General features: G+C 45.0%; 1 protein-coding gene across 1 annotated transcript; it reads left to right on the top strand.

Annotated features, from left to right (window-relative positions):
* Nucleotides 1-16,321: 16,321 nt before the first annotated feature.
* On the top strand, nucleotides 16,322-45,046 carry NALF2 (NALCN channel auxiliary factor 2). The gene is made up of 3 exons (XM_066250050.1): nucleotides 16,322-18,055; nucleotides 42,291-42,462; nucleotides 42,875-45,046. Exons 1-3 carry the CDS (start codon nucleotides 17,195-17,197, stop codon nucleotides 43,258-43,260), a joined length of 1,419 nt encoding a protein of 472 aa, XP_066106147.1. The 5' UTR covers nucleotides 16,322-17,194; the 3' UTR covers nucleotides 43,261-45,046.
* The last annotated feature ends 27,043 nt before the right edge of the window (nucleotides 45,047-72,089 follow it).

Here is a 72,089-nt window from a genome sequence, read left to right on the forward strand (position 1 = left end):
AGTGAGAGAGCTTTGGAAGTTGAAGAACCTCTAGCCCATGGCATCCTTCAATGTAGGAAAGGTAAAGGCCCTTCCAAATATGGACTAGTAGAGAACTTCTTGGGGGGGGTGGGTGGAAATAAATGAGGTGATCTCTGTGAGGCTAGGATCCTAGAGTAGTTTCATCAGTGTTTTTCCCACTTTCCATCTCAGAGAGTATCTGAAATCTCTTTGTTGAAGCCACCCTCTCACTATGTATCAAACCCTAGAATCACAAAAACTTGGTTGTCAAAAACTTTAGAATCATCTATTTCTCTTGTGGCTATTTAACCACAAACAGTCATTCAACTTCTGCTTAGATACCTGTTTGATAATATCTTCACTGAGGAGAATTCACTGCTTGTGGGAGCAACTATGAGAAAGACCCTCTGATTCTACATTTTGTAGTTCATATTTTTAAAAATTAAAACAATCTAATGCTAACAAATCTGTTAAAGTAATACCACACCCCTTTGATGGAGTGGAGATAGTCTCACTTGAAGTGTCCATTTGCCCACTTACTCATTTATTCATTTAACAAATACCGTGCATCTATATGTTAGGCACTATACTTGCTGCTCAAAGAACAGGAAGAAACAAAAACAGACATGGCTCCTGTTCTTATGAAGTTTGCAGTGTAGTGGTTAAGACGGTAATAAACAAAAAAATCACACAAGGGTGAAATGCAACTGAGATAAGTCCTATAAAGAAAGGAAGATGGCTGACTGACCAGGCAGTGGCACAGTGGGTAGAGCGCCGGACTGGGATGCACAAGACCCAGGTTTGAAACCCCAAGGTCGCCGGCTTGAGCACAGGCTCATCTGGCCTGAGCGCAGGCTCACCAGCTTGAGTGCGGGATCACTGGTTTGAGGGTGAGATCATAGATATGACCCCATGGTCGCTGACTTGAGCACAAGGTTGCTGGCTTAAGCAAGGGGTCACTCGCTCTTCTGTAGCCCCCCCCCCCCGTGAAGGCACATTTGAGTAAGTAATCAATGAATAACTAAGGAGTCGCAACAAAGAACTGATGCTTCTCATCTCTCTTCCTTCCTGTCTGTCTGTCCCTATCTGTCCCTTTCTCTGTCTCTCTCTTTGTCTCTGTCAAAAAATAATTAAAAAAGAACCTGACCTAGCCGGAAGGGACTGGTCTAGAAAACCCTCCCTGAGGAAGTGATGTTGAGAATGAGATCTGAGTACTAAGTAAGATTAGCCATGCAAAATGGATGGAGGTGGGAAGGGCAGAGAGTGTTTTAGAAGAAAAGAATGCATGTACAAAGGCCCTGTGGCCACAAAAGAATAGTAGATTTTGCATTGGAAGAAGATCTGTGTGGATGGAACATAAAGCATGAAGAAGAAACTGATGTAAGCTGAAACTGGGGATGTAAGTTTGAACAAGGCCTTATAGAACCTTGAAGGCCACATTAACAATTCTTTCTTCTATGTGTTGTAGGATATTATTGGAGGTTTTTTTTAATAGAAGATAACACAACTGTGGACAAGGCCCACCGGGGATGAGGACGATGGAGACGCAGAGACCCAACTCCAGAGACCAGGTTCAGTGACGCAGATCTACTTCATTAAGGAAGTAAGCTAGCTTATATACATGGGTTCAGCCAATAGAATGTTACAGCAAGGCAAATGGCCAAAAAAGGTTAGGAGTCTACCTGGTTGGCGCTGAGTCATTTTGTATAGCAGATGAGCTCCGTCCGGGGTGTGCCGGGGAGTGTTTATCCTTGCTGGAGTGTTCTCACAGCATAGCATCAGCCACAGCTGCCAGGTAAATGCTCTGCACTCTACCTACACACAACCATATACAATTTTGAAAACCACTCTAGATGCTGTATAGAAAATGAGTTGGAGAGAAACTGGTGTACATGGGTAGAGACCAATCTATTGTAGATCAAATAAAAAGTGATGGTGATGTAGACCTGGGTGGTGGCTAACAGTGCCATTGGAAAATGTGAATGGAGTAAGAAACTTTTAAGAAGTAAAACAGATAGAACTTAATGATAATTAGATATGAGAGAAAGGGAAAGTGTTGCCAGATGACTCCTATGTTTCTTTTTCTTTTTTTTTCTTTAGCTGTCAAAATACAGACTACTTTTGAAAAAATTAATTTTAATGGGGTGACATTGATAAATCAGGGTACATATGTTCAGAGAAAGTATCTCTAGGTTATTTTGACATTTGATTATGCTGCATTCCCATCACCCAAAGTCCAATTGTCTTCCATCACCTTCTAACTGGTTTTATTTGTGCCCCTCCCCTCCCCCAACCCCCTCCCTCTCCTCAACCCCCCCCATAACCACCATGCTCTTGTCCATGTCTCTGAGTCTCATTTTTATGTCCCACCTATGTATGGAATCATGGAATCATATAGTTCTTAGTTTTTTCTGATTTACTTATTTTGCTCAGTATAATGTTATCAAGGTCCATCCATGTTGTTGTAAATGATCCGATGTCATCATTTCTTATGTCTGAGTAGTATTCCATAGTATATATGTACCAAGGCTTTTTAATCCACTCGTCCACTGACAGACACTTGGGCTGTTTCCAGATCTTCACTATTGTGAACAATGCTTCCATAAACATGGGGGCTCATTTCTTCTTTTCAAACAGTGCTATGGTGTTCGGGGGGTATATTCCTAAAAGTGGTATAGCTGGGTCAAAAGGCAGTTTGATTTTTAATTTCTTGAGGAATCTCCATACTGTTTTCCACAGTGGCTGCACCAGTCTGCATTCCCACAAGCAGTGTAGGAGGGTTCCTTTTTCTCCAAATCCTTGCCAGCACTTATTCTGTGTTGTTTTGTTGATGAGCGCCATTCTGACTGGTGTGAGGTGATATCTCATTGTGGTTTTAATTTGCATTTCTCTAATGATTAGTGATGTTGAGCATTTTTTCATATGCCTATTGGCCATCTGTGTGTCCTCTTTAAAGAAGTGTCTATTCATTTCTTGTGCCCATTTTTGATTGGATTGTTTGTCTTCCTGGTATTGAGTTTTACAAGTTCTTTATAAATTTTGGTTACAGACCCCTTATCAGATGTATTGTCAAATATGTTCTCCCATTGTGTAGTTTGTCTTTTAATTCTGTTCATATTGTCTTTAGCTGTGCAGAAGCTTTTTAGTTTGATATAGTCCCATTTGTTTATCCTGTCTTTTATTTTACTTGCCTGTGGAGACAAATAGGCAAATATATTGCTCCGAGAAATGTCGGAGAGCTTACTGCCTATGTTTTCTTCCAAGATGCTTATGGTTTCACGGCTTACATTTAAGTGTTTTATCCATTTTGAGTTTATTTTTGTGAGTGGTGTAAGTTGGTGATCTAATTTCATTTTTTGCAGGTAGCTGTCCAACTATCCCAACACCATTTATTAAACAGGCTGTCTTTACTCCATTGTATGCTCTTACCTCCTTTGTCAAATATCAGTTGTCCATTAGAGCTGTGAATTATTTCTGGGTTCTCTGTTCTGTTCCATTGATCTATATGCATGTTCTTATGACAGTACCAGGCTGTTTTGAGTACAATGGCCTTGTAGTATAACTTGATATCTGGAAGTGTGATACCTTCCACTTTATTCTTCCTTTTCAAGATTGCTGAGGCTATTTGTGTTCTCTTTTGGTTCCATATAAAGTTTTGGAATATGTGTTCTATATCTTTGAAGTAAGTCATAGGTATTTTAATCAGTATTGCATTGAATGTATAAGTTGCTTTGGGTAATATAGACATTTTAATGATGTTTATTCTTCCTAACTATGAGCACGGTATATGCTTCCACTTGTTTGTATTTTCCTTGATTTCTTTTATCAACGTTTTATAATTTTCCAACTACAAGTCTTAATCGCCCTGGTTAAATTTTATCCTAGGTACTTTATATTTTTGGTTGTAATGGTAAAGAGTATTGCTTCCTAATTACTCTTTTTGACAGTTCATTGTTAGTGTATAAAAATGCTTCTGATTTCTGAGTATTAATTCTATATCCTGCTACCTTGCTGAATTCATTCATCAGGTCTAGTAGTTTTTTGACTGAGACTTTAGGGTTTTCTATATACAATATCATATCATCTGCAAATAATGATAGTTTTACTTCTGTTCCAATTTGGATGCCTTTTATTTCTTTTTCTTGTCTGATTGCTGTGGCTAGGACTTACAGAACTATGTTGAATAAGAGTGGTGAAAGGGGGCACCCCTGCCTTGTTCCTGATCTTAAGGGGATTGCTTTTAATTTTTGCCATTGAGTATGATGTTGGCTGTGAGTTTGTCATAGATAGCCTTTATCGTGTTGAGGTATGTTCCCTGTATTCCCACTTTGCTGAGAGTTTTGATCATGAATGGGTGCTGGATTTTATCAAATGCTTTTTCTGCATCTATTGAAATTATCATGTGGTTTTTCTCCTTTCTTTTGTTTAGGTGATGAGTCACATTGATTGATATGCGAATATTGTACCAGCCTTGCCTGCCAAGAATAAATCCCACTTGATCATGGTGTGTGATTTTTTTCATATATTGCTGGATCTGGTTTGCTAATATATTTTTGAGGATTTTAGCATCTAAATTCATCAGGGATATTGGCCTATAATTTTCTTTCTTTGTGTTGTCTTTGCCTGGTTTTGGAGTCAGAATTATACTAACCTCATAAAAGGAGCTTAGAATTCTTCCTTCCTCTTGGATTTTTTGAAATAGCTTGAGAAGGATAGGAGTTAGTTCTTCTTTGAATATTTGGAATAATTCACATGTGAAGCCTTCAGGCCCAGGACTTTTCTTTTTTGGGAGTATTTTTTATAACTATTTCAATCTCATTTGTTCTAATAGGTCTGTTTAGGTTTTTTGATTCTTCCAGATTAATTTTTGGAAGATTATATGTTTCAAGGAATTTGTCCATTTCATCTAGTTTGTCTAGTTTTTTGGCGTATAGTTCTTCATAGTATTTTCTTACGATATTTTGTATTTCCATTGTGTCAGTTGTTATTTCTCCACTCTCATTTCTAATTTTATTTATTTGAGTCCTCTCTTTTTTTTTTTTTTTTTTTTTGAAGAGTCTGGTTAAAGGTTCACCGATCTTGTTTACCTTTTCAAAGAACCAGCTTCCGGTTTCATTGATCCTCTGTATTATTTCCTTAGCCTCTATGTCATTTATTTCCACTCTGATCTTTATTATTTCCTTCCTTCTACTAGGTCTGGGCCTTACTTGCTGTTCTTTTTCTAGTTCTTTTAGATGCAGGGTCAAGTTGTTTAGTTGAGCTTTTACTAGCTTCTTGAGGGATGCCTGTAATGCTATGAACTTACCTTTCAGGAATGCTTTTCCTTTGTCCCATAAATTTTGAATTGATGTATATTCATTATTGTTTGTTTCTTGGAATTATTTAATTTCTTCTTTTTTCTCATTGTTAACCCATTAATTATTTAGTAACATGCTGTTTAGTTTTCAAGTGTTTGGGTATTTTTCAGTTTTCCTGTTGTGATTGATTTCTAGTTTTATGCTACTGTGATCAGAGAAATTGGTCGATATGATTTCAATCTTCTTAAATTTGTTGAGACTGCTTTTGTGCCCTAACATGTGGTCTATCCTAGAGAATGTATGATGAACACTTGAAAAGAATGTATATTCTGTTGCTTTCAGGTGAAAGGTTCTGAAGATATCTAGTAAATCGAATTGATCTAATATGTCCTTTAAGTCTGCTATTTCTTTGTTAATTTTCTTTCTTGAGGATCTATCTAGTGACGTTAGTGGGGTATTGAAATCCCCTACTATTATGGCATTGCTGTTGATCTTGCCCTTTAAATCCATCAAAGTCTGCTTTATATATTTAGATGCTCCTATTTTAGGTGCATAGATATTTATAATGGTTATATCTTCTTGTGGGATTGCTCCCTTTATCATTATGTAGTGACCTTCTTTATCTCTTACTACAGTTGTTATTTTAAAGTCCACTTTGTCTGATATAAGTATTGCTACCCCAGCTTTTTTCTCATTTCCATTTGCATGAAATAGTTTTTTTTATCCTTTCATCATCAGTCTATGTGCATCTTCTATTTTAAGGTGTGTCTCTTGTAGACAGCATATGTATGGTCCTATTTCCTTATCCATGCAGCTACCCTATATCTTTTGATCAGATCATTTAATCCATTTACATTTAACGTTATTATTTATCTTGTCCTCTAACTTGCTGATTTGATTCTCAGCTTTATCCATCCTGCTTTTAATTCCTTCCATTGTGTTCTTCATTTCTGATATTGTATCTGTCATTTCTGAGTGATTCATTTTTATTATTTCAATGTCCTTTTTTATATTTGCTATTTCTTTGTTTAGGTGTTCGTAATGACCATCTAGTGTTCTTCCAATATCTTTGAGAATCCTAACAATCATTTTAAACTCTGCATCTGGGAATTTGGTTATATCTGACTCATTCAGGTCCTTTTCTGGGGATTTCTCTTGATTCATTTGTGTTGTATTTCTCTACCTTCTCATTTTGCCTTTGTAAAAGAAGGTTTTGGCCACTGGACTCCACTGGGTATGGCCTCTGTGTTCCCTAGGTGTGGTCTGTCTGCAGGCCTGCCACCATCTCTGCTGTTGCTGCCTATTGAGTTCGGGTATGGGCTTTGCTGGTGCCTGCCCACTGGTGCTGTTGCTGTGGTTTCTGCCTCTTCTTCATGGGAGTGGCTGTGATTACGTGCTCAGGTGTACAAACCTTGGTGGCCTTGGCCTTTGCTCTGCCCCCGTGGGTGGCGTTATTCTCCGCCCTGAGGGCAGGGGTGAGCACCTTTACTCAGCTGCGGGTCTCTGCCTGATTCTGGGCTTTCGCCCTGCCCTTGCAGGAGGAGCTCGCTCGTGGAACGGCTGCAAGCCTTGGCTCCACAGGCAAGGCAGGACAGTGTGCCCATGCTCAGTAGTGGGACTCCGCCTGTTCTGGGCTTTTGGCTCCACATCTACGGGAGGAGCTGGCTCCCAAGTTAGGCCACAAGCCTCGGTTCAGCAGGCAGGGCAGGGTTGTGCTTCTGCACCCTTGCTGAAGGGCAGATCTCTGCCCCTTCCAGGGCTCCTGCCCTTCCCCCGCAGGCTGGATTGCAGGAAGCCCATAGCTGGGCTTGACCACTTTTGCATGTCCCTTCCTCCCCAGCCAGGCAAGACTGAGGTCACACCTGGGCCTTAGTGCTGGCCAGCTGGCTTCCGCCCTTGCTGACAGAACTGCACTTCTGCATCCCGCCACCTGCCCTCAGGCGGGCCTTCAGCCATGTGGGTGGGGGCGCTGCAGCTCAGACCCTAACACTCACTACTGTAGTCCCAATAGCTCCCTCCTTCTAAGTGACTCTGCTCTGAGTGCCAAGGGAGAGCTTGTTTGGCTGGTGTCCTTCTTCCCTTTGCTGGTATTGCTGTTTCCAGGGGAACTATTCACTTAAGATTTGGGAGTGACTTGTCCCAGAGGTTAGGGTGGCTGTCTCTCAAAATGTTTCTCCCTGTGCCTCCTAGATTACACTCTTTTCCTGCTACTCTGGTCCTCTCCTCTCTCCCTTTCTTCCAAAGCCCCAGGTGAGTGGTTGTGAGAGAGGTTTTCTACGTGGTTCCTTTAAGAGGAATGCTTGGTCTGAGAAATCAGTCTCTTTCTCACAAACAGTATCCTGTCTTGTTTCCAGCTAAACACTGTCCATACACCTCTTCTAGGCTCTGGGGCTACAGGCTGGGGCTTTGTTCCTGGGACTCAGGACCCTCTCCTCTCTGTTAAACTTAGTTACCACCACGTGAATCTCTCTCAGCTGCCGTTCGCTCTGGGGAGCCGGGGAGCCCTTTCCGCATTTCTGCTTTTCCTACCAGTCTCAGTGTGCCTTCTTCAGTGTTCCTTGGTTGAAGAGTCCTCTTATTTTAGTCCAAAGTTGGTTTTTCCAGATGATGGTTCTTAAAATTAAGTTGTAATCCACTTTGGTTCTGGGAGGTGGAAGTTGGTATGTCTGCCTACTCCATCGCCATCTTTTTTCCTCAATACAGACTACTTTTAAAGAACCTGAAGACAAGAACAGTAACTGAATTACACATATAGTTATAGTGAGTATATACAGGTGGACATTAAATGATGGATATTTCTGAAAAACGACTATGGAAATGGTCACTAAGTTTACACTGGCTTGTGTACTGATCTCACTCCTATGTTTCTGAATTGCATAACTGGACAGTTGAGGTTGCCATTCACTGAAAAAGAGGAACCTAGTACAGAATCACATATCAAAGAGGAGACCATAGGTTTGTTCTTGGATATGTTGAATTTGAATCATGTTTCAGTCATCTCAGTATAGATATAAACATGAGATCCATATCATGGGCATGGATGAGACTTCCTAGTGAGAGAGTATAAAGTGAGAGGATAAGGCAACTTTGAGGAACTCCAACATTTAAAAAGTAGTTAAAGGAAAATGAGCCCCAAAAGAAACCAAGGTAGTCTCAGAGAGGTCAGAGAAAAACAAAAGCAAGAAGCTAACAGAAGAAAGTGTCTCAATAAAAAGGTAGTAGTCAATCATGTCAAATGCTATAGAGAAGTCAAGTAAATTAAGAATTAAAAGCATATTTTAGATTTAATGTCATGAAGTTCATTGGTGACCTGAGTGAGAGCACTTTCAGGGTAGTAATGAGGCAGAAGTGTGATTAGAGTTGGGTGAGGAGTAAATATAGATAACTTTTTTGAGAATTTTATTTGGAAGGGAGGAAGAATGAATGATAACTGGAGGGGCTTGTGAAGTTGAGGGGACATTATATTAAGATGGAAGAGACTGTTTTACCTGCTATTGAGAAGGGTCCAGTTGATAGAAAGAGGTTGAATACATAGGAGAAAAAAAGGATCATTGATAATGTGAAAAGATGGGAAAGGATAAACTACAAAACACCAGTGGAAGAAATGGTCCTCTGAGAAAAACAAACACATCCTGCTCTGTTACACCATGAAAGTCCTACAAAGCGATGAGGTAATTTGGGAAGCAGAGGCCTTGCCTGATGCTTTAATCTTCCCAGTGAAGTAAATGATGAGGTTATTGGTTATGAGAGAAAGTGAGAGGGGTGGACACAGAGACTTGAGATTTAAGAAAAAAGAGAAGATTTGAAATAGTCATCCTGGAAAGCGAGAGGTTCTAAAACAATTTAGTACCTAAGTATAATTGTGAAGCCATGTTGAGGGCTCAATTGACATTAGTGATTTACAGTGGAGCAGATTGAGTTTGGACAATGTGAGTTGGCTGAGTTCACCTCAGCTGTTGGTGGAAAAGATGAAGATGCTGAGGAACCAGGAGGTTCAAGTGATAACTGAGTCACCAACATGGACACTGACATCCCCTAGGATGATGGCAGAACTTACAGTGTGTATGTGTGTGTGTGTGTGGGGGGGGGAAGCCAGTAAGACAGAAACCAAAGTCTTCATTGAGAAAGAGAGTATATTCATTTCCTAGAATGCTATAACAAATTACCAAAAACTAGGTTGCTTAAAGCAACAAAAATGTATTCTTTAACAGTTCTGGAGGTCAGAAGTCCTAAATCAAGGTGTTGAAAGGATTAGTTCATTCTAAAGGCTCTGAGGGAGATCTATTTCATGCATCTCTACTAGTTTCTGATGGTTGCTAACAATCCTTGGCATTGTTAGTCTTGGCTCGTAGACCCATTGCTCCAATCTATGTCTTTGTCATCCCATGAACATCTTCCTTCTGGTGTATGTCTCTGGTTCCAAATTTCTCTCTTTTTGTAAGGACACCACTCAGGAGCCTACCTTAATCCAATATGACCTCATCCTAACTTGATTGCATCTCTGAAGACCCTATTTTCAAATAAGTCATCTTCACAGGTACTGGGGACTAGGACTTCAACATATCTTTTTGGGAGACACAATTCAACTCATTACAGAGGATACGACTAGGAGGTCTGCACTTGACAACAATAAGGAGTGAATGTTGTGTCAAAATAATGTAAGCCTCAAGAAAGCTTTAGGTTTTACAACAGGGAGAAAAACAAATTATCTGAAAGTAATGAGGAGCAAAGAAAACCCCTACCCCATCTCCTGACCCTATGATACTGGGGGAGACAAGCAGCCTCACATAAGAAGGCAGCAGAAGAAATAGCCATCTGAGTAGAACTAGCTTTCTGTTGGGTAAAAGAGGTTGATAGTGCTGATAAGATGGTTGACAGGGCTCTGGTGGGAGGCTTGGGGAGGGATGGATTGGGCCAAGAAAAAGAAAACACAGACCAGCATGAGCATCAATGTAAGGGTAGAAGTGAGACTTAAAATTAGGAAGTGTATAACAACTTTGGGAGATGTGGGGCAGAGTGGATTTAGTCCTAGTGTCTTTGAGAAGTTATCAGTCTTTGGGCCTGTGGCCTGAAAATAGCTCTCTCTGCCAGGGTTGGTGGCAGCTGCGGGGGATGCGGGCTCTGCACACTATTAGCTGTAGAAGAATAGTGGCTCCAGTGAGGTCACCTTTGTACCTTTGTGACTAGGATGAGGTCACTGTGTCAATTACTGAAGGATGAGGCTGGATTCTTCATGCTAGAAATTAGAAGTGAGAAGGAAAGTCTAAGATGGGCTAAAATATGGACATTTATTTCTCTTGGTTTTAACTGAGAAGGTATTGAAGTATCTGAGAGGAATCTGCTAGGTTGCAGGTCTTAAAATGGGGCCCTTTATCTCTTGCCCAAGGTGTGCCAATTCAGCCACCACAGTCAATCAAGAAAGCTGTAAATTCTTTCTGGTATAAATCTGGGCAGTTATACAGAATCACTGACATCTTCTGAGTGGAGGTAAAGTGAGCATGAATTCTTTTATTCAAATTCTTCCTCTTGTATTCAAATCTTCTATGACCTTAGACAAGTGACTTAACCTGTCTGTCCCTTACTTTGTTCATCTGGAAAATAGAGACAATAATAGTTCCTACCTCAAAGAATTTTTGTCATGGAGAATTAAGTGTTGTAATGTATGTAAATGCTTAGAACAGTTCGTGATACATAAGTAACAACTATGTAAGTGATTGTTTTTACTGTTATTAATTTACTCTCCCATCCTTCCACTTAATCACTTGATACTACCCTACTGAAGTCCCCTGGGCTCTGAACTCTATTTTGATTAACTACTGCTGATCCTTCCCCTGTGGGGGCTCTTCCCTGGGTCAGTTTACTTCTAGGTCAAATAAGCCCAGGTCCTTCAACTCTTCTTCATATAATGTGGCTGCTTGTGTACCATCCTAGTGACTCATGTTTGAATACTTTGCACTCTGTCATTGTATCCCTGTTTACATGGACCACAGTGCTCTCTGGGTGGGATGTGACAAGTGTAGAGAAGGGCAAACCATCTTTTCCCTTGTTCTGATTCTATACTTCTATTAATGCAGCCTACAACCTAATTACCTCTTTTGGCAGCATCATCACTCTGTTGGCTCATATTGACTTTACAATCAAGTCAAGGTCTTTTTTTTAACTGTGCCATTGTTAAACCAGACAGGTCTCTTCTATCCTGTGCTAGAAGAACAACCCAGCTAGTTGCTGGGAGAAAGTTTGTTCAGCAGTCAAAGGCCAGTATCTGAGGGGTTTAGTAAGAAAGGAAAGGTAGTGTAGGCAAGCAGTTGGTAGTTGGGGTTCATGGCAGATGCTATCAGTTGCTTGCCCAATAAGAATCTCCCTCTTCTTTATGACTTTCAGAATCCCAACTTTGTTCAGAGCTATAATGTGCCCAGCTAAAAGCACTAGATTTCCCAGCTTCTTTTGATTCTAAGAGTGTCCATGTGACACAATTCTAATCAGAGAGATATAGGGGCATGACATTGGAGAGAGCAATTCATTCTGAATAAAAAGGCAAAACCTCTCTAGAAGGTCCTTTGTTCTAGCCTTCTTGCCCTTTCTTCCTATCTATAATGCAGCATGAGTCTTGGAGCTGCAGCAGCTGTCTTGTGACCATGAGACAAAAGGCAAATAGATAAAAACTTGCCCTAAGGGGAGTGGAGATGAAAAGCGAGGGTCTCGATGGCATTGTTGAACTGCATTATCAGCTCTGGACCATGCCAGGGAATTTTTGTTGCATAAGACAAATAAATCCCTATCTATTTAAGCCACTATTGTCTATTTATTATCTGTGGCTAAAAGTATACCTAACTGAAATAGAATTACATAGGCAAACTGGGGATCCAATTGAAACATAAACATGACTACAGAATCTAGACATTAAGAAATACGAGTGAGCAGCTGGCATCAGAGGAGTCTATCACTAGACCATCAGGCCTCAGGCACTGGGTGGGGCTCAGGGACAGGACTCTGTCTAGATGGTAGACTAAAGAGTATGACTAAGCCTAGGCATTGACAAGGGACTGGCTGGTGGTCAGGCAGGGTCTCTGATGGGAGGATTTAGACAGAGGACATAAGACAGATGGGCAGGGATCAGAACTGAGCACAATATGGTAGAGGTTCAATAAAAAAGAGGTCAAACTTGGACTGGTGGCAAAAGAACTACTTGATGCTGAGTTCCAATGTGTGTGTGTGTGTGGGGGGGAGTATTTCAATCCTTCTTGTTTTAGGACCGGTGTATTTTGCAGGTGGGGAAAAATTATGCCAACAATGGAGGAGGGGAACAGAGAATGGACCCAGGCACAGCCCAACAAGCTTCAACTCAAGCTGTGCTTTAGCCATCTTGACACTCTTTTTACAGGTTTTTAGATTTACCCTTAATTTCTTGTTTCCGTCTTTTGCCCATGACCTTTTAAGATCTGAGCGTAACAGAAAGTTAACAAATGTGTAACCATGTTGGCCTCTTTAAACAACTCCCACTTTTTCTTCTTCCTAATTTGTCAGATTTTCACTGCTGAAAACCTTTTCCTCCTCCTCTATTCCAAGGAACCCTCCCCCTGCCCGATCTCAGATCACTCCATTACTCTTCCTGGGTACTCAGGGTGCCCTCAGAAGTGCCACCTTTATCCTTTGCTGACCTGGAAGTGAATACAGAGAAAGGGCCGAGAAGAGGGTTGGCCAGGATCAACCAGTTCTGGGGAGCAACCCTGTTCCCACCTGGTTATTTTGCTCCAGGGGCCGAATTAGAGGCCAATGCCTTCCCTTCCCCCATCTCAATTTCTTGTGTTATCGAGTGGAAGAGAATGAGAGCTTCCTCTGACTGCTGGTGTGCTACTTCTGTGTGCAGCAGGTACTGTGTGGTTAAATTGTTGTTATATTGTGCTCCTGGGATAAATGCACCTTTGTAGACACTTTTTGCCCTGTGTGCTGAGGGAGAAGTAAGGAGTCTTGCCTGAGTGTCTTCTCACAGAAAGCTTCAGAGGTGCTCAGAGCTGATAGATGAGTCCTGGCAAGCTGATCTTCCATTGGTAATCGAGGGTGTCAATCACTGTGGTTTGCCAATCAACTCTGAACTAGGTATCTGTAAGCGATTAGCCTTCTTTATTAAACAGAACACTGAAACCTCCAAGGACTGAACAAAGAGTGGCTCTGGAAAGAAGTTTGTTGCTAGGTGGGCAGGGGCAGTGATGCCTGGGTCACTAAAACAAACCCTTTGGTCTTAACCTCCTTCAAGCCCTGTCTCCACTTTATACCTTACATTTAAGCCACTCCCATGTCCTTTCAATTATTTTCTCCCGTGTGCATTTCCTTTCTCCACCCCTAATGCTGCATTCTTTGTTTAGCCCTTAACACCTGTCACCCAGATTACTAACCAGTCTCCTAACCAGTTTCCCTGCCTCAACTCTCCTCTCAAATGTCACTCCAATCCAGTCTCCATCCTGCAGCCAAATCAGTCTTCTAAAAATACAAATCAGCTGAAAATCTTTCAACCTCTTCTGTGGCTCTTAGTACTTTTGGGATAAAGTCCAAACTACTTAGCATGGCACCCAGAGCCTTTCATGAATTGTTCCTGCCAAATATTCAACCTCATTTTTGGAAGTCCTGTTTCACGCCTAGTCACAATAAACTACTTTGCAGGTTTCTGAACATGCCATTCTTAGCTTTTCTTCTGAGCCTTTACACATGACATTCCTCCTGCCTGGGACATCCTTCACACACCACCTTCTCTCTTGTCTAGCTAATTTTTATTCATCCCTTAAGACTTCAACTAAACTCCTTCAGCCCAACACATGTATTTTACTCATTTCTATATCTTGGATGCCTAGGACAGCATCTGGAATATAACAGATCCTCAATAGACATTTGTTGAATAAATAAATGAATGAATGCCCCCAATTCAAGTGGCTGTGTGCAAAATTATCTCTGAGAGAAGCTGACAATTGATCAGTGCTACCCTCTATGGGAAGGAGCCCTCTCATTCATATCATTTTTATTCCACTGGGTTGCAATACCCCCTTTAAAATGTCTGCCTCTTTAATTCACCCATGAGTGTGTTGAGGGCAGGGACATGTCTAATCCACTTCAGTCTCCTCCCTAGTCTCCTGCATAGTGATTGGAACATAATGAATGAACAGGCCTCCTAAGTGTTGACATTTTTGTCCCTTGTCCCACTTCCCCACAAATTGCCAGCACCAATGCCGCCAAACTGTCACACAACTGTACAAGGCTCCTCATCGCTGAAACTTTCCACCTTTATTCCTCTCATGTGGACTGCCCTCACCACTCACCCACTCACCCAAATCTTGCTACTTCTTTAGGAACTAGCTTATACTCTCTGTCTTCCAGAAACTATTCCTGTGTTCATCCCAGCCCACCCTGACCCAGCTCTGAGTAGGGCTAATGATTCCCATCCACCTTATTTCACCCTTGGCATCCCCTCATGTTACTCAGGGGAAAATCAATACTCAGAGAGAACGGATTCTCAAGGGCACATGACATGTTCAGTGGTAGAACTATTACCTGAACTCAAGTCTCCGGTCCATGAATCCTCCCACTAGCCCACATGTATGCCTCTTTTCCTCATGTAGATCATAATTTCTTGTAAGGCAGGAAAGACTGTGTCTTCCACCCCTTCATTTTTCCAGGGCTTTACTTGTGTGGTAAGACAACTCTAAAGCCAGAGTGCCTGGGTTTCTTTCTTGGCTGCTAAGTTACTAGCTGTGTGACCTTAGGCAACTTAACCATGGTAAGTCTCAGCTTCGTCATACATAAATGCATATAAGAGTAGTGTCTGCTTCATAAGATTGTTGTCTTTGGGTGATGGGCACACAACACAATCAACAATTCAAATGCTATAAAAATATTTACCCGAAGCATATGTACTCTTACTGATCAATGTCACCCCATTAAATTTAATTTTCTAAATAAGATTTAAAAATAAGACTGTTGTGAAGATTAAATGAAATAATGCATGTGAAGTGCCTAGAGCAGTAACCGAAGACCTAGTATACATACAACAAAGAGTATTTTCTTTATTGTTGTTATTACTGTTATTATTCTTAACATTAACAAACCTTTACTGGTAATGGTTGATTTAGAAATACAATGTGGGAGTTACTGGGAGTGGGACGGAATGAGAAAGGAAGTAGACAATCCGACCACTCTGAGATTTGGTGGAATCCAAACAAGGTTAGTGGCGCGGCAGGCCATTTGCTCTTCTGAGTTCCTAGTGCCATGTGACTCTGTGGGGGCCCCAAGCACATGGTTTCGTCTGGGAGGCACCGCTTCCCTAACTCTCGCTCCGCTATTCTCAGCAGCCTATAGGGGGACCCAGGAAGCTAGGACAAGGGAGAGGCACTGGAAACCTTACTAAGGGCAGAAACAACCCCCCATCACTACTACCCATTTTAGTCCACTGTCTTGCCCCCTCCAGGAGGCTCTCTAAGCTTTGTTCCGCACTGCTGCTAAGCTGGGAGCTGTCCTTCAGCACCAGGGGCCGTTTTGGCCTCGGGCAGGACAGCGGAGTTAGGGATGGGAACTGGTCGGATCCACAGCTGGCTCCAGCGTAGCCTAGTCATGGGGATGGGGGAGGCGACCCAGGGAGGAACCAAGAAGCTACTAGATGTCCCCTTCCTCCAAAAATCCCCCTCATAAAGCCCCCCGAGCCCTCGGGGGGAGTGAGCTGCCGCCCTGGGGAGGGAGGCGGGTTCCCGGGTTGGCTGGGGAGGAGGAGCGCCAGGGCCTGGGACTCAGCGTGTGGCGTGTGCACTCGGGGGGCGGGCAGATGAACGGAGGCGCTGAAGTGAATGGAGTTGGGGGTGGACTGGAAACATCCCCAAACAGCACAGCCTGTGGCCGGCGGGGGCTGGGAGTGGGAGGTGGAGGGGGGGGGCAAGAGTCCTGAGGCGCAGGCGCAGTCAGAGCCCCAGTCCCGCTCCCTCCTCCTTTTCGTGCCTTCTTTCTCCGCCCAGCTCCCCTCAAACACACTCGCACACGGGCTCTCAAGGTGTTCTCCGCACAGCGGAAGATGGCGACAGACTGAGGGGGCATGGCCAGCGGGAAGCACGGGGCCGTGCCGCCCGGTGGCAGCCTCAGCGGTGCTAACGAGAGGCGGAAGCCAGGAGCGCACTAAGTCCAGCCCGGCGTCCCCGTCCGGCGCCAGTGGCGCCGCCAGGAGCCAGGTGGCCAGCCCGAGCCGGGACTCCGGGAGCAGCGGGCTGGGAGCCGGAGAGGAGCCGGCCCGGGACCGGCCCCGGCGAACGGCCGGAGCGCGGGCGAAGCCCGAAGGGCCGGGCGGCGAGCCGGGCGGCCGGCCTAGGAGGGCGCGAGCGAGGCAGGGAGCGGCCGGCGGGCAGACGGGTGGGAGCGGCGCGGCGCGGGGCGAGCGAGCGAGCGAGCGGAGCGCGGCGGCCGGGCCCGCACGGCGGCGCTGAGCGCGCAGAGCTGTGCGGAGCCGAGACGGTCAGAACGGAGCGCGAGGCGGGCGGCCGCTGGCGCCACGCGGAGTGTCGCGGGGCCGAGGACAACTGAGGACCTGGACACTATGAGGAGCGCGGCGCCGCCGCCACAGCCGCCGCCGCCCCAGTGCCCCGCGCCGCCCCCCGCCGGGACGCCGGGCAGTGCCTAGCGGGCCGGGTGGCCGCGCCCGGGCTGCGAGCGAGGGAGCGCGGGAGGGCGCGGGGACTGCACGAGAGCGCCCCGCGACTTCAGCCTGAGCGGGAGCCCCGGGCCGGCCGGCCTGCTTCGCCATGCGACCCCCAAGGTAGAGCCTGGACGGCGCCGAGGGGCACGGAGCGGCGCGCGGTCCGCTCGCCCGCCCGAGACGGCCGTCCGGCCTCGCGCCTGCCTGCTCCCTCCTGCCCGGACCCCCCTGAAATATGTTCAGGGGCGCTTGGATGTGTCCCGGGAAAGACGCCGCCGCGCTGACTATCTGCTGCTGCTGCTGCTGCTGGGCTCCCAAGCCGAGCGACAAACCTTGCGCCGACTCCGAGCGGGCGCAGCGATGGCGACTGTCCCTGGCGTCCCTGCTCTTCTTCACCGTGCTGCTCGCTGACCATCTGTGGCTGTGCGCGGGGGCCCGGCCCCGGGCCAGAGAGCTGAGCAGCGCCATGCGGCCGCCCTGGGGGACCAACCGTGAGCGGCAGCCTGCGCCTCCTCGTGCGGTGCAGTCCCTGCCGCCGCCGCCGCCCAACGAGCCCAAAGCGCCCCCGGGCACCTGCGGTCCCCAATACAGCAACCTGACCAAAACCGCCCCCGCCGCCAGTCCCGGGCCAGACTGCGGCGGCGTCCCCGAGCCCACGGGGCTGGACGCAGCTTGCACCAAATTGCAATCTTTGCAGAGACTTTTTGAACCGAGTACCCCAGCCCCCCCTCTGCGGCCCCCGGACTCCACTTCCCGTGCCCCGGCCGAGTTCCCCTCCGCCAAAAAAAACTTGCTCAAAGGCCACTTTCGGAACTTCACTCTCTCCTTTTGCGACACCTACACAGTCTGGGACTTGCTGCTGGGCATGGACCGCCCCGACAGCCTGGACTGCAGCCTGGACGCCCTGCTGGGGGACCTGCTCGCTGTCATGGCCAGCCCGGGCTCCGGGGCCTGGGAGGTGTGTAGCAACTGTGTCGAGGCGTATCAGAGGCTGGACCGACATGCTCAGGAAAAATATGATGAGTTCGACCTCGTGCTGCATAAATACTTACAGGCGGAAGAGTACTCAATTCGGTCCTGCACGAAAGGCTGTAAGGTAGGACCTGTCATCCGCCGCCACGGGTTGGGAGCGGTGGCGGGGTGTGTGTATGTGAGTGCGGAGGGCAGCCCGGAGAAGAAAGGAGGTCTGCTCTGCCTACCACACCCCCTCCCATTAGCCCCACGCTCTCGGTGCTGCACTCCAGTGCCACTTTGGGACCCGCCCCGGAGAAGGGGCCTCAGGGATCCGGGTCAGGTCACCACCTGGCCAACTTCTATTAATTCCTGGTTTGGGCAAGGTCTGACTGGGGCCTCCTGGCACGCTGCCCTGCCTGAGGAGGGAGGGGTCACGGGGCCCCGGGCTGGCAAAGAGGTGGAAAGAGGAAGCTGGCTCCCCTAGCCTTCGTGTTCGGCCAGCGGCCAGCGGGGTCCTCTTCCTTTCCTGGGCTGGAATCGAAATCTCGGGATTGGCTAGTGCAGAGGAAAGACCAAAGGTAGAGGGGAGACTATCTGGAAGCCCAGCCCTCGCCCTTTGGCCGCTGAGAGTGAGCTAGAGGAGGGACACCCCTGCTGGTGGGGCACACCACACTGTTGACCTAATATGACCTGAGGTGGTGGCTCTGAACCTCTGCAGATAGAGCCTAGGGGTCCCTGTCTTCTTCCAAAGGGAAGCCCCTTGCCAGATCCTCTTCCCTGACAAAAGAGGGAGCACAGCGACTTGTGGGAGGTCCACTGAAGGTTGGTGCATTTCCAAACTCCCAGTGCTTCCCGGGCACCCTGGGGTGACAGCCGGAGGCCAGCTGGCTTTCTCACTGCTGGAACAGGAATCCGGAGGAGAAGCGAGGCTGCTGCAGAACAGGCCTGCCTAGGGCAGAGCTGAGTTCAGAAAGTTCTTGACCCTCAGCAGGGTCGCTCTGGACGGTAGGTGTGTGGGGGCTGTAAACATTCAGGACGTGGTGCCATGGCCCTGTTGGCTCGGCCAGGCCAGGTGGCCTGCCTTTGGAAAGAAAGAACAACAAGGTCAAAGGGTCAAGTGACAAGGACACAGGGTAGGGTGGTGGCCTCACCCCTCCTCAGCCTGGGAGGCTGAGAGCTGTAGAGGGAGATAGTTGCCTCCCAGTCTAGCTTGTCTCCTACCCGAGCTTTGGAGAGAGGCAAAAAGTGCCCTTTTTCATCCAACATGACCCCTTTGGACTTCTGCAGAATTCTATGCTCTTCGTGGGCTCCTCAGGGATTTAGGCAGGGGGTTGTGGAAAGGATAGCTCTTTGCTACCCTTCACTTCACTTTCTCCTTCTCCCTTTTCCTGTTCTCGTAACCAAGCTGCTTCCTTCCCGCTTCCCTCAGCCTCAGCTGACTCACTGCCTCACTCACACTACCAGATGAGATATTCCGTTTCTTAAAGATGTACAGAGAGATACACACACACACACAGACACACACACACACACACACATTCACACATTGCCATATACCACCACCACCACTGTTTTGGGCAAAGTCACACAGAGATACAGAGAGGTTGTCACACCAAACAGTGCCATAAAAGCAGATACCCTGTCACACATGTACATCTCCTCATGATGTCAGAGGCACAAAGGCAGAAGTCCTGTCACATGGAGGACACATTTTGTCATACAGAGATAGAGACACCCAGCCTCAGTGTGAGCCACAGATATACACACTCAGTGGGAACAGACAGACATCTATTAGCAGAAGGCATAAAGAATGTGTGTCTTGTGGTCCTCAATTCAACCCCATGCCCTCAAGATTTCTTCAATCATCAGGATGAATGAGAGACCACACCCCAGCTTTCCCGTGGGGTTTTTCCCATGTTACAATTGGCTTCAAGCTGTGTCTGATCCCACACTAAATAATAGTCATTCATGTTGATTATTTTTCCCAAGCAGTTTGGTGTAGGAGAAAGACCACTGATCTCCAGGATTTGGACCTTATCAGCCTCTACCACTTGTTAACAATGTGACCTTGGGCATGTTGCTTTACTTCTCTTAACTTTCATTTGCTCAGTTGTAAAACAGGAATAATAATCCTTGCTCTACCCACATCCTGAGTCTTATGTGAGATTCAAGTGGGAGGAGGTAGCGTGTCTTATTTTGAAATAATAATATAACACCTGACATTGATGTAATGGATAGGGTTTTAACCTCCTTCGCATGTATTATGAGATCACAGCTGCTCAAGGAGATTGGTAATACCAGCACCATTATCCCGTTTAACAGATGAGGAAACTGAGGTGCAGGGAGATCAAGCATTTTGCCCCATGATCACTCAGCCAGACCTCCAACCCACATGTTCTGGTGCTAAGCTCATATTTTTTCCAGGGCCTCCCAGCAAATTCCTTGTGGCCAGGACAACTCCTTCCGCTCCTTTGTCTCCTTGTCGCTGTTGCTCTCCTCTTGCTCTCCATCTCAAGTGCACTCCACCTGCTCTCCTGCTGCCTGTTGTTCCAGGAGAAGGCAGTGCCAGCTCCAGAGCTTTTTTTTCTCTCTCCCACTCCTCTCCAATGCTCTCTCCCTGAGGCCTAGATCTAAGAGAGTTCTTGATTCCTGCTGTATTATGGACACTAAGGGAAAAGACATGCCTTCTCTCCTCTTTCCTGCAGCCCCTCTCTTCACCGCATCACCCCACTTACATCCTAGGCTTTCTCTGCTGATCCCTGATCCTGCCCCCGGACTCCAAGACAGTCTGCTCAGCTCCTACCCCAAATGGGATCCCTTGGAAATGATGACCATCCTCAAAGCTTCTCCTGGGTGGAGAGCCCACAGCCCCAGGCCAGGATAAGGGGGCTTCCTCTACTTCTGGAAACCAAGCCTGGAACTGCTTCAGGGCCAGGTGACCCCCATACCTGGGACCCTGTCCTGAGTGCCTCAGTCAGATATTTTTGGGGGCAGCCCCCAAAACCCCATTCTCTCCCTTTGCAATGTCTGCTCCTGTTTTTGGCCAAACAGGGCCCCACGAATCAGACCCATCCACACTGCTGCCTGTGACACTTCCCAATTTAGTACCAGTTGCAACATTTTTTTAATGTGCAACTGACTTCCTCCTGCACAGCAGGGTGATGTTAACTGAGGAAGACTGTGCTCATCCCCATCCTGGCCTCTGCCACCCCTTATGCTCCACCCCTCCCTAATTTCCCTGTGAATACCCCCTATCCCAAAACACCTATCTCCCCCTCCCCTTTGCTCTCCTGGCCCTGCCTAGAGTTACTAGACAACCACCTCACTCCCCACAACTCTTTGTCCTCACAGCCCTGCCATGCTCCTGCCTGATTCTAATTGCCTCTTCCTCTACCTCTGCGCTTTCCTACTCTAATACATGCCATTCCGACTGAGGGGAGTGGTGGAGATGGGAACAAACCCCTAGCCTCTGTTCTCATAGCTCTCATCCAAGAGGGGCTAGAAGCCCAAGAGAAGGACAGTTTTCAGCTCTTACCAACCATTGGGCCACAGCAGTAAAGGTTAGTGCCAAGGAAGGATGTGATAGTTCTTCTCTATTCTGAGCTGGTCCAAACCCACCTGGAAGACTGTGTGTTTGGTTCTGGATCTCACATGGAGCAGGTCGGGAGGAGGTCGAAACCCAAGTTCTCCTGGACACAGTTGAAGGAGCTGTTTCACCTGGAGAAGAAGACACTCAGAAGGCTGTGGTTTCTTCCTGCAGACCTCAGAAGAGTTGCTGTGGTGCAAAAGAAGAGGCATATCCTGCTTAACTCCAGGGGCTCTTTGTAGTTAAAAGTCCCAGGTTCAAACCCAGCTCTTTTATTTACTATGTGACCTTGAGCTGGGGACATCTTTTTCCCTTAAAGCCTTCCTTTTCTCATCTATAAAATAAACCTCAGCCCTGTGAGGTCATTATTATTTCTATAAGTGAGAGGAGGCAAGATAGATACACTCTGGCATGCACCCCTATCAGGATCCACCCGGCAACCCCTATTTGGAGCTGATGCTGGAATCAACCAAGCTATCCTCAGTGCCTGGGGCCAACACTTGAACCAATTAAGCCACTGGCTGTGGGAGGAGAAGAAGGAGAGAAATGAGAGAGGGAGGGAGAGAGAAGCAGATGATCACTTCTCATGTGTGCCCTGACTGGGTATCAAACCCGGGACATCAGCATGCCAGGTGGACGCTCTATTCATTGAGCCAACCAGCCAGGGCTGTGAGGTCATTATTAATGAGAAGTCTGCACAGTACCTAGGCCTGGCACAGCAGAGTTACTACTCAGTTAATAGTATTTTTCTTCCAAAGAAGTACCAGATTGCCCTAAAGGAGGTGAGGTCCCGTTTCCAGGAAATGTTTGGCCAGATTCATGCAGACTCCTGGAGGAAATGGTGTGGAGATAACTCTAATACCAGATTATGGGGAGAATTGGACCAGGTGACCTCTGAGGTCTATTTCAGACCACAGTTTAGGCCCATGATCAGAGCCTGCTCCCTGAACAGCAGCACTGAATGGGAAGGGCTGGGGAAAGAGGCCTAACCCCCACACATGGGGCAGGGGACTGTCAGGGCTGGCACCTTGCCTTCTGCCTGTACCCATGGGGGCCCTTCTCTTCCTCCACTCTGGCTGGCAGCCATTTATGCCTCGCTGTCCTGCTCTCTCCTCCCACCTGCCACAGCTCTTTTGCCAAGCAGGACTGCTGGGCTAATGCTGGTGCCAGGAGCAGGGAACTCAGGGTGCTAGGTAAAGGGCTAGAGCCCCAAGTTGGCCAATGTTCGGTGGTGTCACCCAAGCTCACAAGCAAGGAGCAGTGTCCATAGTCTGCCTTCCTGACCCAGGGTTTTGGGGGCCAGAAAAGGTTTCCTGACCCCTGTTTGGGGATGGAAGAAGAGGGTGGCAGTCAAGAAGCCACCTTCTGGAAATGAGGGCACAGTTTCCTCTGGGGTGGGGCCTCCAGACCCGAAGAAGCTTACTGCCCAGGAATTGAGAGTTTGGTTTCCTAGAAGGGGCAGGGACAGGAAGAGACAATGTTTCTAGCTTAGACAAGGGTGCAGTGGGTTAAGCGTGGGATTGGGAATGTAGCCTCATGCTGCCCACACCTGTCCAGACCCCCTGACCTCATCCTGACCCATTCCCCACTATTATCTCCCATATTTCTTCCAAAATTTTGGCCACATTCAACACCCTCCATCCACATACCAAAGACCCCACAAACTTCCCAATCTTCTACTCAAAAATCACCCTAGACCAGTGCAGGTCTGCAGACTATAGTCTTCATACACATCAGGGTGGTTAACTCTTTCACGGACTGGCACAAAATTTCTAGTGGACCGGCACCAGACCGGCAGTTGAAAATCACTGGTCTAGACCCTTTCCAAGCCACACCCTACACATTACTGTCTAGATCAGGGGTAGTCAACCTTTTTATACCTATCACCCACTTTTGTATCTCAGTAGTAAAATTTTCTAACCACCCACCGGTTCCACAGTAATGGTGATTTATAAAGTACGGAAGTAACTTTATAAAATTTATAAAGCAGAGTTACAGCAAGTTAAAGCATATGATAATAATTACTTACCAAGTACTTTATGTCATATTTTCGCTAAGTTTGGCAGAATAAAACTTTATAAAACAACTTACTATAGTTAAATCTATCTTTTTATTTATACTTTGGTTGCTCTGCTACCACCTACCATGAAAGCTAGAAAGCCCACTAGTGGGCGGTAGGGACCAGGTTGACTACCACTGGTCTAGCTCTTGCCCCTACACCTACACTCCGCACACTCCCACTCCTCCCAATAGTTACCTCTATCCCTTCCCACCCTCCCGTTCCCCTCACTCCCTGCCGTGCTCCTGTAACAGTTAGTCTTTTCCCATCTCCTATCCCTCTCCACCCCTTTCATCTCCCACCTCTTACTCACACCCCTCCCAGCATTTACCTCAAGTCCTTACTCTGAACCCTCCTGACACTGCACCTCTTGCCCTTGACACCCCATCCTCCTCGCCCCTCACATCCCTCACTCTGCACTCATACTTTCCCTCACCTTTCCCCATCTGCCTGCCTCTTTTCCTCCTCTGATCCTTCTTTTCTCATTCCCTTTATCCCTCGCACTTCCTCTCTGCTCTTTATCCTCTGCTTTCTTTCTCTCCTCCCCACTCTGGGAAGACATGTGCATGTGTGCATGCACTCACACTTAGACATATAGACTTGCAGACACACAGTCTTCATGGCTACTCCCCATCTTTCCCACAGGCATCCTGACTACTATAGTCACCATGGCAACGGGCATCTCAAAGAAGGATACACTGGTATCTCCTAATGTTGGGGTAGGGGGAGCTAAATGGTCTGGCTGCAAGTCTGCTGAACACAGTGGAGGTAGGGGGTGAGGACAGGGAAGGCAGTGGTTGGGGCTGAGATGAAAGGAGGACCAGGCACCTCCAAGCACATCACGAGCAGGAGACATTGGGTGCTTCTAAGCTGTGTAGGTGCATGTCAGTCTCCTCCCCAGGCATCGTTACCTCAGGGGTAGGGTACCTGCAGCCTTTACATGGTATGTGGGTAGGTATGTAGGGAGACACATCAGGCTCAAGGGTGAAAGTTTGTGCTAGAACAACTTCTCCCTTGGGGAAGTTCCTTTTTGTTCCCATCCCCTGAGGCTGTTTACCTGAAGACTGGGCATGAGACCTGTCCCTGCTCTGCTTATCCCTCAGCCATAGACAGATTCCAGTTGCAGGTGTTTGCTAGAAAGCCAGGGGCAGCCTCTGAGGGGTCTAGATAAATATGGGCCTTCAGAAGCATCCTTCTCTGCTGCTGACCTTGGAAATTTCTGGGGTGTAGACATGTCATGTGTCTGTGGTTATGCAGACCAATGTGTGTGCAGGTGGCCAGAGACGCTTGACTAGACTTTTCTCCATGGGCATAAGGGGGGTGGTGGTTCAGAATAGCCTACATTTTTGACACACACCTTGAGCCTGGCAGATCCTTAGAGGAGAGAGCAAGTGCACCAGCTGTGCTGGCGCTGGCTCTGGAAAGGGAAGCAGTTAGTACGAAGCAATGGGCTTCCCGGACCAAAGCTCCTGCTTGAATGGATTCTAGAGAAAGGACTTGGAATCTAAACCACAAGTCTCTGGGCCAGAAGGCTGGGCAGGCTGGTGCCAAAGAAGAAAGCAATAAGAAAAGGAGAGGGGAAAAGGAAGCACCAAGCTCTTGAGTGCCTGGAAGATGCCAGGGTCTTTGTGTGGGTCCATGAACTCATTTTATCCTGACAGGCATCCTAGCAGACAGGTACTACCATTGTCCCCATTTTACAATTGAGAAAACAGGTTCAGTGAGGAAAAGTGACCTACCCAGGCCACATAGCTGAAAGGTGGGAAGACTGGGATACTCACCCAGGTCTGTCAGCCCTTTTCCCAGTGCACACATGTATAAAAATGTTCATAATTTCCTCCAGCCATCTGAAGCAATGCCTGCCAGCTGGCTGCGGAGAGACTGGGGTGAGAAGCTGAACTGATGGCAGGTGAAGTCCAGCAGAGCCTTCTGGTAGCTTGTTGGGGCCACTGGAGTGTCTCAGATCCAGAGTGGGAACCTACTCGCATCCTTTTTGTTCAATACCCCAGTGTCATGTCCTTGAGACCTAGTATGCTTTTGGGATAGTGATGGAGGAAGGCATGAGGAAGGGGGGTATTGATTTCCTCCTTCTTCTGCAGGCTCTGCAAGTGAGATGGGAGGATCTGGGCTCCTTTTACCTGGAGAGAAGGGATCTGCTGTAGCCTCAGCCTCAATCTGCTGGAAGGACCTACTGGGGCAAGAGGAGAAAAGGTCCCCCAGGCAGGCCTAGTATGGGCCTGAGCCTTGTCTAGCACCTGGTGGGAGAGCTGAAAGGGGAAACAGTGACAACTTGTCACTCCAGAGCCTGTGTAGGCCTGTCCTGAACTTTGGACATCTAATTCCCATGCTTCTCTTAGGGGTATAAGGAAGTGCCACATCACCAAGTTTAGCCTGGAGGAGGACATGTGGTAGTAGTGGGGGGTACCTGTCTTTTTGTTTGGTTTTCAATAGATGGTATGGCTACCTGGCTGGTCTGTGAAAGGTGAGCATATCTGCTTGGTATTGAACTAAAACCTCCAAACATGTTAGTCCATCAGGTTTATTATAGGCTCAGAATTATTTTAAAATAACTTTTTGCCAATTACAAAAAAAGGTTTTTGAGAACTTTTGGAAAATAGAAGTATAAAGGGAAACAGATTGCAGAAGCACTCTTGTTATAGTGTATTTCCTTTTGATATGTCTTTTTGTGGCAGATATAGATATATAATCCTTTTCGTTTTTCATTGTGGTAAAATATATATATATACATATAATTTACCACTTTAACCATTTTTACATCTACAAATCCAGTACATTTGCAATGTTGTATAACCATCACCACTATCCATTTGTAAAACATTTTTATTCTCCTAAACAAAAACTCTATACTCATTAAGCAATAACTCCCTTCCCTACCCTCCTCAGCTCCTGGTAACCTCTATTCTACCTTCTATCTCTATGAAATTGACTGTTCTAGGTACTTTATATATGGGTAATCATACGCTATTTGTCCATTTTGATTGGCTTATTTCACTTAACATAATGTTTTCAAGGTGCATCCGTATTGTAATATGGATCCATACTTCATCTCTTTTTATGGTTCAGTAATATTAGTTTGTCTTGTTTATCACTTCATCTCTATGGATACTTGGGTTGGTTCCACTTTGGGGCAATTATGAATAAAGCTGCCATGAACATTCATGAACAAGTTTTCATGTGGACATATGTTTTCATTTCCTTCCACCTTTTGTCTATTGTGAACGATGTTGTTGTGAACATTGGTATACAGATATTTGTTTGAACCCCGGCTTTCAGATCTTCTGGGTATATACCCAGGTGTGGACTTGCTGGATCACATAGTAATTCTATATTTAACTCTTTGAGGAACTGCCAGACTGCTTTCCATAGCAGTCGTACCATTATACATTCCCTCCAGCAGTGCAGGAGGGCTCCAGTGTCTTCACATCCCCACCAACACTTGTTATTTATTTGTTATTTTTTATAATCGCCATCGTAGTAGGTGTGACTATATATTTTTACATAGTTGAAATCATATAGTTTTTTACCCTGCTCTTTTAAACATTTTATTAAAAGTTATACTGAGTATATTTCCATGTAGTCATGTATTTATATACATCATTCTTAATGAATGCACAATACTTTATCACACGAACATAGTGCAATTTATATATAATGCAATATAGTCCTCTATTATTAGATGTTTAGTTTACCGCCAACTTTTACTATTGTAAGTAATGCTGTGATGAATATCTTTGTTCATAAATCTTTGCCAGACCTATGTTTTCTTTCTAAAATAAATACTATTTCCGTTATTTTTTTCTTTTTTCTCTACTTTGCTGAGTTTCTTAAATCACAAAATAATCCATACTCATTGTACCAAGTCTAACAATACAGAGGCTTATAAAGAAACATTAATAATCCTCCCAGTCCGTCCGCTCCCAGTGTGCTGCCCTGAGGTTACTGATGTTAAGAATTTGTGGAACCCCTCTCAAGGGCTGCAGAAATACTTGCACACAAAATGCCTGGCTTGCTTTTGTTTTGCATACAAATAGGAGGATAAACATTAATTCGTAAGGATGAACATTTGGGACTAGTCTTACAGAATCAGAGAATTAACGTTTTTAAGGTTTTTGACATGCAGATTTCTTTCTTACCAAATTTCTTTCCAGACGATTATTCTAGTTTACACCCTCGCCAAAATTATGGGCCTAATGTATCACTCTTTTTAAGTATTGAGTATCATATTTTTGAAGCTTTACTAATTTGGAGTTGAAAATGGTACAGTATTGGCTTTTAATTTGCATGCCTTAGGTCAAATATTTGTTTTTCTTGTTTGTAGTCCATTTGCATTGTCTGATTTGTGAATTGTCTGTTCATGTCTTGTGTTTTTCTTATTGATTTGTGTGTACTCTTTTCTATGTATTAATGGTTTTAACTTTTTCTCATCACATATATGGCAGTTCTTTTATTTTCATTTGTTATTTGAATCATAGAGATGAAAGGAGGGAATAGGAAAAAGGAACTATCTCAGCCACTTTTTATATACTTTGCCTCACTTAATTCTTCCAACTGCCTTGTGAGGTGCATTTGTATCTATCTCCATTTGACATAGAAGACAGGCTCAGAAAGGTTAAATAACTAGCTCAAGGTCATTCATCTAGTAAGACTTGGAGCTGAGATTTGAATCCAGGTCAAATCCAGGGATCTGATTGCCAGAAGGCAATAGTACTACCCAATCTGTGTTAGTGTAATTATGCTATAGATAAAGCCGTGTGCTAGTTGCTTTACAGACATCATTTACAGAAAGGTAAGAATAGGTGCTTTTATTCTCTCCATTTTGCAGATGAGGAAAGTGTAGATCAGGGAATTTAAACAACTCGCTTGAGGTTTCATAGCTGGTAAGAGCATGACTGCTTGAATTGGAAAATGTTTGACCCTGTTTTCTCCCCATATGCTGCCAGCCTAGGAACCATCTTTTTAGATCCAAATTGAGGCCCAGAGAGGGAAAGTACTTTGCTCACAGTCACACGGCATATTAGAGGCTGAGTCCCTGTCTCTTTGTAGGTGATTTGTCCAAGACCACACAGCTAGTTAGTGGCCCAGAATCTGAGCCCAGTTCTGGCTAACTGTCCATTATAACTGGAGCAAAGGATTTGCAATGAAGAACATCTATGGGGCAACTGGGGAGAAGGAGCAATTAAGTAGAGTGTGAAGCTGCCCTGAGACCTTTGTGAATGAATGGACTCTGGCATTGGAGTCTTCCAGAGCAAGGCAGTTCCAGAAGTCCCTGAATAATAGGACCTGGGACAGGAGAACTCATGGCCAAAGGCAGGAAAACCTTTCCACAAGGAGACAGCTGCCCTCCCTTCACCAGTTGCCAAAGATTATAGCAGAACTAGTGAGCCTGGGGCTCCAAATAAGTAGCTAATGGATTTGGAAGAAATAAGGCAACATTTGCCTCTTTCCAACATCTCTATCTACCAGTGGTACAGTGGTGCGCGCGCGCGTGTGTGTGCGTGTGTATGTGTTTAAAGGAAAGAAGAAAAAAGAGTGCATTGATGGGGGGAAGTGGTCATCTTGTAACCTCTAGTACCCAAATATCCCCCACATACACCCTTACAAATAAAACCTTATCATACAGAGAATGGGCTGAATACACTGATTTTAGAAAAGTACTCTCCCCTCCAGTCCTAGAAATTTCTCCCCCAACTTGATCTGAAATTTCATCAAAAAGACGTGTTTAATTGACAAGCTAATTACTGCCACAATGATAGTGAAATTGGAGGAACTGTCCAAGGAGCAATATGGCATACAAGAGCTTGGGCACTGAAGTCCAGGTATACCTGGCTTCAAATTCCAGTTTGAAATCTGTCTTCTCCATAACATAGTTGTTGAAACCCTGAATATATTCTTTTGTCTCTTTTGAAACCAAACTTTCTTTGTATTTGAAACTAAGAAATGGGGTCATTATGACATACAGCATGCTAATCTCTTAAGATCACAGTGTCTGAAACAAAGTGTTCAAGAACTTATAACCGCCATTGTAATCATTGCCTGTGTGGCCTTGACCAAGTTCATTTATTTTTTAATATATATATTTTTAACTGAATATGTTGGGGTACAGGTTCAGGTGTGCAAATCAACAAAACATCATCTGCACACTGCATCGTGTGCCCATCATTGGGCAAGTTTATTGAAATTCTCTTGTCCTTCCTGTCCTCACCTGTAAATATAACTCTACCTCAGGAAGTGGTTACTGAGGATTCAGTGAATTAATAAGTGTCAGTTGCTTATAACAAAGTCTAGTATACAATAAGCACTTAATAAATGGTACCTATTATTCTCACTTTACTTGGATATGTTTAACCCAAATGACTGCTTAAAACCCAATGGAGACTGACAGCACTGGGGTGGTCTGCTTAAAACAAAAGAAAGGTAATTTGGGAGCAGGGGGTGAAGTGTGTGATGTGGGGATGGGAGCAGAAGGCAACTGGAGAGATTCTAGTGAGTGAGGGCACAAACACATGCTTAGGTGGACCAATGCTTTGATTTACCTAAGCTCTGGAGACCAAGCCCAGCTGACAGGTCCTTTTAGCAACCCTCTGTTCTCCCTGGCCTCTCATCTGCCAGCAAGGCATAGCATTTGGGGAAGGAGGTATGGCAGGGGCAGGAAGCTGGTTTCACAATGCAGAAGACTGGAGATTACTTCTGGGAAATTGGCTCAGGACTAGTAATGCATGGCAGACAAGCGTGCTTCGGATGGGCAGTAGGATTTTATGCCATGCATGTCTGTATTCAGCTCAAAGGAGCGATGGTTGTCACTGTCACATAGGCAGCATTCCTGTGGTGGCCTACACAACCATCATGCACAGAAGCCCCTTCTCTTAGATTAGTTCCTCTTTTTGGTGATAGGACCATTCACTCATTCTTTTGGCATGTAAACTTGTCAGGCCCACGCCTTGGTCCAGACAAGTGATGATGGAGCAGTCATCCAGGACTGGGCAGTGCAGGGCCTGGGGCTTTCAGACTTTGGAGCTGAGTCTGGTGAGGTTGCTCAGGTCAAGTCTTAGGGATTTTCTTTTATTGTTTTTGAGGTTCATGGCTATAAGTCAGTTTATTTTATCAGAATAATATATTTTCATAATTTAAGAAAATATTTATAAGCTACATATATGTATTTACTCTTCAGAATTAAACACTTGAAACTCTCTTAGCTTTTTCTTTTTTGATATTTATGACCACATTTCTAATGGTATAGCAATACTGCTATTTCTTGACTTTTTTGTTTTAAATAACTGTGTGTATGTGTATATACAAATGCATATGTACACATGTGTATATCTATCCTACATATATCCTTGTTAGCATATGTATATGCTAATATATATGTGATATATATCCTTGTAGTTTGTACTACTTGTCTTTTAAATATAAATATAGATATCAATGCTTATAATTAAAAGCCTCTGCTTTACCCCTGAGCCTCATTCTTCAGAGTTAAATATTTGCAAATCTTTTAGATGTTTCTTTTGATATTTACCTCCATATCTCTAAATGGCATGCCAATGCTGCTATTTTTAATTTTTTTTCTGTTTTAAATATCTATTGACTTTTCATTTTATTAAAGAATTTAGCTTTCTTACTACAAACAGTATCTTATGTGCACACATGCTTCCCCTCCCCTCAGACATCCAATATGGACATATCACAATTTCTTGTTTTAACAGTAGTTCATGTTTACAATATTAAGATTATAAACATTGTTCACAGCTGAGTCATGTAGAATACTGTGATTACATTTTTTCCTTGGTCAACTTGTTTTCCTGGAGTTCATAATTGCCTCTTTTTTTGTTTTTTATGATGTTTTGCTAGTGCATCTTCAATTTCACCATCACAGCTATAAAAGTCCATGCAAACACAATGATAAATTCATTATTTCCACCATTTTCTTGGAGCGCTTCACCCTTTTCCAATGTGGGCTAGATCATGGAGGCTTGGTTTTCAAGTACTTAGTAAGCACCTCCTTTGTTAATTGAATTTTTGGGGGTGACACTGGTTAACAAAATTATACAGATTGCATGTGTACAATTCTACTACACTTCTGTATCCTGTGTTGTGTTGTGTTCACCCCCACAAGCACCTCTTTTTTATACTCAGCTCCCTGTGAAACCCTGAGGGCAATGCAGATAAATAAAGTACAATTCTTGTCTTCAGGGAGCCTACTCTCTCAAGGATGTTTAATTTAGACAGATATCTCACCAGAAAGCTTGAGCTCCCTGTAGGGACTTTTGTGTGTGTGTGTGGCAGAGACAGAGTCAGAGAGAGAGACAGATAGGGACAGACAGACAGGAAGGGAGAGAGATAAGAAACATTAATTCTTCATTGCGGTTCCTTCGTTGTTCATTGATTGATTTCTCATATGTGCCTTGACAGGGACCGAGTGACCCCTTGCTCAAGCCAGCAACGTTGGGTCCAAGCTGGTGAGCCTTGCTCAAACCAGATGAGCCCACACTCAAGCTGGCGACCTCAGGGTCTCGAACCTGGGTCCTCCACATACCAGTCCGATGCTCTACCCACTGTGCTACTGCCTGGTTAGGCCCTGCAGGGACTTTTATCTAAGCTATCTTTGATCCCACACTCCAGGGAGGTTTTCCCTTCTCTATGTCCAGTGAATACCAGAAGAATACAATACTGTCCCCCAGAGAACAAATGTGGTCTTAGTCTACATTAACAGAAACAGAGCTTCTAGGACAGGAGGGTTGATACTTCTACTTGACTCTGTTGATAAAGTCTACCTGGAGATTGTGTTCAGTTGCAAGGGACACAGAAAAATAGGAACTTGTTTGATTGTGAATACCCAAGATAGAAGAGGGAACTGGAAGCCAAATCCCATGAAGTAGTTGAAAAAACAGGACTCTTTGGCTTCTTGGAAGAGTAGTCTACACTTAGCTATCTCCATTTCTCTTCCCTCACACTCCCCTTTAAATTGGCTAGTCTGCTTTCTGCCCCCACTGTCCCACTGAAACTGTTTTCACCATAGTGAGAAACTGACATGATCCTGTCTAAGCCCTCAACTGCTGACCACATTCGATTCTTTGAAACTCTCTCCTTCCTTGATTTACAGAATGTCACTTTCTTGTGTTTCTCCTGCAGTCTCTTAAACCACTCCTCGATCTTGATCAGATTCCCTTCTTCCTTCCATCTGGCCTTCAAATGGCAGTGTTTCCCAACGACCCATTGTTGATCCTTTTTCTCTCTGTGTTCATCCACTTCCTTGGCTTCCCCTATTGCTTTATCATTCAGGGGGATCTAGTTTCTGCTCTGGTAACAAACAACTTCCAAATAGCAGAGTGCTCTGGTAACAAACAACTTCCAAATAGCAGATGCTTACCACAACAAACAGTTATTGCTTGCTCACAATCTATGTCCAAACCAAGAGACTCAGGCTAGAAAAAGATTCATCTCAACACTGCTTCCACATTCAGCAGCAGAGGGGAGAGAATATGTGAAATCATACCAGCTCTTAGACTGTCTCCCAAGAGTGATCTATTTCACTCAACTTACACTTCATTGTCCATGCCTAACCTCAAAAAGTGTGGGAAATGCCCTGGCCATTTGGTTCAGTGGTAGGGTGTCGGCCTGGCGTGCAGGAGTCCCGGGTTCGATTCCCCACCAGGTTACACAGAAGAAGCGCCCATCTGCTTCTCCACCTCTCCCCCTCTCCTTTCTTTCTGTCTCTCTCTTCCCCTCCCGCAGCCAGGGCTCCATTGGAGCAAAGATGGCCCGGGCACTGAGGATGGCTCTATGGCCTCTGCCCCAGGCACTAGAATGGCTCTGGTTGCAACAGAGCGAAAACCCAGATGGGCAGAGCATCACCCCCTGGTGGGCATGCCAGGTGGATCCCGGTCGGGCGCATGTGGAAGTCTTGACTGCCTTCCTGTTTCCAACTTCAGAAAAATACAAAAAAAAAAAAAAAGTGTGGGAAAGTATAGTCTTACTATGTTCCTAATGATTAACCCCTTAGCTCCTCATGACTCTCTAACCTTGATGTCTAGCCCAGACCCTGCTTCTGATCTCACAGTATTATGTCCAGCTGCCTCCTTGACATTTCTACCTAGCTGACTCACATATACTTCAAAGTCAACATGACCAGAACTGAATTCATCTTCTTTATCCTCAAATCTATTCCTCTTCCTTTCCTTAATGAATGAAACTACTACTCATCCTGCCACTCAAGTTAGAAACCTGGTAGTCACCCTGGACCCCTACTTCTCCCCCATTCCCAAGATCCATAAGTTACGTCTTCTAACTGGTCTTGCTTCCTCCAGTCTTAATACCTACACTCCCCATATAATCTGAAAAGTTAGTCATGAACTTATTAGCTGATTTTTAAAAAGCCATTACTTAAAATTTGTAAAAGGCTCTCCCTCTGCAACCAGAATTTATCATAATAAGGCCACGGCCTTTCTCTGCGTATCACTGTGACTGATAATGACTGATTCACATGGTTGTCTCTTGCTCCTTGAAGATAGCAACCTTGTCTTACTCATCTCTATGACCTGTAGCTCCTTAGCACAGTGTCAGGTACTCAGAAGATGTTCAGAAAGTTATAACCACACAAACAAATGGGTGGGAAGACCTGATTCTTGGAAGTTTACAAATACCTACAGGGCTGGCATGAGGAACAGGAAGCTGACTATACTGTATGGTTCCAGAAGAGCTAGTAGGAGCTATGAATAAAGCCACAGAGGCATTATCTCAGCTCAAAAGGAGGAAGAACTTGAACTGCTAAAGTTATCTGAAGATACGGGCTGTCTTAGGAGACAGTGAGTCCACCTTGACAAGAGGTTCACAATTAATAGCTGGATAGAACTTGACAGTGATGTTGGAGTGGAAACTCCAACAGCAGATAGGAAAGTGGAACGATGCTTCCCACAGTCCTTTCCATTCTGGAGTGTTCATTATCCTGCTTCCTCTGCTCACCTGATTGATATGGATCATCTAGGCTCCTTAAGAGCTGCCCCTGCATTAGGACCACCGCTTCTCTACTGATTAGGCTGGTGCTGGCTAGGCCAGGCCCACCCAGCCACTGGCCTTTGAGCAGATGGTCTAAGAGTTCCAGAGGCCCTGATGCCTCTGGAACTGCACTTGCTGTAAGTTCTCACCCACATCTCCAACCATCTCCTTCACCTTTCCTTCAAGCCAGTCCTGGCCACTTTGACTCCTAACTGCTCATTCTCAGAGGCAGGAAAGCTATTGCTTATTTTTATAGTCACTTAAGTAAAGCCATGTCACACCTGGATTTACCCCATAATGCCTCTAATCCCAGCATGACTCTGCCAATCCCAGTGAACTGCTGTCACCAGAGTTATGTCCGTGATGTACCATATTTCCCAATGTATAAGACGCACTTTAATTTTGGGGCCCAAAATTAAAAAAAAAATGTATTACATAAAGTTATTGAACCCAAGTTTTATTCATCATAAAACTCATACAACTTCTCATCCCTGTCAGAACTCCCATCCATTAGCTTGTCCTCATCTGTGTCCGATGACAAATCACTGTTATCATATATTGCCTCCTCCTCAGTTCCATCTATGGCAGTGGTCCCCAAACCCTGGGCCGTGGACCAGTACCAGTCCATGGGGCATTTGGTACTGGTCCACAGAAAAAGAATAAATAACTTACATTATTTCCGTTTTATTTATATTTAAGTCTGAACGATGTTTTATTTATTTTTTTAATGACCAGATTCCCTCTGTTACATCCATCTAAGACTCACTCTTGATGTTTATCTCGGTCACATGATACATTTATCTGTCCCACCCTAAAGGCCGGTCCGTGAAAATATTTTCTAACGTTAAACCGGTCCGTGGCCCAAAAACGGTTGGGGACCACTGATCTATGGCATTTGAAATGCCACAACCACTGTATAAGATGTACCCAGTTTTTAGACCCCAGAGTTTTTGAAAAAAGTCACGTCTTATACATGGGGAAATACGGCACTTCCCCTGGGTTCGAGAGTGTGACTTTGACCTTACCCTGTTTTTTTTTTTAAACTTTTTTTTTTTTTTTTGTATTTTTCTGAAGCTGGAAATGGGGAGAGACAGTCAGACAGACTCCCGCATGCGCCCGACCGGGATCCACCCGGCACGCCCACCAGGGGCGATGCTCTGCCCGCCAGGGGGCGATGCTCTGCCCCTCCGGGGAGTTGCTCTGCCGTGACCAGAGCCACTCTAGCGCCTGGGGCTGAGGCCAAGGAGCCATCCCCAGCGCCCGGGCCACCTTTGCTCCAATGGAGCCTTGGCTGCGGGAGGGGAAGAGAGAGACAGAGAGGAAGGAGGGGGGGGGTGGAGAAGCAGATGGGCGCTTCTCCTATGTGCCCTGGCCGGGAATCGAACCTGGGTCCCCCGCACGCCAGGCCAACGCTCTACCGCTGAGCCAACCAGCCAGGGCCGACCTTACCCTGTTTTGATCTAACTCTCTGAAAGCCCAGAATCAGGAATAGGAGCACGGTTCTACAGTTCTAGGTTCTACATGTGGTGACGGGTGTAGTGCAGAGGCATCAGATTAGTCATCAGAGTGGCTCCCTCGCCTGACCTGTGGTGGCGCAGTGGATAAAGCATTGACCTGGAATGCTGAGGTCACCTGTTCAAAACCCTGGGCTTGCCTGGTCAAGGCACATATGGGGAGTTGATGCTTCCTGTTTCTCTTCTCTTCTCTCTCTCTCTCTCTCTCTCTCTCTCGTCTCTCTTCTCTAAAATGAATAAATAAATAAAAATAATTTTTAAAAAATAGCTCCCTCCTAACCCTGGCTTTTCTGAGCCTCAGCTTTCCCCTAGGTAAAATCTGGGGACGAGATGGTTACATCTGTGCTGTGAACAGTGGCCTTCATTCCCAAGCCCAGCTCAGATGGCTGCTCTGCCTCCACAGGCCCTGCAGCTGCAACCCCTGACTGAGGGCCCGAGAGGTACATTAAGAAAACAAGCAGCCGTGAAGACAAGATCTGCAGGGGGGATTTGGATAGGGAAACGGGTCTTAAGGAGGGGAGCCCATTGGAATCCAAGAAGGCTGGTTTCCTAGGTGGCAAGAACTGAGCTCTCTTCTCCAGAGGGTTTTCCAGCCCTCAAACTAAGGAGTCCAGGATAACTTCCTATTTCTAAACACCTGGCCCTGAATCCTGGCTATGGGCTGTGTGTGTATGCATGCACCTGTGTGCATTCATGCAGCACCAGGGCCAGGAATCAGGGATGAGAACTCCCTGGCCAGGGCCTCAAGCCAGGGAGCAGGAAGGTGAGGCTTTCCAGGTCCTTCCACTCCTCCCTAAACTGGCAGCTGCAGAGCCAGGGAGGGGTGGGGATCCCCTTCATCTTGCTGCGAGCTTGCATTTCCAGAGTGGTTTAGCAGCCCAGCTGGGAGGAGGGGTGGGACAGCCTTTCCAGCTTCCTTTTTGGGTTAATTGGTGTTCCCTGTAGTTACTCCTTGCTTCCATCCCCTCCCAGTTCCCATAGCAACTTGGATTTAGCAGCTAGAAGTTGATTGAGTCCAGCGGTGCCCTGACTGAAGTGGGAAATGGGGTTCTATAGGGAAAGGAAGGCACTTCTAGGCCAAGGCTTCCCACCCCACCCAACCTGTAGTACTTCTCTGAGGGTCTAGGGTGGGTATGCTCAGAGAATAGGGTGTGATGCAAAAGTCTTTTCTGCGGTGGCTGGAGTTTAAAGAGCCTGAAAGCCCAGAGCAGGCCTGGTTCTTTGCTCTCTCCTCCCTTTCCCATGCCCTTGTGTCCTGCCTTCTGACTTTGAACTTCAGAGCCACTGGTAGGATTGCCCAGTAGGAAAACCCTCTGGAGTTGGAGTTGAAAAACCAGGTTTCAAGTTCCTCCCTCTGCCACAATTCTCTGTGACTAGAGACAGGACCACCCCAATTTTTTAGGCCTCAGTTTCCTCATCCATAAAATGATGTAATAGGGCTAAACTGACAGTTATTTGCATATTAAAATTACCTGCAGTGTTTGCAGAAACTACAGTTATGTGGGCCCCATCCACAAGGATTCTGACTTAATTGGTGTGGAGAGTTATGTGGCCAAACAGGAGCATCTTAAAGACTCAGTGATTCTAACATGTGGCCAGAGTCAAGAAAGTAGAGCAAAAGATCTCTAACCCTCTGGCCCTGAGTGTTGGCTCGGTGGGTCTCTGAACTGACTTGTCTGGTTCTAAGACATTTCCTTTTCCCTGCATGCTCCAGCTCCAGCAATCACCTCAGCTCTCCTAACCCTGCCTTCTCCTCATCCTTATGGATGAGTGCCCAGGGCCTCTCTGGCGCAGTCCTAACACTGATGAGACAAGGCGAGCTCCTTAGGCCTATCTAGGGGAGAAGGCTGCAGAGACTAAGGCAGGCTTGCTGCCCAGGCAGTAGCGCTGAGAGCCAGACTTTTCACCTGAGTGGGAAGGGGGCCGGCAATGGCCTCAGCTGGCCGTCTGTGGGTTCAAGGAAATGAATTACCTCTCAGTCCCTTGTTGCTCCTCTTCCATTCCCCTCATTAGTTCCTTGCCTGTTCCTGCCTCACCACCCACAAGCCTGGTGTCCTCTTTAGGCAATCTGCTCGCCCACTTGTTGCCATGGTGAATCTTGCCTGGGGGGGTGAGGGAGGGTCGTCTAATTAAGGAGAAAGTCCTCACTCCTGCACTGCCGTGGTCAAGCCAGCGCTCTCCCCACTGCTTTCCCTCTCCCTACCTGGACATCCCTCCTCTTTCCCTGAGCTGGCCAGGGAGTGCCTAGGCTCCACAGCATGTCATTAGGCCAATTGCAGCTGCCCTGGGAGAAGGGCTGGAACTCCAGTGGAGTCTCTTCACCAAGGCAAGGCAAGGCACAGAAATGTTGAACTGGAAGAGCTCAGGAAGAACCCTAGGGGCCTCTGAACCCCTCTGATGGCAGAGGGGCTGATTCCTCATGGTTCACTTTGAGTGAGGCTGGAGGTGGGCGCCGGGTTCAGGCTGCAGAGACTGTGGCAGGGACTGTGGAGAGAGCTTCATTTGGCACTCTGGGGCCTTTAGCTCTAGGAACTCCCTTTTCTTTCCTGCCTCACTTTTATTTCTTTCTCCTATCATCCTTCTGCCCTCCTATCTCTCTTTCTTACCTCTAGCTTTGTATATTCTCATCTTCTTCACCCACTTTCCTTCCCTTGTTCACTCTTACCCTCATCTTTTTCACTCCCTCTTTCTTGGCCCACATCTTCACAACCCCCTCTGACCCCTACCCCTTGCTTCCTGCCTTTTTTTCATCTTCTGTCACCCTCCCTGCACCTCTTTACTCCCTTACACCTTCCCGCTCTTATTCTCCTGCTCCTTCTCCTTAGCCCTCTTTTTTCCTACCCCCTGTTTTCACCACCAGTTTTTACTCTCTACTCTTTCCACCCTTTCTTTCTTACATACTTCCACCTTTGTACCCTCTTAGCCCACTGCCACTGTCACCTACTCCTCGGCCTGTCTCTGACCCTTCCAGCTCTCCTTACCCTCCCTCTTACATTTACGTGTTCTTTTCCACCCTCCTTTCTCTACCTTCTCATTCTGCTGCACATACCTTTATCCAAATAATTTTCCTTTTAGTTTATACAAATAAAATGTAATGCAGGTATCCAAGAGACATGTGTACAAAGATATTCACTGAAGCATTGTTATAATAGTGAAAACTAGACAATAACTTAAAAGTCCATCCACAGGAGATCAGTACCATTTCCACTCCATTCATACAAAATCATTCTCTGTTCCTTTAGCACACTATGTATTCAGTCACCTCCATAGCTTTGTTGAAGCTGTTGCCTCAGCCTGGAATGCTCTTTTGTCTCATCTCTACCTAACCATCTAAAATCCTACTGTGAGTCTTTGCTCAGCTATTATCCCCTCGCTGCAATCTTTCCCAGCTTTTCTATTTGCCTCCCTCCGGTGGCCTAACCTCTCCAAAGTCTGAATCATATGCCACAGATTCAAATTAGATGTTTCTACCCACGAAACTGGAATTTGTCTGAGAGTAGACATCTGTCCTCATTTACTCGTCTTGTTCATTCAATGACCAGACATTTTTTTACATATATTGTGCTGAGTGTGCAATGGTCAATAAAACAAACTCATGTCTATTTTCATGCATCTGACATTTTAGTGAGGTTGACAGAGAAAAACAAAACAAAACAAAATGTAGCCAAAGTCATTCTTGTGGTGAACAGTTAGGAAAAGGAGAGAATGATGAGAGGGCATCCTTTAGCTAGAGTGGTCAGAGAGACCCTCTCTGAGGAAGTGATATTTGAACTGAGGCCTGAAAGTTGCAAAGGACTCAGCTATGCCAAAAGTAGGGGGAGGGCACTCCAAGCCAAGGGAACATTATGTGCCAAGGCTGCAAGGTGGGAGGAAGTAGGTCATGTTCAAGGAAATGAAAGGTAATCTCTGCATGTGCAACATGATGAGCTTGAAAGGAGAGGTAGAAAATGAATCTGGAGAGACAGAGAAGGGCCGAGTTATGCAGGGGCTTAAAGTTTGTGGTCAAATTTTAGACTTTAGTCTAAAAGCTTCAAAGAGTTTGATGCAAGGGAGTGACATGATGTGATGGCACATTTTGAGATCACCTGTCCTCCTGTATGAACAGTGTACTGGAAAGACCAAGAGAGTAGGCGGGAAGGCCAGATAGGAAACTGTCATCGGGCAACAAATGACAGTGGCCTGCACCAAGCTGTAGAAGTGGAATGAGAATAGTTATGCTTTTCAGGTGACTGCATGTGGGGATGCAGGGCAAGAGAGGAATGAAGGCATACACCTAGGTGTCCAGCTTGAACACCCGGGTAGATGGTCATGACACTTACCTGAAATGGCCAAGTCTTAGGGGTGAGAGCAAGATTTGAAATTATAAGAAAATGAGACCTTTATTTTAGGATTTAGAGCATGTTACATTTCAGATGACAGTGAGATCAAACTCTAAATCGATGCTTTGTTTCTCATGGGGTTGATTTGCACTACAACTCACTATCACTCATCACAGATAGCTTTGAAAAAGACCAATGTGGAATTACATTGCCAGAGTTCACGCTCACAGTGAAGCTATTTATATTTTAGTGTAAATGTTTTTTTTAAAAGATTTTATTGATTTTAGAGAAAGGAGAGAGACAGAGAGAAGGGGGATTGGGAGCAGGAAGCATCAACTCATACTTGTTGCTTCTTATATGTGCCTTGACCAGGCAAGCCTGGGTGAACTGGCATCCTCAGCATTCCAGGTTGATGCTTTATCCACTGTGCCACCACAGGTCAGGCTTTGGTGTAAATGTTTGAAGTTGCTGTAAGAAGCTCTGACCGTGTTGCTCAGAGTGTGGTTGAAAGGCCTTTGGCAGCAGAATGACCTGGGCCCTTGTTCAAAACACCAATCCCTGAGCTTACCTCAATCTTCCTGAAGCTGAACTGGAGGGGCCGGGCCAGCTGCATTTTTAATAAGTTCCCCAAAAATAGGATTTTGAGACACACTGAAGCCTGAGCACCATTGCTGTGAGAAGCAACCATGAGAAGGTATCCCTGAGGAGATGAGGACTGGGTATGGGCTCTGACCCCAAGCGTGAGAGTTGCCGGGGAATCCTTTGAAAATGCAAGTGTAACCTGGGTCCAGGGCAAGGCCTGGGATTCTGTACTTCTCAAGAACTTCTAGGTAGGAGATGGTATTGCTGCTTGTCCGGGCCCACACTTCCAGTAGCAAGGAGCTAGAGCAGCGGTTCTCAATAGGAAATGATCCCCCCTCCAAGTGGACATTTGACAATGGCTGGAGACACTTTTTGGTTGTCACAATTTGGAGAGGGGTGCAACTGGCAACTACTATGTAGAAGCAAGGGATGCTTCTCAATATCTTATAGTGCACAGAATAGTGACCACTACAAAGAGTTATCTAGTAAAAAATGCCAGTGGTGTGACTGTTGAGAAACTCTAGGCTGGATGATAGCCAAAGAGTCCAGAGCAGGGAACCTTTCTTAGCTAGGACCCAGCACCTGACAGGAGCAGGGTAAATGAGGAACAAGAAGTATACCCATGAAGTGAAATTGCAAAGCAAAGTTTCCAGTGAAACATGCTATCTGCCCCATAGTGGGGCTGAGCATGGGTGAGGTAGAGTTTGAAGAACGTGTGGTTCCTGGTAAGGCAGATTTCTGTGTTTATTCAAAATAACCTTGCACATTGGTATTGCACTTTAGAGTATATGAAACATTTTAATATGCACTGCATTGTTTTATCCACACCACACCCTAATGAAGTAGAGCAAGGATTATTCTCCTTGTTGAATTTAGAAACTTACCATCATCAGCAAAATAAATATTTGCTGAATTGAATAGAATTGAAATTGGCCCCATTATAGGTGACCTCAGACAAGTCAGGACACCTTTTTGGGCCAAATGTAAATGGTAGGGTTGGATGGAATGATTGGGGGAGCCCCTTCCAGCTTGGACATAGGAGTAATTTTTTTTTTAATTTTTAGCAGTGAACAAATCCTAAGTCTTAGATAATTTCAGACTCAGGGACTCAGGAGTCCTGGATCTGAGGTGGGAGAACTTAGAGTAGGAAATAGTGGTCTTGACCAAAACTCTTCTGTATCCTGGGTTGGGTTGGTGAGCGCATGACTCCCCAACAGACTACAGGCACACCCTTACTGATCTTTTTACTCTGAGGTGGGAAGGGCTGATGCCTAAGCTGACACTTTTTCCTTTCCCCACAGGCTGTGTACAAGGCCTGGCTGTGCTCAGAATACTTCAGCGTGACCCAACAGGAATGCCAGCGCTGGGTGCCCTGCAAGCAGTACTGCCTGGAGGTGCAGACCCGGTGTCCCTTTATACTCCCTGACAATGAGGAAATGGTGTACGGAGGGCTCCCTGGCTTTATCTGTACAGGTAAAGGCAGGGCACTGGGGAGGTGGGAAGAGGTTGGGGCCCAAGGCAGGCACCAGGTCTGGAGTGTGGTTGCAGAGAGGACAACAGTCACGTCAGGTTAGAAGAAGGTTGGTGGCTGGAAGAGTGGGCAGTGAAGTACCCAAACAAAGATAAGAGCAAGTAGGATAGGGGCAGAAAGCAGAGTTGCCATCTCTATCCAAAACATGCCCATCCAGGGAGACATCCCAGAGAACCTATCTGGGGTCCCTGGGAGAGAGAAGTCTGGAAAAGGAAGGTGGGAAGGAACAGGGGGCAAGGAGTCTTGGGCCCAGCTACCAGACCAGTCAGTCTCAGCTTTGAAAAGCTTATGTCTGGGAAAAGCACAGGCCTCAGCCCCTGAGCAACCCATTACACCTTCCTTGTCCATTGGCAGGGTTGTTGGACACTTCACCAAAGCGGCCGGAGAGCAAGTGCTGTGACGTGCAGTGGGTCTCCTGTGAGTCGGAGAAGAAGAAGTTGAAGGAGTCTGAGGCCCCCAAAACCCACCACCAGCAATTCCACCACTCCTATTTCCACCACTACCACCAACAGTACCACCACTACCACCCCCGCCATGACCCCCCAGGCCGCATCAGCCACAAGTCCTCCCTGCTGCCGGTCTCTGGGGGCTCCCGCCTCAGTCCCAGCAGGATCCGACTCTATGTCCTTGTTCTCATGCTCCTCCATACCATGGTGTCCTTCTCCAGCAACCAGAGTGGTGGAGGACTGGGCCTGGAGACACTGCCTGCCCTAGATGAGGGCCTGACTCGGGAAGAGTGATGGCAAGGAGGGAGGACAAACCTCCACCACACACTGACATCAGCTCCAGCTCCCCTAAGGGGAGATGGAAGGGATTCCTCCTCTGGGAGACATAGTACCAGGTGGAGGCGGGGGGGAAATGGGGACTATACATCATCCCCAGCCTACCGCCACCCCCAAAGTAGCTCCAACAGACTGGCCAGAGGGCCCCAGGGAGCTGCAAAACTCATCCAGGAGAAAAAGGCAGGAGCAGCAGGCACCCCTCCTGGGGCCGCATCTGTGGGGTTTAGCAAACAAAAAGAGGGAGATGGGGGGCTAGAAATGCCCACCCCTGTTTAGAGTCCTGACCCCAGGGGAGGAGGCTGCATGCCCAGCCTTGGCCCTGCAGGGAATGTTGGAGGGCTCAGAGGGGAGAAGCTCTCTCTCCCCTCCACATTCCTTTTGTTGCCAAGATCCTTAATTCCCTTCTGCCCATACCCCTACAGGCAACCACAGATGGTGCAGTGGCCCTCTCCAGTGCAACTTGCCCTGCATGAGGTCGCCACAGGAAGTGCCAGGCTGGGAAAAGAGTTGCACAGTCACAGCTGGGTCTGGAACCCAGTTAAACTATGACCCACTACCCTAGGCAATGATGGGTAGAAATGGGGTGCAGATGGAGTGGTGAGAGAGTAGAGACAGGGAAGAGGGAGAGGAGAGTTGTGGCCAGAGGACTTAGAGAGATGGATAAATGGGTTGGTTATTGGTTTGGGGAGGTGGATGATTACTGTTGAGGCAGGCTCAAGGACAGCTCTCCAAACCAAAAAAGTTTGTATAAGGAGCCCTCTGGGGAAAGAGTGCAGAAACTGGGTTGTTGGGCCTTAAAACTGGGCTGAGGGCACGTGGTCAGACTGCCGCTGTCTCGAGGGCCATATCTTACAGAAGGTGCAAACACTCCCAAGGGCCACTCTTGCCCTGAAGATCTTGGCCTTGGGGCCAAAGACATTTCCATTTCTGATCTCCATGGGGAGAAGGGACTTAAGCTCAAGTGGGTCAGGCCTGGCTTGGGTCCCCATACTCTCCCATCTTGTCCTAGCCCAGGCCTTCATGAAGGAGAACCTGGTGGCATTCCCCCAGGGCTTTCCAGAGATGAGCCTCCTTCACCCCCAACCTGGCCCTGTCCCCAGCCTACCAAAGAGTATTCGCCCTTCCCATCCCTGACCCCGTGAGTTATTATCTCAATTGTGGAACTACCAGACTCCTCCTTACCCTGTACCTAATCCAGCCACCCTTGCCCCTTGCTGTAAAACATCGGGAAACTGGCAAAAGGACCCACTGAATAAAGAGAATGTGCTTTCATCATTGGCTGACAGACTTGAACTATTCAGCTAGGTTAGAGGGCTGAGTGAGAGAAGAGGCGTCAAGAGCTCTCCGAGGGCCATTAGTCTCATGCTGGTCTCTTGGGAGTGAGAGGCCACATTGCCTGGGACAGGCCAAGAGGCTTTGGTGCCAGAAGAGTTGATGTCCAAAGGATGTTATGGCAGTGAGTTAAGTGGAGGGGTGTGCCTGGAGCCACATTAGATAAACAAAGAAGGGGATCGAAAAGAGACAGCTGAAATTGTTGACTGAGGGGAGAGGATGAATGGGACACTATCCTTGTAGAGAGGGAATCATTCAAGGGCTTCAGCTGTGTCCCAAATAGACTTCTTAAGAATGGGGAGGCCTTCCTTGCCAGTTTTCTCATTTTTCACAGGGTCCCCCTCCCTTAACCCATGTGCCCTGCCCACACACTCCCCTGTTTGGCCCTCAGCACTTTGGGCCTAGCCACATACCCCATCCTTAGAGTGCTCTTTTCAGCTGGGGAGGGAAAGAGGTGCTGGCTCCTTTCCAGAAATGCTTATGTAGACATGAGAGACCCTAGGTACTGCCTTCTAACTCCTGCATCCTCAGGAGGGGAAAAGGGGACTGGGAAGTAAAGGAGGACCTTAGGGCCCTAGGGAATGGACCCTTGGAGACTCCCATCCTCTCTTCCCCCTCACCAAGTGCCCAGGAGACCCCTGGCTCACACCAGCCCAGGGCCTTGCCCAGTGGCAGGCGAAAGGGGCACCTCACTCCACCTCAAAGTCATTTGACTGTCCCTATCCACCCCACCACCCAGATCTTACACCACCCCTCAAGCTTCCCTGCCCTCTGCCACAGGCAGTGGAATTGGGTAGCTTTCTTATGCCATTTTCTACACTGTGCTTCATGAGTAGGACTTTCTTGCACTAGTTTCTATGACTGAGTCTCCAAGCTGGATTCCTCGTAGTCCCCGTCCCTTCCTCCCTCACACAGCTATGATTCAGTTGTACCCCTTCCCCTGCCTCTGTGTTTCGGTGAGAGTCACTGTATGTGTACTGCTTTCTGTTCTGTTGCATTGTGGGGCAGAGGCCTCTCTGCTCTTGTTTAACCCCATAAAAAATAAATGGTAAGACTTGATGATAACCCTCCCTTTATGGCTGTGTTCTGTGGAGTCAAGTGGTACCCGAAGAGAAAGTCAATGGCTTGGCCTGACCAGTGGTGGCACAATGGATACAGCGTTGACCTGGGATGCTGAGGACCCAGGTTCAAAACCCCAAGGTTGGCCCTGGCTGGTTTGCTCAGTGGGCCCAGCGTGTGGAAGTTCCGGGCTCAATTCTCGGCCAGGGCACACAGGAGAAGTGACCATCTGCTTCTCCACCCTTCTCCCTTCCCTTCCTCTCTATCTCTCTATTTCCTTCCCACAGCCAAGGCTCCATTGGAGCAAAGCTGACCCAAGTGCTGAGGATGGCTCCATAGCCTCGCCTCAGGCACTAGAATGGCTCTGGCCACAACAGAGCAACGGCCCAGATGGGCAGAGCATCGGCCCCTGGTGGGCACACGGGGTGGATCCTTGTTGGGTGCATGCGGGAATCTGACTGCCTCCCCGCTTCTAACTTCAGGAAATAAAAAAACAACAAAAAAACCAAGGTTGCTGGCTTGAGTGCAGGATCATCGACATGATCCCAAGGTCTCTGGCTTGAACAGGGATCATTGGCTCAGCTTGAGCAACCGGTCAAGGCAATGTGAGAAACAACCAATGAACAACGAAAGTGATGCAACTATGCGTTGATGCTTCTCATCTCTCCCCTTTCCCGTTTCTCCCTCTCAAAACAAAACAAAGAAACAAAAAATCTACGGCTTGGGGAAGAGATGGACGTAGAACCAGAGGATGCTTAACCTGTACCTGGTCTTTTGATGGCTCAAGTGTTGAGGGGAAAAAAAAGAGAAGCTCTGTAGGAGGCCATTCTAGACAAAGAATTGTGACTAAACATCCTGCAGGGATTAGGCAGATAAGTGTGAGTAAGTGAAGTAGCCTGGGCAGGGGTGAAGTGCAGACTTCAGCATTGTGAGCAATGAGAATAAGTACATGACACATGCAGGATGCTGGACACAGTTTAAGCTCAGGGCAGTCTTCGGGATTGTGGGCCCAATGTTGCCAGGTTTTCTCATTCTTCAAGGGTAGTTAAGACTCAGGGTTTTTGCACAAAGCCTTCTAAATTCTAAATGTTGGTTTCAGTCCAAAGAAACAAACAAACAAACTGGGTGTGGACTAAATGCATCTGCAGGCCCCACATAGCCTGGGGACAACTAGTGTTGCGCATTTGTTGCAGCCTTTGATTCTAGTCTACTGGCCTCATTTCCTACACTGCTTCACCAGCCCACCTCCCCAGCACAACAGTGAAAGGCACTCAGGAAGAACTGCTAGAAAGGTGGCAGCAGAGCCTCTTACAGAAATGGGGAAAGGGAGAATGTGCGCTAAGAGAGAACCTGGTGTCCTCATTGGACTGCTGAATTCCTTTGCCAAGGAAACACAAGTCCCCTGATGCCTCTGAAGTCAGCATTGCATGGAGGTTAGGGAGTGGTTCTCAGAACCAGAGTGTATGAGTTCAAAGTCTAGTACCACCATCACCTACTGGTATGACTGCACAAGTTCCTTGACTTCTTTGAGCCTTAATGTCCTCCCATCTATCAAAAGGGTTATTGTTGCCTGACCAGGCGGTGGAGCAGTGGATAGAGCATCAGACTGGGATGCAGAAGACCCAGGTTTGAGACCCCGAGGTCACCAGCTTGAGCATGGGCTCATCTGATTTGTGCAAAGCTCACCAGCTTGGACCCAAGGTCGCTGGCTCAAGCAAGGTGTTACTCGGTCTGCTAAAGGCCCATGGTCAAGGCACATATGAGAAAGCAATCAATGAACAACTAAGGTGTCGCAATGTGCAACAAAAAACTAATGATTGATGCTTCTCATCTCTCCGTTCCTGTCTGTCTGTCCCTGTCTATCCTTCACTCTGACTCTCTCTCTGTCTCTGTAAAAAAAAAGGGTTATTGTGAGAATTAGATGATGTACACAAATCACTTTGCACAATAGCTAGAACTAAGCAGCTGTTTGAATACTGATTGTCATTATTGTCATAATAATATGTTTTCTCTTTCCCTCATCTCCACCTAAAATGGTCACCAAGTCAACTTCACTTCTGTAATATGTGCCAAATCCTTCTCCTTTCCACCCTGACTCCCACTTACCACCTCAGGCCCTCAGTAGCTCTTGCATGGACTAGTGCAGTGGCCTACCAAGTAATCTCTTGTCCAATTACTCCCGATCCAATCCACCTTTTCCTAGAACAGTGTGCTTAGGCTCTTAGGAGACACTCCATAAATACTTTATTGAAAGAACTGCTGCCATAAATTATACATCTCATTTTCCTAAAGTGAATACATTACAGCCATGATCAAGAACATCAGATGGCTCCACGTGGCATGTAGAATCAAGTGTAAACTGCTTAGCATGACTTCCAAGGCCCTTTGTACTTTTATCCTATCCTTCTAGTCTGACCTTCCACCATAGGCTATCACTTATGTCTCAGCCACATTTCTCTGCTGGTCATTCATTGAATGAGCTCAGTAGCCTTTTGCCTGCCCTTTGCTTACATTGTTTCTTCTTCCAGAAATTCCTTCTCTCCATTTCTGCCTATCACTGCCCCACCCAGATTTCAAAGTCCAGCTCAAATACCCCTTCTGTTATGAAGACTTCCATATCCTCTCCTCCCAAACCGAAAACAATCTTGTCCTTTTCTGTACTTCTAAAACACATTGTGCCTTAATCATGGTACTTATTATATCCTACTTGTATTCAACTTATTCATTCATTTAAAACATACCTATGGAGCAATTACATATGTGAAGCACTGTGCTGAATGCTCAGAATACAGCAGTCAAACACACCTTATGGATCCACAACATAACACGATGTTATACATCCAGCCACCATAATATGCTTACTATAAAATTCAAGGTTTTTTTATTTTCTTTAGAAAATTAAATTTAATGGGGTGACATTGATCAATAAGAATATCTAAATTTCAGGTAAACACCTCTATCGCATTTGAACTGTTGATTATGTTGTATACCCCTCACCCAAAGTCAAATGATTTTCTGTCACCATAGATTTGTTCCTCGTTACTCCCCTGTCCTCCACCCTCCTCCCCATCCCCATTCATTCAAATCTCCTTCTGCTTCCCCCACATTCCCTTCCCCCTGGTAACTGCTTCACTTTTATCCAGTGGTAGTGAACCTGGTCCCTACCGCCCACTAGTGGGCGTTCCAGCTTTCATGGTGGGTGGTAGTGGAGTAACCAAAGTATAAATAAAAGGATAGATTTAACTATAATAAGTTGTTTTATAAAGATTTATTCTGCCAAACTTAGCAAAAATCCCACATAAAGTACTTGGTAAGTTATTATTATTATTATATGCTTTAACTTGCTGTAACTCTGCTTTATAAATTTTATAAAGTAAAGTTACTTCCTTACTTTATAAATCACCATTACTGTGAAACTGGTGGGTGGTTAGAAAATTTTACTACTAACAGAGATACAAAAGTGGGCGATAGGTATAAAAGTTGACTACCCCTGAGTTTTATCTATGTCCATGAGTCTCAATTCTATATCCCACTTATGTGTGAAATCATACAGTTCATAACTATTTCTGATCTACTTATTTCACTCAGTATAATGTTCTCAAGGTCCATCCATGTTGTCATAAATGGCAATATGTTGGCCTGACCTGTGGTGGCACAGAGGATAAAGCGTCGACCTGGAATGCTGAGGTCACTGGTTCAAAACCCTGGGCTTGCCTGGTCAAGGCACATATGGGAGTTGATACTTCCTGCTCCGCCCCCACCTTCTCTCTATCTCTAGCTCTCTCCTCTCTTTCTAAAAAAATAATGAATAAATTTTTAAAATGGCAATATGTCATCATTTCTTAAGACAGAGTAGTATTCCACTGTATATATGTACCACATCTTTATCCAATCCTCTATTGAAGGATACTTTGGTTGTTTCCATGTCTAGGCCACTGTGATTAATGTTGTGATGAACAATGACATTCAAATTTTTATCTCACTACATGTCCACAAGGAGAGCCAGTCTCTCTTGGCCTTGGGCATAGGAAAGATACATAAAGGATTGGAGGAGGTTACAAACCCGTAGTGCTAAGGCAGTAAAGGGCACAGTGGCTGTGCCACGGAAGTAGTCCTATCAACCACGTGTTGTCCTTTGACCCCTGCAGGCCCTGATCTTTTCCCTTTAGTCCAATCCAACTGCAGACATCCTCAGCCTCTGCCAGTCTCAGCATTGCCAGGATGGGTGGCATCAGTGGCTCCCAACCCTGAAGTGAACAGAGTCACTTGGAGAGTTTTCAGTCTGGCCCGACCAGCAGAGATTTGGATTTAATTAGTCTGGGTTGGAGTCCTGCTTCAGTATTGTTAACAAACTCCACAGTGATTCCAATGTGTAGCCAGACCTGTCAATAATGGGATGAAGAGAAGTCTAGAACTATATGAAGTTCTTATTATATGAAGATAAGTGGTGCTAGACAAGAGCCACTTACCATGACTCCACATGAAATGGAGACCAACATTTCACAACAGAGAAGGGGGAAAAGAGGGAAAGAGTTTGACTGGAACTTTGCCTTTGGAAATAAAATTGAAAATGTGGAAAATATTTTATTTAAATTTAAAATGTGTAAATAATTGCAAATGTGCATTAATTTTTAGAATGAACAAGAAAGGAATCAAACATTGAGAAAAAAACATAATTTTCCTAACTAAAGCATATGAGAAAACAACATTGACTTTTGCCACACAATCATAATCACATAATTCATTGGGTTTTTTTTTATTGCTGCTTCAATTTCATTGGTAGTAATCCATCTGTTTAGATTTTTCTATTTCTTCCTGGTTCCTTGGAAAGTTATGTGCTTCTAGAAGTTTATCCATTTCTTCAAGATTGTTGAGTGTTGGCATATTCATAGTACCTTTAACGATTCTTTGTATTTCTGTGGTGTCAGTTGTAACTCAATCTTAAAAAGTCCTGTTTTGTTTTTCCAAAATTAGAGAGCTTCTTTAATTATCCCAAGGACCTCTTGTTATCCTGTAAGAGTTGAATCATTCTCTTTGAAGCTTTAATCCTGTCATTATGCAGGTCAATTTTCTCTTCTGCCAGTGGTAACTATTCCATCTCTGCCAAATCCCCATATATCAAGGACATGACATGACATTAGAGATAGTCTTCAAAATCACTTCCATTGACTTCATGAAACCCTAAATCTTTTTCAAGACCTGCAGTTTCATTCTAAAATTTATTGCATTGTGCAATGCTAACAATTAACAAAAGGCTGAAAAAGACCTTAGATAATGGGAATAGATAAACAGTATTAGGATGTGAAATGAAGGGAGGGACTTATGTGGTTTTCAAAATAGTGAATATATTGTGCTAGACAACTTTGCCTTTCTTTAAACTTTTTTTATTTACTCATTTTAAAGAGGGGAGAGAGAGAGAGAGAGAGAGAGAGAGAGAGAGAGAAGGGGGGAGGAGCAGGAAGCATCAACTCCCACATGTGCCTTGACCAGGCAAGCCCAGGGTTTTGAACCAGCGACCTCAGTGTTCCAGGTCGAGGCTTTATCCCACTGCACCACCACAGGTCAGAAATTTGCCTTTCATAAAGTCCTTTTTCCTTTTGGGGATTTTAATCTGCTTATCTCTAAAATGAAAGGGTTGGATTAGATGCTGTTATAAAGATTAAATAAATTAACTTAAATGAAATAATATATGTGAAAGTGCTAAGTGCAGTTCCTAGCACAAAGGAGGAACTCATAATTCAGGCTTTTCCTTCTCTCCCAAAACATTTTCAGATTCTTTTAGGAGACAGTAAGGACAAAGAAGGAAAAAGGGAAAAATGCATTGGAGAAACTAGAAAGAAGACCCAGAACCGGTGCCCCAGGCTAAAGTTTAAATCTTATTGCCATCTCTTCTTGTCATATTCTCTGTGGAGGTGCACTAAACACTGAGCACCTATTCTATTAACTGCATAGGGTATAGAATCCAAAGATCACTCAAACAGGAATCTGCCTTAAAAAGGTTCTGGGTTGGTTGGGAAGAAGATACATGAACAGAAATTGTTCAAAATACCTCTAAAATCTGAGAATTTCTCCCAACTCCATTGTCATCACTTAGACCAGGCCACTATCAACTCTCCAAGACCACTGCAATGGCATCCTAACTGGTCTCCCTGTTTCCAGTCTCGTCCTCACCCTACATTCCACCCAGAGTGATCTTTTAAAATGCAAATCAGATCATGTCTTTCCTCTGCTAAAATCCTCCAATAACCTCCCACCTCAGTTAGAATGAAATCTGGAGTTTACCATGGCCCACACAGCCCTGCAGGGCCTGTCACTTGCCTACCTCTCTAATCTCACCAGAACACTCTTTTCATATACTCCAGTCATCCTGCCTTATTACTTTTCTGTGATATACAAGGTTTGTTCCTGTCTCAAAACCTTTGTATGTGGCCTTCCTCAGTAAAATGTTCTTCCCTCAGATTTTTGCAATGTTGGTTCCTTCTCATTATCAGATCTCAGTGCACATGTCACTTTCTCAGAAAGGCCTTTCTTGATTACTCTAGGTATGGTAGTGCCCCCTTGCCCCAGACATTCTATCATATCGCTCAACTTTCTGTACTGTCAAGTGCAGATAGCTATTTGAAAGAATCTTGTTTATACATTGGTTTTCTTGTTCATCATCTCTCTTTTTATCTGAATGTAAGCTCTGAGCAGACAAGGATCTGCATGTTCCCTGTCTCCCCAGTGCCTTCCGTAAGGTTCACTGAGTGAGCGGATGGGGATGCAGGGGAGGAGTGGTTTATCTGGGCAGAAGTGAGAGGTGGTAGGATGTGTGGAGTGGGTGGTGAGAGATGAAGCTTTGAAGATGGCTTGCAGTCAAAACATGGAAGGCCTTTGTAGTCAAACTAGGGATTTTGAGCTTTACACAGAGACCCACCAAGAGCCATGGAAGATTGTTGAGCTTAAAAGAAATATTATTAATTGACCTGGAGGAAGATTCATCTGATGCCACATGCCATATGGATTGGTTGGTGAAACGAAAGGAGGGTCTGGTTTAAAAGTCCATCCACCACTACGTGCCCCATCTTCGCATTTGCTTGCTTCCAGGCCTTCCTCTGAGGTTCTGTTCCAATCAGCTCCCCCACTATTCTGGGACCTCATAGTAGCCTTGACTGCCATTCCCCGCCACCGGCCGCTGGGTGGCGCTGTGGTTCCTCTTACCCGGGGCGGAGGCGCCAGGCAGGCGGAGGCGCAGCTGCCGAACCGGTCCTGGCGCGGGAGTCCGGCGGCGCCGGCCGGCCAAGCGGGCTTTTTCTTGTCCGCCTCTTTCTCCCACTTCCGTGCTGCCCGGAGTCCAGGCCTGTTCCGCCCCCGCCCCACCCCAACCCACCTCCCACCCCCATCCTAGCTGGTCGTTCCTGCTTCCTTCTCTCTCTGGCGGTCCTTGGCTTTTCAACCCTCGAGGACAGAGGCAGGGGCCGGGCAGGACACAGGAGCTTCTGGGATTACGTGGCTCCCTCTCCTTTCAGCGCATACAGGCTTCAGGCCTCCCTGGACCCCAAGGACGATACAGAGCTCCAGCAGCCACCATCCTGAGCACCCCGCCATTGGGTCCAGCCAGACCCAAACTAAGGGAGGTCAGAGCTGCAGGGTCAGCCCTTTAATGAAAGGGGGCCAGAGTCATTATGGGCCAACTCAGTGTTTATGTTAATAGTGCTGCCTTTATTCTTGGCCTCTGAAGCTAGAAGCCAGTCGTCTGGGACTTCTTCCTTGGTCCCTTCCAGTCCCCTACTATGTGAGCCAGATATCCCAAATCTCTATGTATATTCTGTATCCTAAACTGATTCCTCTGTTCTCACTGCTATTGTCTTCCCAGGTCTTCATTACCCCCCAACTAGCCTCCCTGCATCCAGCCCCAGACTTCTCTTCCCAGTGTCAGGAGCCTCGGAGCACTGACCTGGCAAACTACCCCAGTAGTGGCTCTAATTCCTTGAAAAAAAAAATCGAAAGCTGACATGCAAGACCCTCCACACTCTAACCTCACCGTTTTGGCCTCACCTCTACTCAAATCTAGAGTAAATGGCCTACCCCTGGTAGGCTGCCCTGAGTAGAAGAGTAGCTAGAACGTAACTAAACATGGTGGGAGGCTCACTGGGACTGGGTATAGGTGGCTCTGCTGGCATATATTTGGACAGCCTTAATTCATGATCACACTGTCACAAGACTGCAGAGATGCAGAGAACACAGTGCCTGCCTCCTCTAGAGCATGGATGTTTATTGCTTTGCCCTCTCCCTTTGTCTCCCTGTCCTCTAGATCCCCTCTGTTCTGCTCTATGTGATCTCCCTGTCCCCCTTCCCATCCATGTCGCCCACTTGCCTATGACTCTCCTGCTGGTACATGAACCTTTTTTTTTCAACAAGGACACACCATTATTTCACAAAGTGGATGACGACATGCATGGCCAGGTTTCTCCATAAAGCTGAGTCTCAGTTTCAGCACTTATCTTTCTTGAAAAGCTTAATATTCACAGATGCTAAGACTACTGGTAGCTCTTTGTGAATGAAGGTTGGAGACATCCGTATTGAATTTAACCTTGTTGAACCCAGCACACAAACATGTGAATAAGCACGGAAAAGCATACAGTGAACAGGAAAATTGATAAAGGCAGATGTATTGTCAAAGTACTAATGGTTATTTTCAGGCTTCCCTGCACCTTTGGACTCCAGGAATCCGTGCCCAGAGTTAGATATGGCTCATTTATGGTCATAGAATTGGTCTGGTGGACAAAAGAGCTTGGACTAAAAAACACAACCATGAGAACAGCTCATCTTCCTTGGCTCCATCTCAGGGTAGCTTCCCCTGGGGAAAGATAGCTTCCTGCTCCCCAAACTATTGCTGAGACTATTCTCTTCCACGTGTACTATACATGGAGACACTGTCTTACTGCTCTCACAGTAACCCTGTACATTATGAATTATTAGTTTGAGTTTACAGATGAAGAAACCGAGGCTCAGTGAAGCCAAAAGACCTACCTTCCCTCTCCTCCCCTCCCCACAAAGAGAACTATTTTAAAAAAAACACCTCAGAGCTAAAGGCCAGGACTAGAAACCAAGAATTCCAATTCCAAGACCAGTGCCAGCATCTTTTCAACCACAGTTTCATGACCTGTTGAGGACTCAAAGATAGGCCAACTGGCCTCAGCCCTGTGCCTTCACTCTGTTCTCAAGAGCAAATATAAACACAGGCAGTGGACCAACGCATCAGAAAGGGCTTTCAGCTGGCTCCCGGGATGTGCTTACACCTGGCCTGGGTCTGAATAATGGCCGGGGGACTCATGGAAGGTTGTAGGACCAGCAGAGCAACAGCCAGCCTCAAGCCACATACCTCCTAAACTGGAGGTCTCCAACTAGAGCTTTCAGAGGCATTTTGTTGGCTTGGCAGTGTCGGCCAGTGTAGTCCTTAAATTTTACTTATATTTCCTCAAGAAGACACTTACTTTAATAAAAGTTCAGTAAGAGTATAGTCATTAAGAGCATGGCCTGGATTTGCATCCTGACTCTGCTATTTTTTCTGTGTGAATCTGAGAAAGTTGCTTAAACTCACAGTGCCTAACTTTACTCATCTTTAAAATGGAGATAAACAATAGTACTCTAGTTATAATGAATATCAACATATGGTATCTAAAGCATTTAGAACAGTGCCTGACACATAGTAAGTGCTGTATGGGTATTTGCTATTTTTATTATTATACAAATTGAGGAGAGTTCACACATAATCCATATTTCTAACTTCTTAACAATTCAGAAGATCTGACAGTACTGGGCCCCTAATTGCCAACTGGAACTGGATCTGCCCTCTATGGATAAAGTGTTCTCTCTCCTGGTCAGCCCTGGCCCCAGCTCCACCACTCCTCATTGGGTACCTGACACTGAAAGGAGGTGTCAGTTGCTTGTTACCATATTATATGCAGCTTGCTTCATGGGTTTTTATTTTCTATCTGGTTTCTAAAACCAGTCTGTCATCTGACTGCCACATAAATGATTCAAGGGGCAAAAATAATGTGACCAAGTAGGAATTGTTAGCCAATGGAGACATTGTTAGCCAGTTCAGGTTGATACCTACCAGGCCTTGCCTTCCTTTTTGAATGCCCCAGAATGGCACTTAGTTGCACCAGCTTGAAGATTAAGGAAAGAAGCAAAGTGATAAAGGGAGGCAAAATTAAGCCATGACATTCCAGAGCATTCCCTTCTGCAGCTTCAAAGTTGGGTTTAAAATCTGGTTCAAGGGTAGTAATATATACTCACACATATGACAAGTTATGCATGTTCAAAAATAGTTTTTGCAGCATGGTAAATAACAGAAATGATTAGAAGGAGCCAAAAATGTCATCAATAAAAGACTATTTAAATAAATTTTGATGCATACATATAATGAAATACTATGTAGTCATTAAAAAGGATATGAGCAGTGTGTACAAAATACTTCCATTTTCTGTGGGAGAGGAGGTGGGAAATAGAAATACACACACACAAAGACATATTTGCTTATATTTATATAACATAACATATCTCTGGAAATGCATATGAATACAGTATAGGCATAAAATGTCTGTGAAAGGTTATATCAAGAAACTGGTGACCATGGTTGTCTCTGTGAAAAGGAATTGTGGCCTGACCTGTGGTGGCACAGTGGATAAAGTGTCAACCTGGGAATGCTGAGGTTGCTGGTTCAAAACCCTGGGTTTGCCTGGTCAAGGCACATATGGGAGTTGATGCTTTCTGTTCCTCCCCCTTCTCTCTCTCTCTCTCTCTCTCTCTCTCACTCACTCTCTCTCTCTAAAAAAAAAAAACTAAATAAAGTTAAAATTAAGAAAAATAAAAGTAAAAATTGTTTTTTAAAAAAGAAAAGGAATTGTGTAATGTGAGAAGGAAGGAGAGATACTTTTTTTCCAAATACATCTTTTTATTCTTTTTCAATTTTGTACCATGAAGCTAATAAAAAAAATATATCTCATTTAAAGAAATTCTGCAGCAGATAAAAAAGAAAAATTATAATGAACAAACAAACAAAACTAACTCCAAAATCTTTCAAGAAACAAGCTTTCCCACGCAGCCATCCTGCCAGTCAAGGATGGCTGCGTGGGAAACAACCTGGCACCTAGAACACCCAAAACCCTTGTTTAGTAAGCTGCTTTTTAAGCAATGTCATTGCCATGGTCATCACCCCATGTCTGAGTGTATTTAAAGAACTTTTACTGTGGTCCTCCTTGTGCAGGCCACCTCCTCTACTCTGGCCAGCTTGGCTTTACTCATCCTCTAAAACACCCTGGTTTGGTTTGCCTCCTGGGAAGCCAGAAGTGAAGTCTTCTGGGAATGGCAGCTGAAGTAGAAAGGGGTTTGGCAAGAGTGATACAATCAAGGAGGTGGACTTAAATCCTCCTTCTCTGAAAGTGCTTCTCCCAGTCATCTTGAAGGGAGCTCAAAAGTGGGCAGAGCTCTTACGTCTGGGTAGGACACTGCCCCAACCAATACCCACCTCCTTTATCTGACCAAATGTTCCCAATTCATTTCAACACAAACTTTCTAAACGTTAATAATAATAATAATAATAATAATAATAATAATAATAAAAACTCTGCAAAGCCATGGGCCAAGTATAGGGATACCAAGGTGGTGGGGACACAAAGTAAAGGACACAGAGTGCCTGCTTTCTAGGGACATTCAGTCTAGATTATGAAAAAGTCTGACTTGGAAGGAATCTGGAGAGATAACTGAGGTGATGGTTTTCACCTAGAATACTGTGGGCACCTTTGAGTTGTATAAAGGAGCTTCAGGAATTCTTTAAACAGTAGATGTGCTGGCAGATTTCAGACACCAACCAAGAACTGTAACCCTTCATTTCAAACCATTGATTTGATCAAAATTGCCTTATAATTCTGATTGGTTCACTTATGATAATAAGGTAAATGACATAAATTTGTACTTAATAAACACATTTTTATTAACAAAGCACTGCTTTTATCTGTTCTATACAATCAGGTTCTTCATAAGATTTCATTAACAAGGGGAGGATTCTGCTGTTTTAAAAGGTTCTCCTTGCTTGACAGAGGAAGAAACAGACTCAGAAAGAAAAGAACTTGCCCAAGGTCACACAGGTAGAGCCTGGTCCAGTAAGGCCCCCACCAACCAGTACTAGGCCATGCCCACTATACCTGTTAAGTATTGAATACAAAATCTGAATTAAAAATTGAGTTGCGTTGGGTACATTCTATCCTGTAGGATCTTAGCAGGGCTGGAACAGATATTCTAGGATACTTTGGAGCTCAACCAGCCCAGCAAACCACCATTGTTTCAGTATAGGACCTTCTTACAGGGCCTAAGCTTTCAACAGACCCCAGGTCTAGGCTTCTTTCTTTCAGAGGCACCACCCTTCTGACTGCTCTGTTCGACGGGGTTTCCAGGGATTCCCTCAAGCCAGGGTCTGGGCTAAGAAAGCCAGAATTTATTACTTATTCAACATGGCTTAACTCCAAAGTCTGGGTCTGAGCTCTGAGGCTTTTGCCTGGCCTTTCTGAAAGCTCATATCTCTTGCCTTGTTCCAGCTCCTTCTTCCCCCTCCCTCCCAGGTGCTTGCCCCCTTCAACATCCGCTTGCTGGCAGACATTTTTGTGGGCCCTCCCCCTTGGCCATCACTCCCCCTGAAACCACTACTGTGACCTCAGACCTCCTGCCTTTTATCTCACCCCAGAAGCTGAGTCCTCTGGTCCCTTAATTGTTCAGGTTGCTCTTTTCTGAACTCACTCCAATTGAGCTCCATAAATTGAAGATAATTGGACTGTCTCACTCAGGTTACGAGCCCCTGGGGCAGTGTCTTCTTCGTCTGGTACAGCCTTGCCCAGGAAGGGGGGTGGTGAGGGAAAGGGCACAGAGCAGGCCAGCCTAGGGGTCTGGCTCAGGACCCTGTGGAGAAGGCACAGGTCACAGTCCAGACATTCCTTCACCAGCTAAACTTTGCAGCCTTGATCCCTGCTGTCCGCCATAGTCCTCATAGGTCAGCGACCTTGTGAGGAGCCAACCCTTCTCCACCAAAAATACTGAAAGCAATTGTCTGGTGTATAAGGTGTTGTTGTTTTTTTCAAATAGTGTCCAAAAAGTTCTCAGGCTCTTATTAAAAGTCCCTCTTTGGGGGGCGCCTGAGTGAGTCTCCAGTGAAGAGTAAGAGGCTTATGAAGGGAAACTCGGACTGAGGAAAATCCAGGGCAGCTTATCATGAACGTGTTTCATTCCACACAATAACATCTTCCCAGAGAAATTTTTTAGCCACCGATCCTGGGCATGGCTAGGAAGGTTGCCTTGTCCACATCTAAGGTATCCAGGGAGATGGGGATAATTGTTGCTCTAAGGATTGGTTAGAACAAGGTGTGAGGGGCTAAAGAAATAAGGTTTTGCTTCAGACTCAAGACTCCCTCCCTTCCTGCCATCTCGTAGCATCTCATTATTCTGGAATTACAGTGGGCTAGGACATGTCCTGAAGCAGTTTTATGGCCATTCCACATGGAAATTGGGGATGCTCTCTTCCTCCCACCACCAACATCATGCTCCATTAGTTTATATCCTTTTCTACTTCCTGTTTTGTCAAAAAGCTCCCAACACTGTCCATCAATACTCCTCAAGGCAGTAGAGCCCACCATCATATCCTCAAGGCCTGACATGGAACCTGGCACAAAATAAATATCTGTTGAGTAAATAAATGAATTAATGAATGCAGTAATTATGGTCCTGAATTCTTTCATACTTTAGACCTTTGCAAAATCTACCTCCTTCCTTCCCTTGTGAGTCTAACATCATAGCACTCCCTCATGGGGATTGACAGGGGAGGTCATATTGTTTGCCTTTGTGTCTCCCATTGGGATTGCATCCAAATGCCCCCAATCAGAATGTTTCTAAGACTTTCATAAAACAAGGTGCAAAGGGAAGCAGCTGGACTGTTGTTGAAAGGGCACTCAAATTTGGAATCAGATCTATTATGAGATCTGCTCTTGCATTCACTAGCTAGAACCTAAATTACCCAAGAGGAATTGAGGCTGGAAAATAGAAACCAGCTTTATATGTTACCCCAAAGAGCATGTGGACATCCATTCATTAAACAACACTTTACTGAATACCTACTGTGTCCCAGGTACTGTTCTAAAGACTTTCCATCAGTTTGGCTGCTGTTTGAAGCAATCATTGAGGAGCAAGAGTGCAGACAGGAAGACAAGTTAGGAGACTGTATCACTAGTCGTTTTGAGAGATAAAACCTGAACGAAGACAGCAGTAATAGAGAGAAGCACACACACTGGAGAACTATTTAGGAAGTAGAATTCCTAGGACTTGATGATTAATCGCATGTAGGGGTTGAGGGAGAGAGGATACACTACATAACTACACCTAGGTTTCTGTTGTGAGAGCCTGAATGAATAATGATGTCACCAATAAAGATGAAGAACACCTGGCTCTGGTTGCATAGTTTGATAGAAAAGGATTTAGGAAGATAATGAGCTTGGTTTGGAACATGTAAATTTAGAGGAGGAAGATGTGGAGATGGGGCTAGAAAGCCTCCTTTAGTATGAGGCTGTCTAGGGAGAAACACTGAAGACTAAGGATAGAACCTTCAAGTCTGCCAACTTTTAAAATACACATATAAAAGACCGGGTATAGTGCAATACTAAAGACCATGAAGAAGCAGTTCGAGTGGTAGGAAGTGAGCAATGGTAGGGGGAAATCATGAGAGCCAAAGTAGGTTTTCAAAAGGCAGAAGCAGTTAGCATGGATGGTGTGGAGAAGAGTTCCAATAAAAAGAACTGGAAATGTCCTTAAGGATTGTGCTCTGACCATTGTCCATGCAGTTGGTGGAGCTGTAGGAGCCAGGTAGCTATGGTTTGAGGAGTAACTGAGAAGTGAGAGAAGGAGACACTGAATTAGACTTCTCTTTCTAAAAGCTTGCTGATATCAAACAAATGAAGAAGGAAACTGATGGAAAATACAAGCTCAAGAGAATGTTTTAGAAGGTGAGCTGTGTGTGCACATGCATGCATAGTCTTAGGGGAAGAAGCCAGACGAGGTTGAAGATTCAATAAAAAAGAAGTCATGATGATAGGATCCAGAGCACAAAAAATTAGCCTTGTACAAAAAAAGGAACACTCTTGTAGAGAAAGAGGAAAGAGAAAAGGACACTAGGAGATGAAAATAAGCTTATAGTTGTGAAAGAGGAGCTCACACCCTCATGGCCTATATTCAAAAAGGGACAAATGTTTCAGATAATGGTTAAGGGAAACAGGAGAGAGTGTTGAGTAGAAATGAAAGGATCAACAGTGTTCAGAAAACAACTAAAAATAGAAATCATAATTTGTAGTGGTACCCATGGGATTGGTATTCTATTTTTCTGCAAAAGTTCTGGCAGAACAGAGTAGGCAGATTTTCCAGTTGATTTAGGGTATGGGATTTGTAAGGCAAGTGCAATAAATAGGCAATAGAGCTTGGGTGGTAAAGTTATACTGGTGAGAATGATCCACCACAAGAGCCAGGATGTGTAGCGAAAGAAGCAAGGATGGGGATTGCTAATAAATTAGGAGAAAACGGTGGGGTCAAAGTCTGAAGCTGTAATTAGATGAAAAAGGTACCAGAATAGGGAAGTGTAAGATTGTAGTGGGACTCTTGGAATGACATAATTCAGAGGTAGCAAGATTCAGAGTGATGTCAATGTCAGAATATGACCACAAAGTTGGTACAGTATTCTTAAGAATAGTGGAAGTGAAATCATTATATTTAAACATGTCAAGGATCTTCGAGGCCAGAGCAGAAGTCCTCAATCTTGGCTTGTAATGGAAACATAAAAAGCTGTCACTGAAATACTGGCAGCTAGAATCACCTGCAAGATTTAAAAAATATCTATGCTAAAGCCATATCCTCAGATATTAGAATTTAATTGGTTTGAGTTGGTCTCAGGCATTAGTATATTTTTTTGTCAAGTGATTACAGGTCTGTAACCACTGGGCTACAGAAATAGGTGGACTCATTCACATGGATGTTGAAATCAGTAGGTGTGGTGCCGAAGTTGGAATGGAGAAGGAATATATAAACCAGAGGGGGTCAAAATCCTCTAAGAATATGAGAGGATGGATGACAGTGATAGTGAGGGGAAGAGACTAGAGGGTGATAATATCAGATGGAAAGAGTACTGAAAGAGGAAGGGATTTTACTTAATAACAAACAATGGTCTGGAAGCAGCTGCAAGGATTCAGGTATGCTGACCCCAGTTTGAGGCAATGTGCTGGCACAATGTGGGGAGAGAAACTAGGTTGTAGAGGAAGTATTGTGCCCATGAAGAGCCTGATTTTATGAGTTAGTACAGGAGGTACAGGATGTGAAGAAGAGGCTGAGAGTGTAGGGGAGTTTGCTTACCTTAGAGTAGCATTTGCAGAGAACCCACTGGAATCAGGGCAGCCACACTGCTCAGCTCCAGGTGTGCTATTCACACTGGCAATGATGAGGTTGGCCATGAGGGAAGTACAGAACACTATAAGAGTAGGAGTAAGAAAATGTGACCATATGGGAACTCAGTGCCTCTCACTCTTCCTGCTTCAGGTTTTTCTTTGGCTTCATGAAGGACTGATTAACAGGTTTGGGATTCTATTAATATCAGGTGGGTCTCTTCTAGTGGTCTTCCTCTTATAATTCTAAATTTAGTTTTTTCTCTGAATTTTTCTCAAACTTCTCGGCCACTTACTCTTTACAATTTCCTGATGGGCCCTAACTGGAAAGCTTATTATTGTGGCTTAACCTCATTGTGTCCCCTTTCATTCAAAAGTCAGAGCCAACCTAGGTTCTCTAAGGTAGTGGCTGGCCTGCAGTTTCAGAGAGGCTGTGGGGGTCTTTTACTACAAGGCTCCAGTTGAGCATCCTCTTTTGCAAACCAGAAGAGATGTGGTAGAAATCTCCAAGAGAGGTGCAGAGGGACAAAAGGATTCCCATGACTAAAAGAAGTCACTGCTAGAAAAAGTTTCATTTTGGGGGCGCAAACACTGCTTATTAGCTGAATATCAGTGACAGAACACTGACTCTGGTGAAATTTAGAGAATAGATTGCAAGAGAATGGGCATTCCTTATGTTAAATGAGCTTAGGGCAAGCTTCTTCCCTGACTTGGTTAAACCAAGCTCTATTCTCACAAAAAAGCCTCATGTAATAGTGCCCAGCCTCTATCCCATGCTGCACCTCCCCAGCAGAGCTATTTAGTCCAGAGTGAGACCACCCACCACAAACTAGGAAGGAACAACCAAATCATATTTTGCTTGGGACTGGGTGTGCAAACATATACCCATACCTTCTCTCAGTCTCAGCTCCCTATAGAACTTTCCAAAAGAGCCAATCCTCACTTGGATAAGAGAATAGGGATAGGTGATCTTTCCTAAACCCAGGGAAGGAAACAACTGGTGTGAATGGATGTTCCCAGCATGTGATGGAATTCTAAGATGACCCTTCCACCCAATGATCCACACCCTTATATAATGTCCTCATCTTGAGTGTGGGTGGGTCATTAAATATGATGGGTGGTCACTCCCATGATTAGACTACTATATGAAAAAAATGGATGGTTCAGGTGTAATTAAGGTCCATAATCAGTTTCCTTTGAGTTATTCAAAAGGGAGATTATCCTGAGTGGGCCTGACTTAATCAGGTAAGTCCTTAAAAGAGACAAGAACTGTTTTCAACAAGTGATGCTATTACATTTGTATATCCACAAGCAAATATAAATAAATAAACTTAACTAAACTGTAAAACTTACATAAAAATTAACTCAAAATCAATCACATAAAATGTAAAACTATAAAAATTTTAGAGAAAAACATAGGAAAAAATTCTTGGTGAAGAATTCTTAAATTTGATGTGGAAACCATGATCCACAGAAGAAAAAAGCAATAAATTTAACTTCGTCAAAATTAAAAACTTTTTTTAATATATCATTTTTTAAGATTTTATTTATCCATTTTTATTGGAGAGGGGGGGGAAACAGGGGGAGGAGCAGGAAGCATCAACTCCCATATGTACCTTGACCAGGCAAGCCCAGGGTTTTGAACTGGCAACCTCAGCGTTCCAGGTTGACGCTTTATCCACTGCGCCACTACAGGTCAAAATTAAAAACTTGTGCTCAGTGAAATACCTTGTTAAGAAGAACAAAGACAAGCTACAGACTAGGAGAAAGTATTTGCAACTACATTATTTAATAAAGAAAAGGTATCTAGAACATATAAAAGCTTCTCAAAACAACAGTAAAAAAATCCAATTAGAAAGAAAGCAAAAGGTATGAGGAAACATTTCACTGAAGAGAACATACAGATGTTAAGTAAGCACTTAAAAAGATGTTCAACATCATTAGCCATTAGCAAATTGCTAATTAAAACCACCAATCTAAAAGGCTAAAACAGACAAAAAACAAAACAAAATAAAACAAAACAAAAAGAAACCCAGAGAAAACACCAAATTCTGGTGAGGATGTGAGAAATTGTATCACTCATACATTGCTGGTAGAAATGTAATTACAACAACCACTCTGGAAAAGAGCATGGCAGTGTCTTTAAAAACTAACCATATAACTTAGCAGTTGCACTGTTTTACATTTATCTCAGAAAAATGAAAACATGTTGACACAAAAATCAAAACACAATTGTTCATAACAGCTTTATTTGTAATAGCCAGAACTGAAAACAACCCAAATGCCTCTCACAGGGTGAATGGTTAAACAAACACTGGTACATCCATACCATGGAATACTACTAATCAATAAAAAAGGGAATGAACTATTGATACATGCAAAAGCTTGGATGGATTTCAAAGCCATTATTCTGAGTGAAACAAAGCCTGTTTCAAAAGGTCACATGTTGAATATTATAAAACATTCTCAAAATGACAAAATTATAGAGTTGGGGAACAGATTAGTAGTTGCCAGGGGGTAGAGAAAGTGGGAAAGAAAGAGGTGGGTGTGACTATAAAGGGGGACTTTTGAAGTGATGAAACAGTTCTGAATCTTGATGCAGTGGTGGTTACATAAATCTATACATGTGATAAAATGGCATGAATATATATGCACACATGCACCGATGTCGATTGGCTGGATTGGATATTGCATTATAATTATATAAGGTGAAGTCACTAGGGACACTGGATAAAGGATACATGGAACCTCTCTGTACTATTTTTACAACTTCTTGTAATCCTATAATTACTTCAAAATGAAAAGTTAGAAATGAGGTGGTGGGGGAGACCACTGCAGACACATGGAAAGGGTCATGTGGCCAGGACTTGAGGGTGGCCTCTCTAGGAGCTGACAGTAATTACTGGCCAATGGCCAGCAAGAAAATGGGGGCTTAAGTTTTACAATTGCAAGAAGCTGAATTCTGCCAACAACCAGTTAGCTTGGTAGAGAAACCCAAGCTTCAGGTGAGGTTGCAGCCCTGTGAACACCTTGATTTCAACCTAGGTGAGACCCTGAGCAGAGGACCTAGCTGCACTGTGCCCAGACTTCTGATGTGTGCAGGAAAGAATGAGATAATAAATTTGTGTGGGTTTACACCACTAAGTTTGTGGTACTTTGTTACACAGCAATAGATAACCAAGGCACAATCCCATTGAACAACTAGGAGTTTTGCTTCCAGGGGCCACAGTTGGGGCCTATACATTCTGACAAAAGAAAACCGCAACATCAGTGGAGAGGAGCCAGTCTCAGAGCTGAAACAGATGCTCATGGTCTTTCCCCAAAATATGGTTTTTCAGTTCAGAGGCTTGAACTGCCTCCAAACTAACAGTTCTGCTGGCTGCTTGACCTTGCAGTCGGCTGTCACATCCCGAATTCTCTGTTCAGTCACAAATCAGTTGCACATGGAGGGTATGCTGCACTTGCCTGCTCCCTGCTGCACACTTCAGCTGCAGCTGATTCTTCTTGCAGCCTTCCTGGACCTGCCTGGGAAGGTGGCCCCGCACCCAGAGCCCCAGCTGCTCAGGCAGCCTCATCTAATTCATAGGCAGCTGCATTGAGCTAGTCTAAGCCTCAAAAACTGGTCCTTCATCCCTTTGCTCTAGGCCTCAGGGCCAGGGCTGACAGGACACCCAAGCTGGCTCTCAGTGAGTGGCAGAAAGGTCAGAGCCCTAGAGTAGAATCATGAAAGTGGGCTGGGAGCTTTCTTTCCATCTTGCTTTATGTTGTCACATATCATGGTCACTGTCTAAAATGCATAATAAAATCAAGCAGTTTAAACAACAGAAATTGATTTTCCCATAGTTCTGGAGGCTGGGAAGTCCAAGATTAGGGTGCCAGGTGATTTGATTCCTGGAAAGGGCTCTATTTCTGGCTTTCAGATGGCTGCCTGAGAGAAGGGGGGGGGAGAGCTGAGAATGAGCCTAATCAATCAAATAACCCTAAGTGACATGGACAAGAGTGTGGTGGTTAAGGGGGGAGGAGAGGGAAAGAGAGGGGAAGGGAGAGGGGGAGGGCCACAAAGAAAACCAGATAGAAGGTGAAGGAGGACAATCTGACTTGACTATGGGTGATGGGTATGCAACATAATTGAATGACAAGATAACCTGGAGATGTTTTCTTTGAATATATGTACCCTGATTTATTGATGTCACCCCATTAAAATTAATAAAAATTTATATAAAAATAAAAAATTAAAAAAAACATAACCCTTAAAAGCAGAGAATTTGCTCCTGCTGGTGGCAGAAGGGAAAGTCAGAGTTGACACATTGTCTCTAATTTGAAGATGGGGCCTGACCTGTGGTGGCACAGTGGATAAAGCGTCAACCTGGAAATGCTGAGGTCGCCGGTTCAAAACCCTGGGCTTGCCTGGTCAAGGCACATATGGGAGTTGATGCTTCCTGCTCCTCCCCCCCCTTCTCTCTCTCTCTCTCTCTCCCTCTCTCTCTCCTTTCTAAAAAAAAAAAAGAATAATTTGAAGATGGGGAAGGGGCACATGAAATGCAGGTGACTTCTCTCAAAGCACTGAGCTAGCTGCAAGCAGATGTGCCCTTAGGCCAATATCCACAAGAAAGTGGATTCTGCAAACAACCTAAAGCAATGTGGAAGTGGCTTCTCACTTCAAGCCTCCAGATAAGAGCCTATGTGACCTTCTGACCAAACAGAACTGTGAGCTAATAAATAGATATTATTTTAAGCTGCAAGTTTGTGTTAATGTGTAATGGCAGCTATAGAAAACTAATGCACGTGCCTTGGGATTGTAGTCATATGAGGAGGCAACATCCCAGGCACTAGAAGTTTGTTGCTGTAAGCTTTACTTATTTAGATATTTATGCATGCACTTCTCTACATCTTTGTTGAGTGCTTCCTATGTGCCAGACACTGTGCTAGGCCTTAAGGATACAGTAACAAGCATAGAGAGAGCTATGGAACTTCTAGCCTAGACCGGGAGCAAGTGTCCCTACCTTTGGCAAAATCTGGAGGCATGCAATTTGACTTGTCACAGGATCCCCTTGGACCCTCTCAACACCTGAATGTTTGGTGTCATTCCCTAACAGATGTGATGGGAGTGGAAGAAAAAAGCATTGACAGAAAGGTGTAGGCTGGGAAAATCTCTCTGAAACCCCAGAGCATGTGTGCTTCAATTCTGCTCCATGGCATGTAGACATTTCTTAAGGATGCTTGTGGGGGTTGGGAACGGCTCTCAACATCTTGAGATAGACTGAGGCCCAAACAACTTAAACTGAAGGTCTACCTGGGCTTTTGAAAGAGTAAGAGTGGGAGGGAGTGAAGTGAGGGTTATTATCTAGGGCCCTTTTCAAGGTTCATGGTGGGTACTTGGAAAGGAGACCCAGAAAAGGAGGTACATGGTGGTAAATGTGCTTGAAAAAGGTTGGGAAAGTGGCTAGGAGCAGTGAAAAACTGGCAAAAGATAGCAGAAGTGCCCGAGGAAGATGGATAAGAGCCCAGGCTTGAGAAGAAAAAAAAAATTGCAGGGGATTCTAGGTGGAGAAGCCAGGGAGAAGGGCAATGGTGAAGAGATGCCCAGGCCTGGCCAAGTTCAGGGTTTCCCTCAGCAACTGAAAGGCTGGGCGGGGCCTAGGCTGAAGACCCAATCGCTCTTGGGCAAAGCTGGGACCTAAGCTTTCAGGGAAGTGCCAGGGGTGGGGCTGGAGACAGCTCAGCTCTCCAGCTCCTTAGCAGCCCTTCCTGACTCACTGGTAATCTGTTTATGTGTTTATTTGCAAGATTGGTTTCTGCTTCAGTGAGACGGAGCTTGGCTCCCTCTCCTCGAGGCCCCTAGCTCTGAGTTAAACTTCCCTACAGAGAAAGCTGCCTGCTCCCTGCCCCGTTTGGCTGACTTTCCCCTGCCCTCTCTGTTCCTTTGGCCAGTTACTAGTGGACAAGGAAGTTCAGGGAGACTGGTCCTTTGGGACTGGCCAGGGCTCTGGTTGCCTACAGACCCAGACATCTGGGGTGGGGGAAGGGTGGGTCTGGACAGGAACTCAAGCTCCATAGGAACCCTGAGAAACTCAAACTGAAGTTCTGTCCAGAGAAATCCGCAGTTGTCCAACAAGAATTTTACTTTAATACATGTGGCGATTTTTTGGTTGTGCTCATTCAGATTGCAGCAGCTGCAGAGGGAGAGGCCCTTGAAGGGGGTGATGAGAAAGAAACAGGGTGGCAGGGTAGGGAGAAAGTAAAGGCTGGGTTGGGGAAAGAGGAGAGGTGCAGGCAGTTGTAGGGTCTCAGAATAGAAATTCCTCAGGAATGCAGGACTGTGTCTGAAAGGAGAGAGGAAGAGGAGGTGCAGTGGCAGTTAAAAGGTAGAGTAAGGGCCTGATGGAGGTAGCACAGTGGGACTGATGGGGGGGGCGGAGGAGGGAGGGCATGAAAGAGCAGCCTTTTTAACTATTGACGAATATTGTCTATTATCCTAACTCAGCATATGAAGTATTTTCCTATTGCAAAACTAAAGAGATAAAATTCTGAAAGTCATTTCCAAGGAGAGGAGAGGAGTACCTGAATGAATCATCAGAGAAGCACTGGGGAAGGGGTGGAATTTGTAACCTGAACTGAAAAAGGCCTGATGATTTATTGGACTCAAGATCTGTCAATCCTCTCTCCTCAGCCAATAGGCTGAGAACTGGGAGCATTTTCAGACAAGACATTGGAACTCCGCAAATGCTGTAATGGGGAGGACAGTGTGTTCTGAAACAGGAATAGGAAGAGTCTGCTACTGACCTTTGAAGAGGCACATCCTTCAAAGAACTAGAAATGACCTTGTGATTATTTGATCTAACCTCTTTATTTTATACTTAAAGAAGTGGAGCTCAGAGAAGGGAAGTCATTTTTCCAAGGTCACAAAGTTGTATTCTGAGCTAGGCATATTAACAGGCTTTAGAAAGAAGCCACACAGGCTACTAGAGGAACTAGCCCCAGGTATTAGCATAGATAGAGTCTATAAATACTAGTGCCACTTAACCACTAGTGTGTGTATGGTGGACATTGCTAATTGGTAACTGCACCCAAATTTCAGTGCTGACTCTACATCAAAGTCCTTAACTGAGTGCTCTAAGCAGATAGTACCACTGAGTCTACATTGACATGGAAATGAAAGCAGTGTCAGGTCTAGAATGAACAGTTGTGAATCAACAAAAGGTTAGAAGTAGTCCTAATGTCTAATTGGTTCAAAATCATTATCTAAGGCTCTTTTTGTTGAAAGCAACAGAAGGAAGAGTTGCCCTCAGGAAAGGCAGAAACCAGAACAGTAGTTAAGTCTACTTACCTCATTGTTAAGCAATCTACTTAACTCCTTGACCCTTCCTCATTAGAGCACTGCCACCAGTGGGAGTCAGCTCCAATGACTGGCTCCCATGCTTTATAGCTCCCATTGCCAGTTTCAAATTCCCTGGAGAGTGAAGTTGATTGGATAAATTTAGAACAGATTTTTAAACTCTGAAACAATATGATTGAGAGATGAGAGGGTCATACTACATAGGGAAGATTGGATTATTTGGTCTGTGAACTAGGTTGTTTCCAGAGATGCTTTCAGCTGCAGTTAATAGGAAACATCAAAAAGTAACTTAAGATGTGAGGAAAATTCATTGTCTTATTAATATGCTATCCAGTGATATGAAATTCTGGGGTTGCTTAATTCATCATCAGGGACCCAGCATCTTTCCATCTGTTAGCAAAGAAAAGTGAGGAAATAATAAGTGCTAGCGAGGGTGTGGAGAAAAGGGAACCGTCCTGCATTGCTGGTGGGAATGCAGACTGGTGCAGTCACTGTGGAAAACAGTATGGAGATAACTCAAAAAATTAAAAATGGAACTGCCCTTTGACACAGCTACCCCACTTTTAGGAATATATCCTAACAATAACAAATCACTGACTCAAAAGAAAAAATGCACCCCCATGTTTATTACAGCATTGTTTACAATAGCTAAGATATGGAAACAGCCCAAGTGTCCATCAATAGACAAGTGGATTAAAAAGTTGTGGTACATATACACAATAGAATACTACACAGCAGTGAAAAAGAAGGAAATATTACCCTTTGCGACAACTTGGATAGACCTGGAGTTTATTATGCTAAGTGAAATAAGCCTGGCATAGAAATAAAAATATTATATGACCTCACTCATACGAGGAATCCAATGAACAATGTGAACTGAGGAATGGAAGAGAGGCAGAGAAGGGGTCAGAGAATCCAGAGCGAAAGTGGTCAGAGGGAAAGGAGATAAGAGGTTCAAAGAAAGGAAAGACGTTAAAGTATATACACGTAACACAGAGAGATAGAGGGCGGGATAGTAAATCATGGGGTGAAGGGGCGAAGGCAGTGGGGGGAGGGGGAAAAGGGGTATCAAGGAGAACATGGGGTGGAGAGAGGGAGATATATTTGGGGAACACTTGTAACTATGTAAACACAACAAATTAAAATCAATAAAAAAAAGAAAAAGTGAGGAAATAGCTAATGGACAATCAACAGCAGCTGTTACAGGGGTGTTTTGAGTTGAACTATCAACCAAAGAAGTATCTACCCCAGATATGTTTCAGAACAACCAGAGGAGACCAAGAAAACAGGCTGGGGTGGAGGGGGGCTTTTCAGAGACCCAAGTCATAGAGGCCTCTAATATGAGTTACAGAAACACCTGCAAGCCCTCCTGAAGGCTAGTTAAGGAAGTTTTTACCTCACTCCTGGGACCAGGAACCAAGGTAGTTCTCTCGGGACAAGTACTGAGTTCCCAGAACCAAATGGGACCTTAACTGGTGCATTAGCAAAAGAGGATGAAGAAGGAGAGATGACTTGGACAACTACTAAGCAGACAGAACCTTTAGAACTTGGTGATGAATTGGATGTGGAGAATGAAGGAGTAGAGAAGTCTAGAATTTTCCTGGTGTTGGAGGAACTACGTACTTTATAAGAGCATGCACTGGGATAGACAACAGGAGGAAGAGGGAACATTGTATGGGGCTGGGAGAGATCTGTTTTGAAAATTGAAGTTAAAGAGCTTGTGGGATGTTCACGAGGAGATGTTCATAGGCAGATCAGGTGAGAAATCTGAACTAGAAATAGATATTTAGAAAATATCAATAGTTAAGAAGAGGAGAGGAAGAGAAACACTAAAAGGTAGACATTCAGGCATAAGAAATGATGACATAGTAACTTTTATGACAACATGGATGGACCTTGAGAACGTTAGATATACTGAGTGAAATAAGTAAACAGAAAAAGCTAAGAACTGTATGATTTCACACATAGGTGGGATATAAAACTGAGACTAATGGACATAAATAAAAGTGAAGTGGTTACCAGGGGAAAGGGGATGTGGGGGACAGGGAAGGGTGTGGGGAAAGGTGTAAAGAGGGACAAATATAAGGTGACAAATTTATTTGACTTTGGGTGATGAGTATACAACATAATCAACAGTTCAAATGCTATGGAAATGCTTAACTGAAAACTATGTACTCTTATTGATCAATATTAAAGTTAATTTTCTAAATAAAATTTTAAAATTATTTTAAAAATGGACAGTTTGTTGAATTTCTATATTTTACACCCAAAACTAATATACTATTCTATGCCAATGCCAACTGTACTTTAATAAAACTTTTAAAAAGGTGCACAGAGGCCTTGGAAGACAGTCTGGTAGTTCTTCAAAAGGTGAAACATAAAGTTATTGTTTGACCCAGCAATTCCACTCCTAGGTATATACACAAAAGAATGAAGACACATGTCCATACAAAGACTTGTACATGAATGTTCATAGCAGCATTAGTCACAATGGTCAAAAGTTGGAAAAACTTAAACGTTCAACAATGGATGAATGGTTAAAAAATTGTAGTATATGCATAAAATGGAATCTTATTCAACCATAAAATGGAATAAAATTTGTTGACACA

This window comes from Saccopteryx bilineata, chromosome X (genome assembly GCF_036850765.1).
Source record: "Saccopteryx bilineata isolate mSacBil1 chromosome X, mSacBil1_pri_phased_curated, whole genome shotgun sequence".
In the NCBI taxonomy this organism is placed as follows: Eukaryota; Metazoa; Chordata; class Mammalia; order Chiroptera; family Emballonuridae; genus Saccopteryx; species Saccopteryx bilineata.

Excerpts from the sequence above, each read along its gene's own strand:
- NALF2 (XM_066250050.1), top strand. The coding sequence starts at position 17,195 with ATGTTCAGGGGCGCTTGGATGTGTCCCGGGAAAGACGCCGCCGCGCTG. Across the intron at positions 18,056-42,290 it reads CCTGCACGAAAGGCTGTAAG|GCTGTGTACAAGGCCTGGCT; the intron begins GTAGGACCTGTC and ends CTTTCCCCACAG. Across the intron at positions 42,463-42,874 it reads CCCTGGCTTTATCTGTACAG|GGTTGTTGGACACTTCACCA; the intron begins GTAAAGGCAGGG and ends GTCCATTGGCAG.